This window comes from Pelobates fuscus, chromosome 10, assembly GCF_036172605.1.
Source record: "Pelobates fuscus isolate aPelFus1 chromosome 10, aPelFus1.pri, whole genome shotgun sequence".
Taxonomy (NCBI): Eukaryota; Metazoa; Chordata; class Amphibia; order Anura; family Pelobatidae; genus Pelobates; species Pelobates fuscus.
In genome coordinates, this window is record NC_086326.1 from 106505196 (window position 1) to 106565531 (window position 60336).

General features: G+C 42.1%; 1 protein-coding gene across 7 annotated transcripts; it reads left to right on the forward strand.

Moving 5' to 3' along the window:
• Positions 1-9845: 9845 nt before the first annotated feature.
• ZFP91 (ZFP91 zinc finger protein, atypical E3 ubiquitin ligase) lies at positions 9846-53007 on the forward strand. Of its 7 annotated transcripts, none has more exons than XM_063434737.1 (13): positions 9847-10110; positions 10822-10853; positions 12950-13159; positions 39847-39886; positions 40106-40219; positions 40470-40559; positions 40769-40888; positions 40972-41022; positions 46782-46817; positions 51201-51279; positions 51376-51490; positions 51983-52082; positions 52209-53007. In XM_063434737.1, exons 1-13 carry the CDS (start codon positions 9923-9925, stop codon positions 52585-52587), a joined length of 1554 nt encoding a protein of 517 aa, XP_063290807.1. In that variant the 5' UTR covers positions 9847-9922; the 3' UTR covers positions 52588-53007. The 7 variants fall into 7 exon arrangements, with proteins under 7 accessions (XP_063290809.1, XP_063290807.1, XP_063290808.1 ...); XM_063434742.1 differs by lacking the exon at positions 9847-10110 and adding an exon at positions 10268-10306; XM_063434738.1 differs by lacking the exon at positions 46782-46817.
• The last annotated feature ends 7329 nt before the right edge of the window (positions 53008-60336 follow it).

Sequence of the window (60336 nt, forward strand, 5' to 3'; positions counted from 1 at the left end):
AAAAGCACACTGGACGACGGTATTTACCTGCAGCTTACTGCAAAGCGCCATGAGCTCTGTAATATACTCTCCCAAGGGCTGTTGTACAACATGAGAAAATGAGATACTTTTACGAACACTCTAACAACAGTGGGAGACTACTGGCTAAAATGCTCAGAGACAAACGCCGGAGTCAGCACATCCACAAGATTCACACCAAGAACCGAGACACCACCGCAATCCAGACAAAATACGGCATCACAGAACCCCGCGGGACGCATCACAGACTACTTGGAATGACACGTCTCACGCAAGCTAGCCTCGGAGGACGCAGCGGAGATGGAACACCCCTTGACGATAGAAGTGCTGGCCACCGCACTGAAACTTTCCAAATCGCACCGAGCCCCTGGTCCAGACGGACTACCACTAACCTACTTGCGCAAATTCTGGGACATATTGCTACCGAAGCTCCTATCAGGGCTTAACGCCATATGCCACGGCGAGCACTTCGAGACAGATACCTTACGCGCAGTGGTTACAATACTACCAAAAGAAGGTAAGGACCCCTCCGCCTGCTCCAGCTACCGTCCGATCTCCCTGCTCAATGCCGACCTGAAGCTCTTCGCCAAGGCCATTGCACTCAGACTATCTCCAACACTGCTGAACCGGATACACCCAGACCAGGTTGGGTTTATACCCGAACGGGAAGCAAGGGACAATACCATACGTGCCCTGAATGTCATCCACTCAGCCACAAAAAGAAAAACGGAAACGGTACTCCTGTCCACCGATGCCGAAAAGGCTTTTGACCGGGTAATTTGGACGTACATGTCGGAGACACTGCGGCACATGGGCTACGGCCAAAATATCCGTGCGTGGGTAGCCGCACTATACACAACACCAACGGCACGAATACGCATCAATGGCGCTCTAACGGAGTCTTTCACCATCCACAATGGCACCCGTCAGGGCTGCCCCCTGTCCCCCCTCCTGTTTGCCCTCTCTCTAGAGCCCTTCCTGGAGGCGGTCAGATGGGACGGGGGAATAACGGGGTCCCGCAACGGCAGGAGCGAGCACCGGGTATCAGCATATGCCGATGACATGCTCTTCTTCCTGGAACAACCCAGAATCTCACTCCCTAACCTACTAGAAGCATTCAAGCAATACGGGGCAGTATCGAATCTAAAGCTCAATCTGGACAAATCCGAAGCCATGCCAATCTCCACAAAGGCAGACACGGCATCTCACCTCCGTGCACACTTCCCGTTCAGATTGTGCGCTACTAAACTCCGATACCTGGGGGTATGGCTCCCAGCGGACCTAGCACAAATGTGCCAAATGAACTTTGCACCCCTCCTTACGGCTATACAGGGAGATCTGAGACGGTGGACACCCAGCTACATCACCTGGTTTGGCCGCATTAATGCGGTCAAGATGAACATCTTACCGAGGCTGCTGTATCTCTTCCAGACAATACCCACTACCATCCCGCAAGCTTTTTTCCGCACCCTAACAAAAGCGATACGCCAATTTGTCTGGAACAATCGACCGGCCTGGATCCGCAGGTCAATACTGGAGAGGCCAAAGATTGAGGGAGGAGCTGGCCTACCCTCCATACTCGCGTACTACCACGCAACCCACCTATTACTAAATTGGGAAAGTCATCATCCCATCCCATTTAAAAGAGGGATTCCTGTAGGTCAATACCTTCGCGTCAGACGAAATTGTTCCACTCTTGATGAATTTAAACTCAAAGCTAAGTCACTAAGATCACAGTTCAAAATGAAAGGCTACTCGAACAGATGCCTCAAATCAGCCTATCAGAGAGCACTGATGACTGAGAGAGAAACCCTGCTGGAAGACAATTCCGGAAAAGATACGACTATAAGTATCATTAGATGCATCAGCACCTTCGATTCAGGATGGAACCCAGTGAAACACATACTAGATAGGTACTGGCCCCTCATCTATCAAGACCAACACCTCAAAGAGGTTCTGACACCGTATGTGTCACTTACAGCTAGAAGAGGCCGAAACCTTAAAGATCTGCTGGTACCTAGCCACCTCTCACTACCAACAGTTGAGAACACATGGCTTAAAACCCCAGCAACAGGTACCTTTCAATGCGGCCGCTGTAAGGCATGTAAATGTTAGGAGAAAATCTAAAACCTTTTCGAACTCAACTAATACCCACACACACACTGTTAAAACCTTTTTTAACTGTCAAACCTCAGGACTAATCTATATCTGAGAACAACCAGTGTAAATTTATGCATCCAGTTGGAAAGTACATTCCACTGCCTGATTAGTTTACATTCCGTCCTATGAACCCACCAATGCCTTCCCTTATGATTCCTCAGACTCCACCTAATTTATCTTTAGCACGCTACATATTTTAAAGCAATTTAATACTTTGTAAATTTTGCACATTTTGTAAATATGTTCATAGCTTTTAGCATAGATGCACTACCATTTCTTGGGTAACACTTACAGTAGCAAATAAGGCTATTTCTAAGGCCTTAATTTGGTTGATTTTCCTTTTGGCACCTTTTCTACCAATTTAAAGCTATGCTTGAACCTAATGAGTGCCATTCTAGTAAGACCTAAGTACCCCTATGGTTACGTTCTGGTTCCCTTATATAAATATTCATTTATTATTTTGTTCACATAGGAGCACTATGTCAATGTTTAACACAAGCTGCTGAGACTAATGTACAATCTGGCATCGTTCTTGCGGATAAATATATGACAGACGAGTAAGCCATCAGACCTTAATGTTAGCATAGCAATACCCTCACCTATGTGCCTTACGACTAGCCCTAATAACACGTGTCCTTTGTATCAACTACCTAGACAAACACCACCTCAGGACACTAGTCTAGCCTTTAGTCTGTAACTAACTATTTATTGCTAATGTATATAGAAGACAACAGACATCTAGGCAAAGAAAGGGTTAGTCTACTTGGCAACATTTACTGTACCTAAGTGAACACAATCAAAGCATAAATCAATATTTAACTAGAACAGTTCATGATACCTACAATCGTTATCATGAGTTTTGACAGTACTAGTAAAGACAAAGCGTCAATATTACTGTACGCAAGACGGGCACTGATAAGTGCAAGCTTAAACTAGGCACTCAAAGGGTCAATATTCTCCAAAGAGGTATTCGTTCCTCTTAATTAATTTCAGTATACCCTCTTCTAGCCTAGTACTTAACTAGTCACTAGTCTTATCTGAACGACCTGGACCTTTCAGTTCAGTATTTATTCGTTGGAGAATCCTTACAAGGTGATTCATAACAATACAATTATGTGTATCCCTCAGATGTATCTATTAAAACATTCCTTGTTACAATGTGTACTCAGTTCATTCCATCATCAACTACACGGGTCTGAGTACCAGAAACCACGGCCCTCTAACGGTTAATATGAGCGGTGAGCGACGTCAGAGCATGACTAAGGCGATTGGTGGATACCGCTCAGCTCATTATAATAATGAACATACAGAATTTTGGCGCCGAAAAGCCTAAAATACCGGCCTCTGATAGGACCGATCGTAAGTAGGTGTTACCTGTATACGTACAAAAGGAGACTAGGAATCAGTCTCCCGTCATCCCCTGACGAAGGTGCATCATAGTAAGCACCGAAACGCCCGTCGGGCTCTAACTTCTTTCTATCTCTTTTCACTAGGGCTATCTATTACTATGTGCAGGTAACCAACATCCAAAGTATGGTTTTGCACATAGAGTCACTTTAATTTTCCATTCTTCTTTTTTTACCTCCTAACTGGTCACTACCTTTTGGTTAAGGCTCATTTATTCTGGCATTGTTCAGTCTGGGACGGAATAAGAACTGCTTTTTGTTTCACTATTATGAGTTTATAGCTGTTTAGTGTTACAGCCACTGCACTACTATTGAAAGGGTCATTATTTATCCCTTACAGGTGCCTATACGTACACTATTCCAGCGATTAGCAGATATATGTCCCATAAAGTCTGTTTTTTGTAACGGCTGATTATTGTGTTTGAGGATGTGCATTTACAGGCTGTAAACTCCAGTAACGCCATCTCTATTCACACGGCACTTTACAACAATTCAGGCTGTTTATAGTGACCAGTCTCCTAGTTACCTACCTTACACGTTTGGAGCTACTAGACTTGACCCTATGTACTGTCTATTAAAGTCTCTAGTCAGTTGCTATCGAAGAGCCTAGTAAGTAAGGGTATATTACTAGGATACTTTGGAGGTGAGCCATTAAGGCTTGATTGCACTATACAGTTCTTTCTATTCACACTCCTATGCTAACTACTATTAACTACACTGACTATAGAACATTTAAGCTTATATATCATTTATATCTTTTTCCAGTTTATACTCTGCTAGGTTGGATCTTTCCAACTTTTTGAGTATTTTTGTTTTCCCACCTATTACGCCTGGTTGATTGGCACACTGAACCAACTTCCAAGCACTGGGTACACATGGAAAAACACCAAGCCCGGGGTAACATACCCGCCGTGCTCTGGCTTGGGGACGCTACGCTCGAGGAAGCACGGACGGACAACCCCATGATCGACGCGACCCTCAGAATATGGTATGGAATACGGTTCACCAAAAAGCTCACCACGTCCCCAAGCCCACTAACTCCCATAACGCGCAACCCGAGAATCGCAGAGGGTCTACACCTGGCCACGCTTGCAAACTTCCAGGCCTCCAACTGGGTGCACTTGCGCCATTGGAGCACAGACAACGGACTCAAATCACTGACAGACCTGATGCCAGACTGCAGACCCACCACACTGGACGTATTTCATTATCACATGATCAAAACATATTATACCAAACTGTCAGGCAAGGACCACCTCCGCAGACCCCTAGGGTACCTAGAACAACAATGCAACTCAAGACAGCAACTCGCACATGGAATTTCAGCCCTATACTCGGTCCTACAGGCAGAAACGAACAATACCCCCCTGGGTTAGACAGCAAGATGGGAAAGGGAAACGGGTGTTAACCTGACGGAACAGGAATGGACCAAAATTTTCACGCTGACGCATAAAGGATCCATCAGTACGAAATACCAGGAGAGCAACTACAAAATCCTAACATACTGGTACAGGACGCCAGACGTCCTCAGACATGTACATGAATCAATACCAAGCGAATGTTGGCGATGCGGGGCTGATGTAGGCACGGGGTTACACATCTGGTGGACATGTCCCCGAATAGCACCGTACTGGCGCATGATAAACCAACAAATCCGTGACATCACGGCATCCGACATTCCACTTCATCCACTAACCATGCTCTTAAACCACACACATACACCGATAAAGGCATACAAAGAGGCCTTACCATACACTTACTTACCGCGGCAAAAAGACTAATCCCCAAACACTGGAAGAGCACAGAAGCTTCCACCTTCCAACAATGGGTAGAGAGAGTAGAGGACATACACGACAAGGAAATGATGACAGCATTCCTGCAGGGACGCTCGGATAAATGTGCTTTGACATGGTACCCATGGACAGTATTTCTGTCTCAGAGGGCCGCACAGACGGGACCAAGAAGGAATGAGGGGAGGAGAGGGGGCACCCCCATGGAGTTTCCTTAGATGCACGCAGGCGCCCTGCATCATAGGTCTGCTCACGCTACTACCCTTCCTCCCCCCACACACCCCTCCCCCCCCCCCTTTTTTTTTTCTCTCTCTCTTCTCTTCTTCTCCCTCTCTCCTGTTCCGGTCCTATACACGAAACCAATGCACAAACAACCGGCAAATATACCATCCAACGAGTGTTGCCAACACTAGAACCGTCAACATACACAAACAAAAACAGCTACCCCACAACGTACCATATCACCCACGACAGCAAACACAGACACCCACAGGTAACCGATAACAGGACGCAGACGGATGATAGATCAAACACAAGCATAGCCACATAACCGGCAAAACCCATGCCTGAGCAGACAATCTCGACCGTCTCACAAACCCAGGGCACAGCACGCTCAGGCGAGTGACTCAGGGACTTTATGTGACAGCCCCTGCTCAACATGCCCACCTGGGCATACGATCAACTACTACAAAAGACGACTAAGAAAACGATTATAGAAACCTGTAGTGTCAAGCCTAACATAAGCTGCGATAGGCACGCAACGGGTCCCTTAAGACACCCACGCCAACTCAGCATAGTTCCATGCGCTAGCAAACCCAACCACTTGCAGACCGGTAGCACGCCCCGACGAAACGCCATAATATCACACAGTGACGCATAGAACCCCCTGCCCAGAGTCAAAAGCTATTGAGGCAACAAGACTGCGGCCGACATCGATATCAAGGGCGTTAGGCCCCGACAACCACCCTATTTGCAATACAGTGTCTTTTCTCAAGCCAACAAGCAGCCCACATACTCCACTGACTCTGCCGTTTTGGATGGCACACTCGGACAGCACGAGCACATGCCCCAAGACACTGCTATGCATATCGTTCTATGTTCCCAAGTTAACTTGTAATCAACGAGTATTAATAAGTTGTTAATGTTGTATTGTTACTACGTGATTGTATCGCGACTACTGCCGCACAACCCTTTGAAAAAAGGTCGCACTTAAACCTCTATGTTTATAACTTGCATAGCCAATGTCTCCATATCTTATAACTGTGAGAAAACTAAATAAAGAATGTAAAAAAAAAAAAAAAACATCTTGCTTCTACCAAGCAACTTTTTAATGTTTCCATCCCTCCAAGATTTTTGACATTTCAAAATTGCAGCTACTTTTAACTGCATTGTTATGTACAATAAAATGTTTTCACAGCCTTTTGTTATGTTGCGGCAATGTTCAGCTATACGTGTTTGTGAGACACAAGATTACAAATATTCTGCACCAATGGTTCTTCAGAAGTTCTCTTTCTTTCTCTCCACATGCACTCACAAAATATTCAAGTATCATAAGCAGCAAGACCAGCTGGTGGAAAGTGAATATTTTGGACCGTGGCCTTTGGACTTTTTTCACAATGGTATATTTTAACATACTACAGTTGACATTAGGTGCAACCTGTTATGGCTTCACCATATTTGGTAATCACTACCCTGGAAACACATGCATGATATGCGTGCTCTGGGAAGAAGTATTCTGGAATCAAATCCCGCCAATAACGTCATACAATAGAGCAGTCTAGCTAGCTGTTATGTTGCAGTCATGAGCACGATCTGGTGTGGTTGCGCTAAATACAGTCCAGTTTGTGGTGATAGCTTTTGAAAGCATTTTTTTTTTTAGATATTCCCCCTAATGAAAAAATGCTTAATTAAATGCATGCATGTTTTAATTGGAGGTATATCTACTAAAGTATTGAAAAATACAATATTAGTTTTTCATTGGAGTTTTCCCTTAACTCTCCACTGTAGCTAAGGTAAGTGTAAGGTATACTTTAGGAAGATGAACTGCTTTGTATTTCCATGTGTACATGTTTGCTTGTATGTGCATTGTCACATTGATAAGGCTCTTTGTAAAATGCTACACGACACCCTCATATGGGCAAAATGTCCTGAGTTTGATTAGCAGTTTAATAACATTTCGGCTGTGCTTTATGGGGACTTTATGGATTCTAAGACACTAAAGTAAGAAGCTGGAATGATCATTAACCCCTTCACTTACACACTGCAGCCCTAGATACACACATACTACAGCTTCTTTCAGCACACACACAATCTGTGCAACAATTATACATGCACACCCACACTAGAGCCCCTATATACACATACTACCTGCAAACACCCCCTTTCTACACACAAGGCAGCCCTTTCCAACTTTGTTCCTTGGTATCCCACTTATGGATACACCAGCATGTGTGGCATTACATTTGCTTGCACCGTGCAAAACGAAAACAGGGCATTTCACCCATCTTGGGGTTGTAGAAATTTCAGGTAAGTTCCCACACTTTTCCCCCCAGAACTTGACTCTTGGTATAGAGTCTGTGCTGAAGGTTTGACATACGTTGTAGAAAAAAAAATATTTTAAATAGGGCAAACTGTACTGTACTGTTTCAAAAGAGCATAAGTGGAAATACAGAAGAAAAGTATCCTTTAGATATGAGACTGTAAGGCTGGAAATCAGCACAGAGTCTGGAAACCCTTATGCTGCCATGGACTTACGCACCAACAAAGAAGTTTCTGCTTTCCACTATCTCTATAATCAGCTAATGGGAAAACTCAATGAAGTCACACTACATAGATGTAGTATTAATAAGCATTCAAAGGTTTTAAAGGACCACTATAGTCACCCAGACCACTCCAGCTCAATTAAGTGGTCTGGGTGCCAAGTCCCCCAGGTTTTAACCCTGCAGCTGTAAACTATGTTTACATTGCAGGGTTAATCCAGCCTCTAGTGGCTGTCTTTCTGACAACCGCTAGAGGCGCTTCCCCGATGCTTTATGCGAAAATTGCATTGAGCATGCAGAACATCCATAGGAAAGCATGCGCATTTGGGAGCTGACATGGGGGGGGGGGGGGAGAAAAGGTCACCAGCGCCGAGGGAGCCCAGCGCTGGATAAAGGTAAGTGGCTGAATGGGGGCCCTGAGGGAGGGGGGGAACCTAAGGATTATATAGTGTCAGGAAAACGAGTTTGTTTTCCTGATACTATAGTGATCCTTTAACAGTGGCAGCAGTCAGTAATCCCTTTCACTAATGATCGAACTTTGGGAAACAGCTTCAACTCACTATCAGTAGTGACAGGCAGTAGCGAGGGTTCGATGGTACAGATGCACTTAGGATGCAATGTACTGTAGCTCCCCTACCTCACTGCTAGACATATTCTTGCTGAGAGTGATGGGGGTTATCCATTGCATTGTCAACAATAGGAAACTAACCAGGCAGTTAGGGCTACTGCAATGCAGGGCTTAGCTCACAAGAGCTAGTGGAAGCTCAGAGCTCTCACTGAAGTTGAGGTCGGGAGCAGCAGCTGGAGAACCCCAGGTACAAAGTCAAACCGTACTAAATTATTCTATAGCGCCATTGTGGTTAGGGTGTTTGGAGTGCTCCTTTAAGCTGAAGGAAGACAATTTTAATGTGTTACCAGGAGCCTGGACACACTTTTTTCTCATGTTGAAAGGCAGCACCTTCCTGCAGTATGTAGTATTTGTGCTGCAGGATTTCAGACTTGCTCATTTCCTCCTGCAGCATTTGAATTCTACATACTAGAATACTAGTACTTTTCTAATGCTGTCCATGTTACGGTTAAATGTCCAGGAAAACAAACTGGATCTGCCACCATATCCCTCATTAGTGATGGCCTATGAGTAAGAATAATGTCAGCCATACCCATGGCAGCAGTGATTAATGGTGATTTGTGGCAGCTGTTCTCAGTCTTATCTCCTGTGACTGCTAGAATAATGGGCAGATAAAGTTACATTTAAAGAGAGACATAAGTACAAATTAAGTTTAAAAATAAAAAAAACTTAAAATGATCAATTTCTAAATTTTCCTGTGATGATATTATCAGTCTCTTTACAAAATAACTGGGCGTGCCAGTTAATTATATTTATATGTTAAAGACCTGTTAGATCACACCCCTTGTGAAAAAGAGCTGATTCCTAACATATAGGTTATAAAAAGCTTCCCATCGCAAGCCCCTACAACTACAATTCCCGTGATGCTCTTCGAGAAAGGTGTGCCAGACGCGCATGCGCCCCGTGTTAGCTTTCCTTTCCACTCCAGGTGCCACCAATCAGACAGCAGCATGCGCTGAGGTGGGCGGGCGCTCAGGTAAAATGTCAAACTTTTAATGCCCGAACGCATGCGCGCTGCTGGGGAGCCGAGCGGCCGACGCATGCGCAGTGGAGATCGGAAGGTTCAGTCGCGGTGTGTGACGTCAGCACGCTTGACCCGGAGGGGGAGTCTCGCGCCTGCGCCGTCCCGCACTGAGTGAGAGAGGACAGGCAGACGGACGGATGCCGGGAGGGCCGGAGCCGCGGGTCCGCCCGAAGCGGGGTGCAGGAGGAGACGGGGTGGCAAAGGAAGAAGAGGCACCGGTGGGAGGCTCCTCCCGCAGACGGAAAGCAGAATGCCCGCGGAGGAGGCGGAGCCGCCGGGAACTGCCTGGGGAGGAGGAGGAGCTAATGCATGGGGGCAAAGACAGGTGAATGACGTCACGAAGCAGGGAGTGGGCCAGGTGAAGGCGAACTGAGCTTCAACCTGACCGTCCCCAGTGTGCAGGGTGGGCGTGTCCTGGCAGGGTGGGTGTGGGGTTTTAAGTTGCAGTAGGAGGGGCTTTTTATTTGCATATGGCAGACTCAGTGTAATCATTGAAGTGCACAAAGTGGGTTAGTGACCAGGTAGGTAACTTACCTGCTAATAGCAATAATGCAGTACACAGGTATGGGACAGGAAGTGCTAGGAATATAATCTGCATAATGGTGGCTGACAATTAAGGTGGGGTGGGGTGTATTTTAAGTGACTCAGCCTGTTTTCAGGAGTCCACCAGTGGTCCTCATGAATACATGTTAAAGTGGGAATGTGAGGATGTAGATTCCATGGAACTTGTGTATACAGAAATTAGAATTTTGTTACGTGCTTGAATTGTCTCAAGTGAAATATAAAAGATTTGCATATGCCTTGTTTATGTTTAATGTAAATGATGTGAGTTCTATTGCGTTTCCAATACGTTATTTAGAGAACCAAAATAGTTGTAGACATTTACAGTTGTTTTTTTTTTTTTGAAGGTCATGATTTTGGAATTTCTGTCTATTTAAAAAAAAAAAAAAGTCTTAAAGTGTGGCTATGTGGATTTTTTTTTAATCATTAATATTCTATCCCGAATCACCGTACTTTTTTTTTTTTGCATTTTCAGCTTCATGGAGGGAGATATGGTGGCGGATAAAGGTAGGATTATTATTTTTGTATTTTTTGTAGGCCTGACTTGACACTGGTTATCCATTCTGAGTGTCTTGGTAAAAGCAATATTACATTAAAAGCATCTTATCATCAGGATATGACATATACTTCCCCTTTTAACAGGTATTAAAAGCATACTGTAACTTTCAAAACAACGTTCGCTTAATGAAGCAGTTTGGGTGTATAGATTATACTCTTGCAGTATCACTGCTCAATCCTCTGCCATTTGAGTAAAATCACGTTTTTCTCTGTTTATGCAGACCTATCCACACCTCCCATGGCTGTGACTCACACAGCCTGCATGAAAAAAATGGTTTCATTTTCAATCCGCAGTGTTTTCACTTTAGAAGTTTGTAATCTAATGCTCTGTTTTTTGAACTAGCAGAGATAAGACATTTTAAATTAAACAGACTGTGCAATAAAGACACTTGAACATTTATTTCTATATCTATTTACAGTGAATTTGTAAGGAGACTGTATTGTCACATGCAGTAGAAGTGTGACAAGGGCTGCATAAACAAAGTGATTTAACTCCCGAATGGCAGAGAATTGAGCAGCTAGACTCTAGGACCGGCATAGGCAACCTTCGGCACTCCAGAGGTTGTGGACTGCATCCCCCATAATGCTGGCAAAGCATCATGGGAGGAGTAGTCCAAAACATCTGGCGTGCCAAAAGCTGCCTATGCCTGCTCTAGGGGATCGATCTATACACCAAAAAACACTTTATTAAGCTAAAGTTTGGTGCTTATAGTGTCCCTTTAAAGGGACACTATAGTCACCAGAACAACTACAGCTTATTAAATTTGTGCTGGTGAGTAGAATCATTACCTTCAAGCTTTTTGCGGCATAAATTGTCTTTTCAGAGAAAATGCAGTGTTTACATTACAGCCTAGTGATAACTTCACTGGCCACTCCCTAGATGGCTGTTAGAGATCCTTCCTGGGTCATGGCTGCCTAAAATGCATCCAAACATTCAGTATCTCCTCTCTCTGCATGCAGACACTGAACTTTCCTCATAGGGATTCATCTCTATGAGGAGATGCTGATTGGCCAGGGCTGTGTTTGATTGTGCTGGCTCTGCCTCTGATCTGCCTCTTTGTCAGTCTCAGCCAATCCTATGGGGAAACATTGTGATTGGCTCTGGCTACCACTTCTGCTGAGGGCAGTGGGCAGGTCTAAATGAAATAGGGACAAAATATGCAGCTGCAGACTTGAATACAAGTAAGTTTTACTATTTTTAGGGATGCATGAGAGGGTGCAGGGGGGCTAGATGGTGGTTTTAACCCTATAGGGTCATGAATACATGTTTGTGCTCCTTTTAAATACCCTAGTGTAATCCCTACGGTTGCAGGTTTAGTGTATAACTCTGCAAGCCTTTAAAGAGGAACTGGTACTTCCTCACTCTTAGCACAAACAAATTGCTAACTAAAAGTTAACTATTGGTTGTGCTAAAAAAAAATAATCTTTTTTTTGTTACAATTTTGCTTCGAACTTAGCTGAGCAAAGTCATTAAATTGGCTAACTCTTGCAATGGCCTGCTGGAGAAAATGTCATGCCCATGCACAGAATTTCTCCATTAGGGGACTGCTCTCTTCCAAGGCATCAAGCACAGAAGTGCAGCAGAGGTAAGTTATTTGCTTCTTTTGGGATTTTGTTTTTTTCCCTTACCTCTGCTGCACAGTTCACCCCAATAAACACTGCAATAGCATTTACTGGGGTCAAGGAACTGTCAATTATGTGGAAGTGACAGTTCTTCTTCAATTCAACTTAAGTGCCCTTTTCTTGGTTTTTAATCTTTTTAGAACTTGACACATTTTTATTTAATCAGGCCAGAATAATCAAACCAATCTGTAGAATTAAAACTAGCATGTTAATATTTAGTCTACAATAGTCAAGCTGCGTATGTAGCGGAGTTGAAGTTTTCCAGATCAGCCATTTATTTATTTTTTTCACCTAAATTTTGACACTTGGATTTTAATTTAGATACAATTCTGAGTTTAGTGAATATTCCTAACTGTCATTAAACATTATAGACTGTGCATATGAAGAATCATTACAATGTGTTGCCACTCTTATTTTCTTAGCCATTTTAGCACCAAAGCGGGAAGTGGAGGAAGATGAAGTAGTGATACAAGATATAGAACCTACAATATTGATCCAGGATCATCCACTGGAAGTAGTAGAAAGCCATGCTATAGTGAGGGAAGGAGTCCTACGCAGCTCGCGAACTAGTCAGACCCAAACCCTGCAACTCATTTGCAAATCTGAACCTGATCAACATCAGCTTGTGTATGGTAAGAAAAATAAACTTGGCAGTACCTGGAAAACAGTGAATCACATAATTGCAATTTATGTCTGATAAATGTATGTATTGGGTACCTGAAGTTAAAATAATATGAATTGTTTTTGGTGTAATGGGTAATGTATGCTTGGTTACATATTTGTATGAGCAAAAATAAAGCTGTGGAATGTATAATTTTTTTTAATTTTTTTTTTTAACCCCTTAAGGACACGTGACATGTCATGATCCCCTTTTATTCCAGAAGTTTGGTCCTTAAGGGGTTAAACCAGCTAAAGCTGTTAAATATTTGAACCTGAGAGTACCATGTTGGCTGGTTTTGGAAATTTGCTTTGAGCTGGTGGAATATTTAAAATGCAGTTGATGAAATATTGGTCTTTTTTGTTTTTGTTTCCTTTTATGGAATATAACACAAGATTTATTATGTCTGGTTAATAGAAAGTCTTTTCTAGAGTGGCTTTTGGGCTGACCAACCAGATGTGAAACGCTTACATAACTGTGGTGCATAATAAATCTGATAGTACAAGTGTGTCTGATACATATATCTAGATAAATATACACACACACTCAAAATTGCAAGTCCCACATTATTTGTCACTGCAAGCCTGCAGGATCCATGACACACTCACCAAAGTGAATCTCCTCTTGACTTGGGGGTAGGTACATTTACAGTGTTTTTCACTAAAGTGAGAATTCAAAGTGAATTTAAAATTTAGGACCAGGGTTTCTGACTGAAAACATAGCTGACGTAGAGATTTATTTCCAGTCCAGCTATTTTGATCTTGACTTAGAAATTCACTTTTAATAACCCTGTAAGTATATACATTGTACCAAAAATGATGTTCCGGTTGTATAATGATATACAGATTTTTTTTTTTTTTTCCACTTCCTATTTAGAATCATGTATATTCTGAAGGGTGGTCACATAATATTGGAATTCTGTCTTTTTGTTAAACGTTGAGCCTTGTCAGATAGTTGAAACATTATAATACAGTGACTGCATGCAAGAAAAAGGTGTGAAACAAACAATACAATCTAGGATTCACTGTTATACTTTCCAAATTATATACTTAAATGTGCTAGACAAGACACAACAAATTCATGGTACCAGCCTCCCATGGTGAAAAAGTAATGTGACCTGGAATTTAGAATTAGTCTTCCTGTTGGTCAGGAGAGACGAGATCTGCTTATTGCCTCCATCTACTGCAAAGGAGTAGATTGTCTATGCATGATGCAGTAGTATATTACACTTTCCCAGTTCTCTCTGCACTCTCATACAGCATAATGACTCACTGCGCCAGGAAGAAGCGATATGTTATGCAATATTTGAAAAGAATGAAAGGGTAGCTGGGAAGGCCTTATTTGCTACAACATCATACAGAGACTGCTTTTTAAAACGAGGGAAAGTGCTACTGACCTCCCAACTCCTCTCCATTGACACAGGCAAGCCAGAGAGTGGAGGAGAAGCACAGTATGCAAACTGGCGAGTGTTAAATAACCACTCAAAGTGCAGTATACTTAAATGTTAACGATTTGGTACTAGATTAACTTTTATATTTCCACTAAGGGACATTTTATGGTAGCCTCACCATGTGTTCTAGATCTGGAAAGAGTTTAAAATTTCTTAGCTACCCTAGGAAAGAAATTAACAAACCTTTGGTGACAGATTGTCACAGAGGCCTAGAAATGGGACCTGGAACTTAGAATTTGTGTTTTCTTAAAAGGACACTGGAGTCATCCAAACCACAACTTTTAATGCAGTGATCCTGGTGTCTATAGCCTGTCCATTAGGCTTTTTAATGTACACACTGCCTTTTTGAGAGAAAAAAATCTTGCTACTTAGGAACACCTTCGCTAAACGTTGCCCATACACATGCATTGATTCAATGCACCTCTATGAGGAGATGCTGATTGGCGCATCGCTTTTTGCCGCATGTACTCAATAGCCTCGCAATGCTTTCTTATGAGATCATCAACATTGCAAAGCAGTCTGAGGGTGCCGTAAAGCGAAGTAGTTAGTATAGTGTTCCTTTTAATCTCTTCTGACAAATGGTAAGTCTGCTTACAAGGGCATAAACTGTTCATGCATAATGCAATAGCAGATACAGTTTTTTCCTTGTGTTAAACAATAGAGCTCTACTTTATTTTCTGCAGGTGCAGGGAGAAAAAACTTTAGTATTGCAGCTGCTATAATTTGTAATGGGTTTTTAACTAGAATCACAATTGTGGTATTGTGTCTGCTAAATTGTGTGGATTCGTGTCTAGTTTGGGTGTATCTGTATGGTTTTCATTGAGGATTAATGTTAGTTGAGGGTATGATGCCAGGAGGACCCTGGCGTAGTTCTCCACTAATGGGGCAAACCATTTAGCAACTGTTTGCCCTCTTACCTGGGTCTGAGCTCCAAGGCTCCTCTCCTTTGTGGTTATGCATTTCTGCTTTCTACAAAGGTGTAGTCAATGAATTGCACAAGCCAGGACCAAACCAGAGCTAGTGACACCCCTAGGATGCTGCTGGAGGTGGAGTTATACCTTTGGCAGCAGATGGGTAAATTTCATATTTGTGCAGCATTTCTCATTCAAATGCTGTGAATACAGACTTCAGGCACCATGACCACTTCAAAACGCTCAAGTGTTCTGGTGAGTAGTATAATCCATCACTTCAGGCTTTTTTGCTGTAAACACTGTTTTCAGAGGAAAGGCAGTGTTTACATTGCAGCCTATGGATACCTCCAGTGGCCATTCCAAAGATGGCTACTAGCAGTGCTTCCTGGGGCAGTGCTGCACGCTGTGCAGCACTGCCATTCAGTGTCTCCAACCTCTGCATGGAGACACAGAAGTTTCCTCATAGAGCTGCATTGATTCAATGTGTTTGGCTTGTGCTGGCTCTTCTCCTTGACAGTCTCCGTCAATCCATTGTTTTCCTATGTGAAAGCATTGTGATTGGCTCAGATCCGCCAAGGAGGCAGATCAATGAACTGTGACTGTGATACAAAGGAACACTCTTAGGTTAAAGGGACTCTCCAGTGCCAGGAAAACAAACAGTTTTCCTGGCACTGCATATCCCCTCTCCCTCCCACCCCCCATCCCAAATTGCTGAAGGGGTTATAAAACCCCTTCAGTGACTTACCTATATCCAGCGCCGATCTCCCTTGGCGCTGATTCAGGGTCCGCTCACGCTCCTCACCCGCCGACGGGGGCAACCTATTGCGCATGCGTTGCTGCCGGCTGGGGCGACCTAATGTGTGTGCAGTGGACCTCCCCATAGAAAAGCATTGAAAAATGCTTTCCTATGGGGATTTCAGCAACGCTGGAGGTCCTCACATAGTGTGAGGACGTCCAGCGATGCTATAGCACACGGAATGTGTGCTATACACACTGAAGTGCCCTCTAGAAGCTGTCTAGTAGACAGCCACTAGAGGAGGACTTAACCCTGCAAGGTAAATATTGCAGTTTATGAAAACTGCAATAATTACGCTTGCAGGGTTAAGGGTAGTGGGAGTTAGTTGGAGTTGGCACCCAGACCACTCCAATGGGCAGAAGTGGTCAGGGTGCCTGGAGTGTCCCTTTAAAGATAGAGTATCTCTAGTGTCATAATGCTCATAAAGACATGCTATTATAGGATAAATATTAAATAAAAAAAATAAAACGGTTAATAAAATGTGAGTCCGCTTTATCATATGTAAACAAAGATATTCCTTCAGAGATTGGACCTTACTGATGCCACCATCTTCTTTCTCCAGATCCTGGTGCCATTTGAAGCCCACATCACCACTACTTGCTCAAGATGTAATGCATTACACCTAGTGCAATTCGGACAAGGGCATAAAAAGCATTAACCATTTCCAAGTTTGTGAATGCACACATAATACTGCTTTGCTTGCACAGATGCTTTCCATAGAAAAGTGTAGAACTCAAGAGCGTATAGACAATTAAAATATCTGTTGATGTCTTGAGTGTTGTATATGTTTATATGATGAGAGCATTGATTGTCTGGATAATATTGAGCCAATTGTTGATACTGTGAGTAGCAGATAGGAAAAGACTGCAAAGTGTAAATAATGTTGTGCGTAATCTGTATAATGCATTAAAACAAGAATCTGCTAATTCCAGGATAGTCCCTCTAAATTATGCTGGATGAAAGCGGTAAAAGATCATGGTAGTGTTGTGGATGACGTTTATTTTATTTTATTAAATGACCACTAAAGTTACTCAGACTAATCTCAATAAAGTGTTCTTGTGGCAGTGGTTGTAGCAGACCACTGGTAACCTGACAGGTTACCTCCGCTATTGCCTTCCGTCAGCCACATTTTGGAATCATCAGCACAAGTAAATACCCATTCCCCCAGTAACCAGACGAAACCTAATCCTGGGAGTCAACTGAGGTTTATTGGAACACACATGGCTTTTATGCACAGACCCCTAGATGGGTTCTCCATACAATAATACAAGGCTTTTAATATATATACAATATTCTGAGAGGTCCGAGCTAACAATCCAAATTCCTCTTTGAAGCTGGGACCACAACTGAGCCACTCTGCAACGTGTGTGAAGTCACACACAAGTGGCCTGGAAGTCTTCAGTATGAACTATCTCTCTCACTTGCTGTATGTCCTGATTTCCTCCTAGATAAGGTGTCCTTTGATCTGAATAGTCATCAGCACTCAAGACCCCCTGTGCTCCAGTATCCTATCCAAAAGAGACACTAACACTTACCCACAGATTAATAACTAAGCCTCATTTCTATTACATTCAGAATGGCACAAGCACAAACTTCTAATCAAACCCAAACATAATTTGCGAACAAGGGGAAAAAGCATATGAATGAGTGGTAGTTTTGCCACACAGCTCCCCCTTAACTACAAGCCTGCATACACAGTATAATCCCAACGGATCGGCTTGGGGATGTCCGGGGAAGTACTTACAGATCATTTTTCCAGTCCTATCTGTCGTGATAACCCGTCGGCAATCCCATTTTGCTTACTGGGTCTATAATGAATGGAAAAGTCGTATGGTTGTAGGGCCAGGCTCTACCTGGCATTGTCTCCAGCTACCCGGTTAAGCCATACCAATGGGTTGTGATCAGTGAGTAAAGTAAACTGTTGTCTATAAATGTATGGCCGTAGCTTTTTGAGGGCTCATGTGGGCATGGTACTCAGTGACCGCGTTCCGTCACAGTGGTCTAGTAGTTTTTATCCCGCAATGTAAAACATTTAGTGTGGTTTTTATTTTATTTTTTTCAGAAACCCCTCTAGTTGCTGTCAGTATGCGTAAAACTTGGTCACATGACAAAAGCCCCGTAGGGAAGCATCAATTTTAAATTTTAATTATGGGCACATGCCCATTAGGTCCCTAATTCTCCTCATGCTTCCTCTGTGTCGTTGCGAGAGGCTGAAAAGTAAGACGCGCCGTGCTGGAAAATGGAAAGTAAAACTTTTTACACATTTTATTGCACACGAGTGAGGGGAGAAGGTTGGTTAGACCTGAATGAAAGTAGTCATGGGCACTATAGTGTTGGGAATACAAGTGTGTATTCTTAATGCTATAATGTTCCTTTAAATACACCTCCTAATTGGTGTCTTCCACCTCCATAACAGAGTGAAACTCGATTCTACAATCAAATGGCAGCATTTGATTGGAGGAGTTCAGTGTTGGGCCGCATATGCATATTGCCAATCCAGTACTTCTCTATGAGAAGGATTTAAATGAGTTTGCAGAAGGTGTCAACAGGCATGTTGACTTCTTTGGATGTGGAGCAGGTGGCTGCAGCAGAGGAGTCTCTACTCTGGAAACAAGGCAAGTAATCTTTAATTTTAGCAGGAAATGGGGATGGACAGTGATCACAGCGTTCGAAGGGATCTAAGGCATTTGGCATACTTGTTTCTGTACAGATATGAAAGGGAGAAACCATGGTTAGTTGTACATGGTTTGAATATTGGCATAAGATAGAAATCTGTTAATGGAAAATTCTCAAGTTTAACAAAATTGTGAAGTAGAGTACCTCATGTCTTTGTTCCACTTCACTTTAACAATTTTACAGGGGGAAGAGTTAAAAGTAACTTGCCTGTATTTGCATATGAAAATACATCCTGTTCACGCTATGCTGTACTTATTTTTTACTTCTCTAAAAAGGAGTCTGAGGACTAGGATGACAGAAAGGTGTCAATATAAATTGTATAGTGGCTGGGTGTGGGTGAAAAATGTTTTCTTTACTGGGTGGGATAGAATATGGGAGATACAGACCTTGTACTAAATCACAGGCATGCTTTCAACCCCCTCCTTACTTACCACCACCACCACCACCACCACCATATGCAGTATAATGAATAAATATAATCTAATTAAGGCTATTTCCAGCGGCAAGGAACCTTTTGCGTGGCCAGTCCAATAAAATGCCTATGCAATGATTCTTTGCCAGACCATGGTGACAGCACTGAATGTGTCCTCAAGGTGTGTCTGGGTATCAGAGCTGGGAAGTAGCAGTCCAGGCTCTCCTACTCAGAGGGCTTGCATGCAGGGCTTAAAGCTGTACTTCAATACCTACAAACTATTTAAGGGGCACTGCAGGCAGCCAGACCAAGGGGTCTGAGTACAGTGTCCCACTTAGTCCTGCAATATGAAGCATTGCTGTTTTTTATAAACTTCAATATTCAAATTGCAGCACTAAGGCTGCCTTTAGTGGCTGTCTACCAGGCAGCCACTAGAGGTGCTTTCTGGAGATTATTTATTATTATTATATTTATTCAGCACCAGCAAATTCCGTTATTTTATTTTTATTTATATTTTTTTACCGTGACAGGAGATGAATTAGTTTGGAGCCATTAACAGTTTAATCGATATGCTTTTGTGAAAAAGTACATTTTGAATAATTATTTTTTGAAGGAGTTAAGACTGGGCGAGCGTCTAACGTAAAAGGGAAGGGAGTTCCACAGGAATGGTGCAGCCCTAGAGAAGTCTTGAATGTGCGCATCAGATGTGGGAGTAACAACGCTGGATGTCCTCCCGCTCTGCATGAGGACGTCCAGCGTCTTATAGAACCCTATAGGAATGCATTGAGGCAATGGTTTCTTATAGCAAAGACCTAATCCGCATGTGGCGCTCACTACGAAAGTGTCAGGGTACCTGAAGTCTCTACCTCGGAGGAGGTTAGACTTTCTAACGGCCGTCCTCTCAGAGGGACTGATTCACCCAATCCTCACAGCTCTCATAACCGTTTACACGCCGGCCGCGATAGCCCCGCTTCCTTTTATGACGCGGCGCTCAGGAGCCGACGTCATGACGGCAATCAGGTCCCGACCTGTCAATCTAGTTCCGAACAACGAATCAGGGCTCGGCAGGGGCAGAGTCATCAATCAAAGAGCTAGGTATAAAATAGGGATGTGTGTAATGGTTCATTGCCCTGTCGTGGTTCTAGCTTGTCTGGTCACTCAGTGCTCTTATTACTATTGTCTCTTTGGTTCTGACTCTGCTTGTACTTTCGTTCCTGCTTATCTCTCGTGTCCTTTGACCTCGGCTCGTCTCTCGCTTACCTGTTCTCTCGTTCCCTCGACCTCGGCTTGTCTCTGACCATTCTTTGCTTTCTCCTTACGTTAGTCTGGCCATTCTAAGGTCCGGTATACGTACCTAGCTCCTGTTTGTATTCTGCGTGTTGGATCCCTGTCCCGATCCTGACAGAAAGCACATTAGGTCCCCCTATTGGATGGCAACAGACTAGGCAGAGCGACACCGCACCGAGGGACATTGGCACTAGAATCGGGTAAGTGAATAAATGTTTTTTCACCCTTTATATGCCGGGGGTGGATCACAAGTGAGAGGTGAACAAGAGGGCATTGTAGTGTAAGAAACTAACACTATATTTTTTTCTATGAATTAAATTTTTTGGCAGTAGGACTAAAGGCACTATAACAACTTCAAAATGTTATACTGCCTGCCGTGTTCCTTTTAATGATTGGATTTTAAAATGTTTATTTATCCCCCTCTCCCTCCCAATTCTACACAATTTACCTGAGGTTTGCAATTCATGTTTTCAGGTAATTGCAGTATTGCTGTTTAGCGAATAAACCACAGATTTCCGGTTGAAGTGCATGTCGTATGCCCTCTGGGTGCATGAATGTCAAAAATGTTTAAAATTTATAATGTACAAAACAACTCCCAGGATATTGTGAAATTAGCGTTTATTTTAATTCATAATGGCAAAGGAGGTAGATTTCACAATATCTACTAGCGTGCTTTAATAGTAGGAATGTCTATGAATATTGTTATTCATCTTACATAGGTTTTTTCACAAGCCAGCAACTGTATAAAAATGCAGTAACAAAAACGAATATACATATAACATATACAACTAAAAGAGAGTTCTCAACCAGTAGTACATGCCATGCGAAATGTCTTTGTTACTTTTAATGGATCGCCTTAAACAGGAACCTGCCAGAATGGAGGAAAATTATATTCTAAAGAAAACGAAGACACCCACTGATTGGGTTGATTCTATGGTATTGGTGGAAAAACCTGATATGGGGGTCTTGGATTCTGAATTGATCCCAAGGGACTGAATAAAGGCATCTTAAAGGAACACTATAGGCACCCAGACCACTTCAGCTAATTAAAGTGGTCTGGGTACAGTGTCCCTATTGCCCTTAGTGCTGCAATGTTAAACATGGCAGTTCCAAAGAAACTGCAATGTTTATATTGCAGCACTAAGTCTGCCTCCAGTGGCTGTCTATCAGCGTTTCCTGCATCCAAACAGACCTTTGGTCAGGTATCTGACGCTGGACAGGTATCTCACGCTCTGCATGAGGACATCCAGGGTCAGGTTTTCCCCCCATAGGAAAGTATTGATTAAATGCTTTCCTATGGGGAGGTCTCATGGCTATAGCACCTGCTCTTCCCGAGACGGAGGAGTTGGTGATGCCTTGAATCAGCACCGAGGGATATCGGCGTTCTGATCAGGCAAGTAAAATAACGGGTTTTTTAACAGTTTATTTAACGCGGGGGAGGCAGAGGGAGCTATAGTGCCAGGAATACAGCATTGTCACTTTTATAGTATCCCTTTAATAAAACCTTTCCATTTACCAAGGAAATTGCTTGGAGAGTTAAGTGGAGGAATTGTATTCAGCAAACCTGATGCATCATCTGGATTTTGGCAGATTTTTTTTAAACCGACAGTTCAAGGTAAATGGCAAGGATTGTAAGGATACAGTAATATGCATTGACATTAATAAACATGAGTGTTGCATCTCAACATTGGAACCATTTCACAGATGCCAGTGCATAGACAGCGATAATGTCATGGAAGGGTCATATATACCATAAAATGCTTGATCATGTTGGTGTGGCTGCCACTCCGTAAGGAGAGCTATGGTGACTACATTCCTGCCGCCAGGGATCTTTCTGTGGGCCTGGCCCTGATTCTAGGACAAGCCACATAAACTAAAAAAGGGAGTAGGATGATCAAATATTATCCCTTCGCTATCTTGCGGTATGGGATGTAATGTAATGTAATACCGATATGGTACCAATATGAGGCGGTGCTTCTATACAATGGTTCGTGACTTATTCCGCATATATTGCCTTATATACGTACTGGCATAGAGTTTTGAAGCATTGAGGTGTATGCAATGTTTTCGTTGTGATAGGATGAGGGGGGAAGCGGGGGATAGGGGTTATTATTTATTATTTTATTATTTATATAGCGCCATTATATTCCGTAACGCTGTACAATGGGTGGACTAACAGACATGTAATTGTAACCAGACAACTGGACATACAGGAACAGAGAGGTGGAGGGCCCTGCTCAATGAGCTTACATTCTAGAGGGTTGAAAGCTAAATAGTCCAACATAACAGCAATTTACATGTTAGGTTGAGTATGGGATAGATTAGTACAAACTAAAGTGTTTTATAGTACCATGCAGCAACTTCTAGAACAAATACCATGCACAATCTGGGGTAAAACCAATAGAACAGGAATTGACGGAAGATGGTCTTAAATGTTGTTAAGGTGAGTAACTTAAAGCACAGTAAAACAAAGTATCAATTCAGAAAAACTTCAACTCCACTAGAAGTAGTGTTATACCAAACATGAAAAAGATTAAGGCAATTACAGAAATGCCGCAGCCAGAAAATAAACTGCTGTGGCAAAACTACTCTAATGCAACAACTAAAATTTATGCTTGGGACTGGTCAGCGAATCCCAGAAAGAATGGAAGTTTTTTTATTTTTTTTATTGGAAGATACTGCTTACTATGGCACATACTATGCAATTCTTTGATCCAACAGCAGAATCAAAGTTGTCCACTGATGCTTCTGAGAATGTATTGGGAGCAATTCTATTTCAAAATCAAGGCTCATGATTACTGCCTATGGCTTATTCATTTAAGGCATTGACAGATACAGAAAAATAATTTATGCAAATTTAAAAGGAAACACTGGGATTAGTTTACGGATGTGAATTTTTTTATATTTGTATGAGAGAGTATTCTCAGCAGAAACTAATCTCAAACATTTGATCTACATCTACCAAAAGGGCTTGATAGATGCACTTCCAAGAATTCAACTGTTGCTGATACTTCAAAGGTATGGCTTCATCCTGGACTTTTTACCTGGCAAGGAGTTGATGTAGCTGATACTGACTACTTACACTTTAAAAAGGAAAACTTACAGTTGCAAAAAGAGGTGACTGTTCACTTCAGTCTGATGTTAAGGTCAGGTCCGTTCAGTCATGCAATGTGGGCAGCAATTAAGCATGCTACAGCAACAGATGCATTTCTTTCTAAGTCAAGTAAAGAAATCCATTCAAAATGGCAAATCGAAGGGGTCTATACAGCAACCTATGGCACGTGTGCCATGCATGGCACTTCACGTGCCTTTGCAGTGCACTCAAGACTGCCAGGGGCAGAACAGGCTCTGGCCTATCAGGAATCCCAGTGGGACTTTAGATATCTGCTAGCGCAAATTGAGCATTAAATGCAGGTCGTGAGAGGCAATCCTCAATTTAAACATTGCAACACTTAAAGGACGTGATCTCAGATCACTTCCTCCAAGTAGTTATGAATGGGAATTCACAGTGGAGAAGAGCAGCACACCGCAGCTACCACAGCTCCTGCCCTTGACCTGATCCTGGCCAACCTGGACCCCAGTAAAGCCACCCACACTGTTACACAGAGCTGCAGAATTAGCCTCTCCCTCATACAAATAATACAAACCGCCCACAAACATAACACCACTGACAATCCACATACACACACACAATCCCACAAGCAGCCCCACACACCCCACCAAACACAATGTGACATCATACACATACACAATTTCACAAGCAGCCCACGTTCATAGGTATCATACATAATACCACAAACTACTCATGGACATATACAATATAACAGCCAATATAAACACCAATGCAACTGCAGCACTCATAAATAACACAAGCAGAATACTGCAACATACACACTTCAAAAATAGGACCAGCATGACAAGGGGCTTAAAGATCTTGTTTTGTCACAGTACTACTAAAACGTTGCATACCCCTGGTATAGACCATACAGTTGTAAACTTTATTTGATAAAATGGGTTATTTTCAAAGGACAAGGACTGAAAAATCGCTGGAACAATAATCTTTTGAAGTCCTTACTGAAAAGACTAAATGAAGGTCATTCAAGTATAGAAAAGACTAACTACAAGCTGGAGACATTTTCTACTGACCAAATATTAATGAATACATTGAGATGATTATTACTCAATGCCTGACTTGCCAAGTATTCAGACCTCTGTTACCTTATAGTGGCCGATTAACTTTCCTTTGGCACTCTGGAAAACGTTAGGGATGAACTTTTTTTTTTTGTTTTAAAAAAACAGCATTATATGTGGTTAAACAATTTTCTCAAAATAATCAGCATTATTGAAAGATAAGTCGGCGATTAACATTCCAAGAGTAATAATATCAGACAATGGTAATCAATATAGTTGTACAGTTTAGAGTTTTTTTCCAGTACCTATAAATTTGAACATGGAACATCCAGTCTGCGATTTCCTCAATCAAATGGTTTAGCAGAAGCTGGAGTAAAGATAGTGAAAAACATGCTTTGTAAAGCAACAGAAGCAGAGGAGGATTCATGTCTGGCTTTTTTTAATTTTTAGAGCTACACCCTTAAAATGTAAGTCACTGGCAGAATTATTGTTTGGCAGACAGCTGGTTAAACAAGTACCAATTTTCAAAACCTTCCCACAAAAACATGTAATATAAAACAAAATCGAAACCAGGAAGAAAGGACTGAATGGTAAGACCGAGCTGCAAAACTTTTGGAGAATCTTCTTGTACCAACGCCTGTATGAATACAAGGTTCAAACTGGAGCACTATAGGGACAATTATCAAGCAATATTCTCCAAGATCATATGTAGTTCAAACCAATGATGGGCAATGCTTACATAGAAATCTTTAACATTTGAAGGCTATTCCATCAGTACCCAACAATTCAGCAGTGAAGGAAACCTATGAGGATACATTGAACATTCCACTGGAGAATGGAGATGTCGGAGAAACTTTGCAAATTTCAACTGATTTGTGAGCCATCTCATCCAATAAGGCAAAGCAAACAATGTCCAGTAGATATATAAAAAAAAAAAAAAAAAGATAACGGGCACTCACTAAAAGGGGGCGCAGGTCCAGGACAACAAGGTCCAACCCGAGGGACACAATAACAAACACCTGACCACCTGGTTGATGTGGGAGAGGGATGCAAAACGTAAAACGCTTAATGTATTTGACTCCCAACCGTTCTGAATAAGTAGTGTTTTAACTTGTGATAGTCATCGGTTTATGCATGCATTATGTACTGACACTGACGCAATACGTAACAATAGTCAAGCACCCATGCCGGCCTTAGGACCACCACACTTTAAGGCGAGGAATACAGACGCGCACGCATCAAAATAACACAGAGGATCCGCAAGGGGGTGCCACGGAACTGTAACTGTCTCTAGGACACCAGACCGTTTCTCCAGTAATAGATCAGACGCAGACTTGGACCACAAGGAACACCCGGGCCTCCTTCCAACGCCGAGGCGTCACCCAGAAAGTGAACAAATTGCACAAACCACAGGTGGTATCGTGCGCCAGTGCTCCCCGACACCTCCTCCTAGCCGTCACTGACTGCTACACATACCGGAAACCCTGCCCCCCCAATGCAGATGTACTCTGACACAGACGACCACAAAGACCCCATCCCCAATACTCTAACCAGACTACATGGCATTGACGCCAGACCACCTTAATATCCTCACAGTCAATGCTAGGGGACTAAATAAACCAGAGAAACGATTTGGGGCCTTGAGGGACTTCCACATAAAAAAAAGCCTCGATAGTCATGATCCAAGAAACACACTTTAGGAAGGGAGCCAGACCTAAGCTGACCAACCACCACTACCCACAGGGCTACTACTGCGACTTCCAAGGGGGAAAGTCCAGGGGAACTGCATTACTTATAAGAAGGGGGGTGCCTGTCGGACAACGAGGGTAGATTTCTATTTCTCAAGGGGAAGATCGCGGGTCAACAGTACACATTTGCAAACATATACACCCCAAACAAACAACAACTCTATAGATTCCTCTGACATACACTTTGCAAACTCCAAGACTTCACAGAAGGGGTTCTCCTACTCGGGGGAGATTTTAACATAATGCCAAACCCCACCTGGGACTGCTCAACAGGCACTTCCCATATCCCATCCCAACAACTCCACTCACTCAAATCCCTACTCCGCAATCACCGATTCATCGATTGCTGGAGAGCCCACCACACTGATGAAAGGGACTACACCTTTTTTTTCCTACCACACAGTATGACCTTCCCCTGGTGATGGAGGTGACCATTGGGGTGGCAACATGGTCAGACCACGCTCCGGTAACACTTAAATCCCTGCTCTTCCGCCCTACAATCTCGAAATGGAGACTTAACGAATACCTACTCTCCAGAACAGACATCACGGTCCACACAGGAGTGAAAATCAAAGACTACTTCACAGATAACACCCCAGAACAGACGTCCCCAACAATCAGATGGGAGACCCACAAAAGTGTAATACGAGGCCACTTCATACAACAAGGAGCCATACTTTTAGAGGCAAGCCGAAACCCGGCTTACCGAGCTACTGGCCGACATACAAAAGACAAAGAAACAAGCTCACACAAGACTGCTCCCACCAAACCCGACTCTTACAACAACGATGAGACCTTGCTACACTGCTCCACTCTAAACACCACAGAGACGCGGTCAGACACAAGGACTTCTTTGCCCTACATGGCAACAGGAGCGGTAAACTCCTAGCCACGATGCTGGAAAAAACAAAGACCGCAGACATACATTGACAGAATTGGAGACAAACACGGGACCCTACACAGTCTTCCGACTGGCATCCTGACAGCGATTCACACATACTACTCAGACCTATACACACTACCGCAGCCACAAAGCGAAACGGCGAAAACCCTAATACACGAGTCCATCCGGGCATACCTCACAAAATACCCGATGCTGACCTTAGACTGGGAGATCTCCACGCTAATTGACGAACCAATCACATTAGAGGAACTAGTGGTCAAACAAGGCAAAGGCCCGGACTCCCGAAGAAATATTACGAGACCTTCGCCGACCATCTTTACCCACCGATGCTGGAATCCTTCAACGCGGTAAGGGACGGACAACACATACCTAAACAAGCCCTTACCGCACACATCACCATCATCCCCAAAGAGGGCACGGATGGTGAATACTGTGGGAATTACAGGACAATCTCGCTTATTAACTGCGACATTAAATTGCTGGCCAAAATTCTGGCGACACTGCTTAAAACGCACATCCCCTCGCTGGTCCATCCAGACCAGGTTGGATTCGTGGCAGGACGCAAAGTGAGTGATAATACTATCAGGACACTTATCATGCACGGGAGGAGGGGAGGCACTCATGCACGGGAGGAGGGGAGGCACTGGGGGCCTTCTCCTGCTGTCGACAGACGCGGAGAAGGCCTTCGACAGGGTCCGCTGAATGTACCTCTTTGAAACACTAGCCCACATGGGGCTGGGACCCCACTTACGGAGATGGATAGAGGCACTGTACCACGAGCCTATAGCTCACGTATTTGTTAACGGGGCACTAACGCATTCACCAGGCAGGGATGCCCCCTATCCCTGAATGAGAGGATTGGATATAGAGTACCCCTGTCTCTGACCAGCAAACTGTTGAATCTGAGACTGGGGTGACGGGCCAGGATGGTGGTACCAGTTCCACCTAGATTGGGCTTGAACCCAGATATGGATATACAATTTACAAAAGATAGAACAGATTAGACCGCTCCCCCCACTCTCACTTGCAGAGCCAAGCAAAGGGAGAGAAGAGCTATCAATCAACCTGGCTAACCGTCCAACCTCTGTAAGATTCAAAGGTATCTAATCTACTACGTTTTTCCCTTTGTTTTTCCTATGCGGACACCAAATAGGGATATTTACACAGTATAGCATTTTTTATGCTCTAATTCCTACCCTCTGGTGTTCAAACATATCCACTGGGAATTTCGCAGTTGTTTTCACAAACATTTATTAGACACTGCCCAAATGTATCCTTTCTCTAGTTTGCTCAAATAAAGTTACAGTTTTTACTGTTTATGCTAGGATACATATCTTGTTAGTGTTTCTAATATTTTTGTGTTTAACTTTTAGATACCTAGTTACTTGGACTCAACTATAGGCATATCTCTATATTATACATTGCTCTATTTTTTCTCCAACATACCAGGTTGATTGATAGCTCTTCTCTCCCTTTGCTTGGCTCTGCAAGTGAGAGTGGGGGGAGCTGTCTAATCTGTTCTATCTTTTGTAAAATGCCCCCTATCCCCGCTGCTATTCGTCCTCGCCCTTGAGCTGTTCCTAACACACATCTGACACAACAAAGACGTCACCGGACTAGAAACGGGCACTGTACACCATAAAGTAGCCGTGTTTCCAGACGACCTCCTCTTCATGGTGTCCAACCCAGAAATCTCCCTCCCCAACATATACTGAAAGCCATTCGGTGATTGTAACGGACCATTTCAGCAGACAAGGGGTTAAAATCCGTTTAGGCGATATGCCCCTTTCTGAGACAGGCACAGCTACTGCAGAACACCAAACTCCCGAACTGGATACAAAATAGCACTCCAAACTGGAACCTAACGAATAGCTGCTAGCAGACGAACAGGAAAAGCAGACATCAGCTCCTAGCAATCAATCTCCAACAGCATACAGTGAATCCCCCCAAGAACGAGACAAGGCTCCGTGTTGAGGGTCAAGCAGTGGTCTGAGGTGCTGGCACACTGTTTTTTTTTTTACGGTTGTGCACATACAGGACACACCCAGGGGGAGGCATAAAATAACCAATCAAGTAACAGTACAACCCACACATCCCCTCCCCTCAGATAAACAGTTAACATATTATTACATACAGTAAAAATAGTTTCCACACATACTCTGTAACTTTAAAACCATACATCACATTCACATAAAAATACATATCCACAATCAATCCATTCAGGGGAACAACATATTAAAAATTGGCATGAATCAGACCAGGGGTTCAAAAGTTAGTAAAAGTATCTTTTGGGCCCTGGCTGGCAGCATGGCAAAATCTGGCTCACACAGGTTTTACAGAGGCCTCTATCCTGGAGACAATGGGGGGAAGTAATCCAATTATCCAGGGATAGAGGCAGACTCCATTGAGCACATGGTTACACAAAGGCAGTAAAACACTTTTTAAAATACATAAAGTTACTTTTTATACATAACACACAGACATGTAACATATCCCCAGATAGCTGGGATCTGAACGCACAAAACTACCGAATAGCGCGCAGATCCTATTCACACAGTTCAATTGCCATGGAGCTAAAGTCTTTCCCATAGTCTTTCATTATATGAATAGGCTCCATGGCATAGCTATCTGGGGGTATCACCGCTCACACAGGGCAAGTACCGAATGGCCCCACTGTGTTTAAAGGGCCAGAATGAGTGACATGCACTCTGTTAGGGCCGAATAAGTTTTTTAAAAGGGCCCAATCTCCCAGGGACCATAATCACATGGCAAGAGGCTGGCAAGCAGTCCTCTCCAGGCCCAAGTGGCGAAGGGCACTTCGTCACAGTGATATCTCCAACCTGAAAATTAACTACACCAAGTCATATCTCCTTAATCCCGACCACAAGATCAGATATCTGAGAATTTGGCTGACCAAGAAGAGTGGGGACCTCTTTCGGGGGAAACTTTGCGGACGTTCCAAAAAGACATGAAGGACTGGACGTTCCCACACATATCGTGGCTAGAGATAAAGTCATAAAGATGGATTTCCTCCCACGCCTCCTGTACTTTCTCCAGGCCATCCTCATTACGATTCCCAAAACATTCTTTAACTACCTTAGAACCGCAATGACCAACTACGTTTGGAAGGGCAGGAGACCCAGGACAAGACTCACCACAGTGATGCAAGACAGGGGGGACCTAGCCCTTCCAGACTTCCACCTCTACTACGTGGCCACACACCTTCAGAGAGTGGTGGAGTGGTCAAAGGACAGAGTACACAAACTCTGGAAGGAGGTGGAGGAGACAGAGGCGGGCAGACCGATCTCTGGGAGGGATACCCTGGCGTCAGGGGCAGTGGAGAGTGGGGAATTGTTAATATACACCAAACCCACCCTAGGCGTATTGCGGAAAGCCTTGAAAATAGGCAACCTCCTGCCACTGACCCACAATGACAACTTCCCACCTGGACTGGACCCAAAGACCTTTAACCCCTTAAGGACCAAACTTCTGGAATAAAAGGGAATCATGACATGTCAGACATGTCATGTGTCATTAAGGGGTTAAAGATATTCTCCCAGTTGCCTACACCACATTACTAACGAGAGGGAAATGCAATCCGCTAGCAGACCCCTCCTACCTTCCCACACGACTTCAAGCACGCTCAGTTGGCCAATTTTGTCCTCACCCTACCCCAAGGACTAGCACTCACTAGAGACCGGACCACGTTCGAAAACGGCTTGCCTACACCCTGACCCCATACCACTCGGAGTTTCCTCCTTATACTCCATGCTCCAAACCGAGACCCCCTCAGAGAAACCCCTTTTCATGGGAAAGTGGGAAACCGCCCTAGACGCTACATTCTCGGAAGCAGAATGGGACTCCACCTGCTACTTCACACATCATTGCTCCATATATAGTAGAACACAGGAGACTGCCTACAAGCTACTAACACACTGGTACAGGACACCACATCTCCTTCACAATCTAGAGCCGGACCACTCTGAAATGTGCTGGAGATGTGAAAGAGAGGCACCACAAAACATATCTGGTGGGAATGTGAGGTGATCAAACCATACTGGGGGGGATACATAAAATATTAGAGGTGTTCTCCGAACCAGCGGCAATGCTCCTGCACCACACACCCATTCCCCGATTTAAATACAAGAAATCAATGACTGTCACAATACTAAATATAGCCAAACAAGTTCTTCCTCAATTCTGGAAACAAAAGGTAACACCCCCACTCAAAACCTGGTTCAACCAAATGGAGGAACTCAGATCAATAGAAGAACTGACCATGACTGCCACCCCTACGACATACGCAGAAACCTGGACACTCTGGATCCTTGAGACCGCAAAAGACAAATTCCAACTAAGGCTCCGATACGACGACCACCGCAACACCGACTGAAAGAACCCCTGAACAAAACCCCAGAGGACAGCTGACTACCGAACTTCCCTACCAGTGAAGACTACTACTCCTGTACATGCCTGCCCTCAAACCACCACATAGTAATAACTCGCGCTACAAACGAGTGAAGGGGCCTGTGTGCCCTCACCCCAGTAGGGCCCGTGCGCCCAGATAGAAATGTAACCACTAAACTTATTATGCTGCGACTCGAATAACAGTGGCCCAGGAGACAGACAAAGCCCAAGGGCCTACACGACTGAGACGAACAAGGAAACCTCACAGGAAACACATGAGACACACACCCACTATCCTCGAGACCCCTGACTAAAGTTAATCCGTCAACAGGGCAGCGGACCTAACCCTATCCCGTACCATCACACATCTAAGGGACCCGCACATATACCCAAACCTAGCTAAAAAGGATGATGCCCCCGACTCCTTAACCAGGGTATCGAACACCCCACCCACCCTACCCAACTGCCTCCAACCCTACCTCAAGACAATATTATCCTAACAAACGACACAGACCTATATTACAGCACCTGTTCGTTATATGTTCATTAAACAAAAGGGACCCACGTGTCCGACAAAAAAACTGCTAAAAGCAAACAATGGAGACCTGCGAGTCTCAGGAGATCTCCTCAAACAAAAGTTACAGAGACCTGCGCGTCTCCTAAAATTGTTGTTTTACTAGGGACCTGCGAGTTCCACTTCGTATACAGTTGCCTATTGAAAATCAAAAACTGAAAATAAAAACCATATTCACAAAAAAAAAAAAATCGTCTCATTGAATAATGTTAAAAGGGACTGAAGTTCTTTCACAATACAATTATTGCTCATGGCAATACCTCATGACTGTCTCTGTAAAAAATTTTTTTAAATTAAAACAGTTATCCAACATGAAAGTCCCGCCTCTTCAAACATGTTACTTTCATCACCGCATTGCATGTGATGTTTCATTTGGGCCATACCTTGCATTTTTTCGGTGCATTTCCTGTATTTTGCACGCATGTCTAATTTACCTCTAGGTAGAGGAACTTCATTTAAATATTTTAAATCGGGTCTCTTTTATGACCTGTTGCTATTTTTGCTCCCCAGGGGAGGAAATAAAGAACATAAAGCTATGTGCTCAAATATCCCAAGGCTTGTAAGTTGCTACGGTTTCATTGTACTGCTTGCCCCTCCCTCCTCACACTTAGAGCCTGGTACAGACTTAAAGGGACACTCCAGGCACAAAAACGCCATCTAAATTAAGTTATGGTGCCAGGAGGCACTCTTACCTCAAAGGGTTAAACCATTTTTGAAGCTGATGCTCTCAGCCAATCAGTGGCTCCTCATTCACTAAACTTAGAGCTTAGAAACTTGCCTTTTCTAAGGCGGTTTAGTGAATAGGGTGTCACTGAATGGCTGAGAGCGTCAGCTGACCGCTCAAAGCGATTAAGCGACTCTCCTGCCTGGTGACACTGCAAATTATCATGAATCTGGTAGAAACAAAAACACAAGGTAAAATCAGTAAGGACACTGATAAAGAACTAAGTTAGTAAATTATTTTAAAACGAATGATATATAGTATTTTATTGAAAAGAGGGCACATATAATGGTGTAAATATGAAGTAAAACAAAGTAACATCTACCACAGTGAGTGGCAGTAGCCTGTTTATTTTAACAATGTGGCAATAAATAACACTGGCTGTATATCAAACAGGAGTCACTGAGACATACTTATACTGCTTAACAGCTTACATGCTGAATGCACTGCTTAGTACACAATCCCTTCCTTTATAGAAGCAAATACCACAGTAATTGGTCTAAGTGTGCTATAACTTGCACATCAGAAAAGAAACAGAGACCTAGTGCTCTCAGCAAAAACTGGATCTTTAGTCCGATATTAACATAAAAGCTAGAAACATTACAGAGAGCACCTCGAGCACCCCTCCTCAATGCAGCATCGGCAACCTCACAGAATCTCTGTAACTGTCTGCCTGGCAGTGAAGTACTTCTGCTTGTGATCTCCAGCCGGACCTCTCATAATGTCACAGTATATGTGATCTGTAACTGCTTGTCCAGCAGGGAAGTACTCAGGCTAATAATATCAAGATGTGCACCCGTAATGCTGTGGTATTAACCCCACAAAGTGTGTTGAAGTCGTTTGTGCGCGTCCATACCACTGCCATCCTTCTGCCAACCCTCTTCTTAACTTCTGTCATTTATATCCTTCTGTCTTGTCTCCCTTTCCATGTGTGTCTGCGTTACCACAGTTCCCCTTTCCACTGCTGGTTTTTAAAGGGACACTATAGTCACCAGAACAACTACAGCTTATTGAATGTTTTGTTGAGTAGAATCATTACCTTCAGGCTTTTTGCTGTAAACACTGTCTTTTTTCAGAGAAAATGCAGTGTTTAAATTACAGCCTAGTGATCACTTCACTGGCCACTCCTCAGCTGTTAGAGATCTTTCCTGGGTCATGGATACCTAAAATGCTTCCAAACATTCAGTATCTCCTCCCTCTGCATGCAGACGCTGAACTTGATTCATTGATTCAATTCATCTCTATGAGGAGATGCTGATTGGCCAGGGCTGTGTTTGAATCATGCTGGATCTGCCCCTGATCTGCCTCTTTGCCAGTCTCAGCCAATCCTATTGGGGAAGCACTGTGATTGGATCAGGCTACCACATGTCAGCAGACTGCTTGTTTTTCTGAGTCTAACAACATGCAGAGTTACAGCTTCAGGTTTGAATACAGTAATATTTTTACTATATTTATGGAGGCCAGGGGGGCTAGATGGTAGTGTTAACACTATAGGGTCAGGAATACATGTTTGTGTTCCTGAGCCTATAGTGATCCTTTAAGCTCATCTGAGCAACAGTGGATGGTTTCAGCTATAAGGACAGGAGAATGGAAGTACAAATTGTGTTGAATTTGAGTCCTATTATTTATTTATTTTTCTCCTAGTTTATATATTTGAATGTTTTAGAAAGGCAATGATGTTTATTACTATGAGGTCAGTTTGAAGCGTGCGTCCTATTTTAATTACACTTGGAATTTATTTAGTTGTTGTTTGGCTGAGCTTGTTTTTGTGGGGGGAAAGGAGGGGGTGGATTTTAACCGCCTAACACGGTTATAGCGTTCTATGACTTTCTAACTGTATGGTGGCATAGAACGCCCTGCATATTTGGTGTGAGACCAGTTAAATCCCTGTTCACACAAGGGAGTCCCATTCAAGTTTGCAGCTGTTTTGCCTGGATCACTTTGGTGACTTGAAGCTTTGGAACTGTCCAGGGGTATACCAGGGACTCTCCTGTCATATGTTGCCATTTTGAGGAGCTGCATACAATGCTTAGAGTTGACACTGCATATAGCCCTATCAAGCTCAACCACAGTGATTCTTTAACTGGATCTAGAGATCGGGGGACATCAAGGGTCTGAGCAGACCCTGGGGTGGGGTGGGTCTCCAACCATGCCCAATGGGGTTTGTATCAGTGCTAGCACTGATTGCCATGCATCAGGCATACTCTATTGAATGAAAAGGGAAGGAAGCTGTCATAATGGGGGGGGGGGGGGGGGGGGGGACTGTAGATGGCGGCAACCTACCTCTCTGTTTTAGCTTAGATTTCTCTTTGCTTATATCAGTACTGTTATTGGCAGAGGGAAATCTTTGGGATGAAGATTATGGATAAAGGTTAGGTTTATATTTTATATGGGTTTAGAATAGATTTTTGGATTTGGATTAGATTTCAGATTAATGTTAAAATTAGGATTAGGGCCAGCAAGGGAATTCCTCTGCTGACATCAGCAGAGGCAATCCTTCTAACACTATTTAGAAGGGTAGGAATGAGATTAGCATTAAAGGGACACTATAGTCACCAGAACAACAATAGCTTAATGTAGAGGTTCTGGTGAGTAGAGTCAGTTTCTGCAGGCATTTTCATATAAACACTGTCTTTTTAAAGTAAATGCAGTGTTTTACATTGCTGCCCATGGACACCTCCAGTGGCAGTGACTAAGAATGGCCACAAGAGGTGCCTCCTGGGTCAGTGCTGCACAACATGCAACATGGACGTTTAGCGTTTATCTGAACTTTCCACACCCAGATACAATGTATCTTTGTCTCTATGAGCATATGCCGATATTCCCCATGGGCAAGCATTGGATTGGCTGACATCAAGGTTAGATTAGGTATAGAATTATGGTATGGGTTAGGAGTAAGTTGAGGTTTATTATTAGATTTAGGGTTAGATTTTGGATTATGATTTGGTTTAAAATTAGGGTTTGATTAAATATTTAGACTGGGATTAAGACTGTTGCTTTGCAAAGGTATACAAATGGGGTATCATACTCAGGAGATGCTACTTAGTATAGTTATACCATTTTATTACAGTGGAATATTAGATTTTAATAAGCAGAAAAAATAAGTGTATATAAAAATTGAAAAATAAAAATTAATACCACAAACTTTGGGGAAAAAAATTACACCTCAATAAAGATGAAAATATATTGTGTGATAATCCCAATGGTATCCACCTTTGCAAATGGTATGCATTTATTGAGCTACTAAAATGCCCCACGATTCATCACTATCCCATCTTCAATTTGCCACTTTTAAAATCACAGTAGTACATATCAAGTTTACAAAATATACTGCTAAATTGCTATGTGTATGTAAAAAAAATTCTAAATTTAAAATACCACAGACTTTGAAAGAAATTGGTGCTAAAATGGCTATATAATAAAGGCTCAAAATATAACCAGTGTATTCTATGTCTATATTTATCTATTATTTTTCCATAATTAACTGATTTTATTAATTAGACTTTGAGCGACCTGCCTGACAACTCTGGCAGAGAAATCCAGAGAATTTATTTTGCAAGCCCTATATTTGAGCCTGTAACTTTCCAAAACACCATAAAACCTGTACAGTTGTAACATGAGACTGCGCTGAACACAAATATGTGCGTTTTAAAACACTGAAACTTGATGATGTATTATAAGTGAAACTGCAGTTTTTGTGTGAAAATGCAAAAAAATATGAACAATAATTTTGGCCAGGGTATGTGCCTAAGTGGCTCCTACAAAAGACTGGACATGCTCCATTTTCAATACCCTGGGTTGTCTACTTTTGCAAATGGTATGCCATGGTAAATATTCATTTCTGGGCTGCCGTAAGATCTCAAAGGCAACATTGCCCCTGCAAACTAAACTGGCAAATTTCAATATGTATCAACTGAAAAAGGGAGATCCCTATAACTTTCCAAAAATACACACAACCTGTGTATGGCTGGTACTGTTCTATTCGGGAGACATTGCTGAACACAAAGATGTGTATTTTATTGCAGTAAAAGCCAACAGTATTCTAACATTCACAGTTAAAATGCCATACAGAGCTTGGAAAATAACACACTTTCCTAATTTCGCAATCTTTGTTTTAGAGTCTATTCATGTTAAATTATGTTTAATTTATAAATATGTGATGTGAAATGAAAGCCCTGAACAAAATGATACCGTATTTATCAGCGTATAACACGCACTTTTTTCCCCTGAAAATAGGGGGGAAATCGTGAGTGCGTGTTATACGCCGATATCCCATAATTACTTACCTGTCCTGAAGCGTGGGCCGGCTTCACAGCTTGCACCGCGGTACAGGAACTTTAATTTCATGTTCCGGTTTCCGGCGGGACTGAAAGGAAGTGTGCACAATAGTGTGCACACTTCCTTTCAGTCCCGCCGGAAACCGGAACATGAAATTAAAGTTCCTGTACCGCGGTGCAAGCTGTGAAGCCGGCCCACGCTTCAGGACAGGTAAGTAATTATGGGAGGGGGGGGGGAAGTACACTATGGGAGGGGGAAGTACACTATGGGAGGGGGAGGGGGAAGTACACTATGGGAGGGGGAAGTACACTATGGGAGGGGGAGGGGGAAGTACACTATGGGAGGGGGAAGTACACTATGGGAGGGGGAGGGGGAAGTACACTATGGGAGGGGGAAGTACACTATGGGAGGGGGAGGGGGAAGTACACTATGGGAGGGGGAGGGGGAAGTACACTATGGGAGGGGGAGGGGGAAGTACACTATGGGAGGGGGAGGGGGAAGTACACTATGGGAGGGGGAGGGGGAAGTACACTATGGGAGGGGGAGGGGGAAGTACACTATGGGAGGGGGAGGGGGAAGTACACTATGGGAGGGGGAGGGGGAAGTACACTATGGGAGGGGGAGGGGGAAGTACACTATGGGAGGGGGAGGGGGAAGTACACTATGGGAGGGGGGGGAAGTACACTATGGGAGGGGGGGGAAGTACACTATGGGAGGGGGGGGGGAAGTACACTATGGGAGGGGGGGGGGGAAGTACACTATGGGAGGGGGGGGGAAGTACACTATGGAGGGGGGGGGGAAGTACACTATGGGAGGGGGGGGGGAAAGTACACTATGGGAGGGGGGGGGGAGTACACTATGGGAGGGGGGGGGGAAGTACACTATGGGAGGGGGGGGGAAGTACACTATGGGAGGGGGGGGGGAAGTACACTATGGGAGGGGGGGGGAAGTACACTATGGGAGGGGGGGGGGAAGTACACTATGGGAGGGGGGGGGGAAGTACACTATGGGAGGGGGGGGGGAAGTACACTATGGGAGGGGGGGGGGAAGTACACTATGGGAGGGGGGGGGGAAGTACACTATGGGAGGGGGGGGGGAAGTACACTATGGGAGGGGGGGGGAAGTACACTATGGGAGGGGGGGGAAGTACACTATGGGGGGGGGGGGAAGTACACTATGGGAGGGGGGGGAAGTACACTATGGGAGGGGGGGGGGAAGTACACTATGGGAGGGGGGGGGGGAGTACACTATGGGAGGGGGGGAAGTACACTATGGGAGGGGGGGGAAGTACACTATGGGAGGGGGGGGAAGTACACTATGGGAGGGGGGGGAAGTACACTATGGGAGGGGGGGGAAGTACACTATGGGAGGGGGGGGAAGTACACTATGGGAGGGGAGGGGGGGGAAGTACACTATGGGAGGGGGGGAAGAGAGTACACTATGGGAGGGGAGGGGGGGAAGTACACTATGGGAGGGGAGGGGGGGAAGTACACTATGGGAGGGGAGGGGGGGGAAGTACACTATGGGAGGGGAGGGGGGGGAAGTACACTATGGGAGGGGAGGGGGGGGAAGTACACTATGGGAGGGGAGGGGGGAAGTACACTATGGGAGGGGGGGGAAGTACACTATGGGAGGGGGGGGAAGAGAGTACACTATGGGAGGGGAGGGGGGGGAAGTACACTATGGGAGGGGAGGGGGGGGAAGTACACTATGGGAGGGGAGGGGGGGAAGTACACTATGGGAGGGGAGGGGGGGGAAGTACACTATGGGAGGGGAGGGGGGGGAAGTACACTATGGGAGGGGAGGGGGGGAAGTACACTATGGGAGGGGAGGGGGGGGAAGTACACTATGGGAGGGGAGGGGGGGGAAGTACACTATGGGAGGGGAGGGGGGGGGGAAGTACACTATGGGAGGGGAGGGGGGGGAAGTACACTATGGGAGGGGAGGGGGGGGAAGTACACTATGGGAGGGGGGGGGGAAGTACACTATGGGAGGGGAGGGGGGGGAAGTACACTATGGGAGGGGAGGGGGGGAGAATACTATGGAAAGGGGGGAACACTATGGGATGAGGGGGGGGGATACTATGGGAGGGGGGGAAATTTCCTGGAATTTCTTTCTAAAAATGAGGTGCGTGTTATACGCCGATAAATACGGTATATAAAAAGTGGGTGTACTTAATGTGAATGGTTGAACAGACATATGGCTCAAATTCTAGGTTTTGTTTTGAACAGAACATGTACAACTGCATCCGTTTTTAAGTGGTTAATGAAAACAAACACAGAAAAACCTTTCTTGTGTTGATCCAATAGCCTGGCTTCTATAATGAGCTATAGTGTGTTTTTAACCAGTGTTTTTATACTTTTCAGAGATAAATGAAGGTCCCTCCTCTTATACAGCTGGAATTAGGTGAGGCATGACTTGGGCACTGCAAGGGGTATAACATTGTATTCTGTAAAATGGTCGTGACAAAGTTCAATTTACTGATCATAACAATTTTCTATTTAATTGTTCCTCCCCACCCCTCCCTGTCTGTTTCCCTGTTGTGTGTGTCTACTATGTCTACCTTTTTACTTATTTTTCATTACTTTTCTTGACCATTTTACTTCCCCTCTCTCCATGCCTCAGTGAGGAGGAGGAGGAGGAGGAAGAGGAGGAGGAAGAAGATATATTGATAAGCGAGGAAGATATTACATATAAAGATGACCCCAGAGATGAAACCTACAGACCCCAACTAGAAAGGTACAGATGGCTGTCACCTTTCCTGCTGTATAGACATTATGTGTGTGTTTCTGTATACCCACCTTCCTCCTCCTCCTCCATTGTTTTTTTTTTTTCCATTTTACAGCATTTGCTTTTCCAATTTTTTTAGCTGATTCTCTTTACCCCCGACTCTCTTTATATTTCTTACTTTCACCGTCTTGCTCTCTCTTCCCTCCCTCTCAAACGTTTTCCCTGTATACCCATTCCTCCCTCTCTTTCCATGCCTCAGTGAGGATGAGGAAGAAGAGTTGATAAGTGAGGAAGAGATTCCATATAAGGACGACCTCAGTGATAAAACCTACAGACCCACATTGGACAGGTATCCGTGAACATCACCTCCCAGCACTGCAGGACCATGGGTATTTCCCTGGTGTAGGCAGTGTGTCTCTGCCTCTCTCTTCCTCTGTCTTACTCCTTTCCCTCTCTCACTAGTAATTCTTCCCTTTTCCCCTCATAAGCCATTTTCTTTGCAACTGTTAACGTTCTTACACTACTCTTTTTTTCCCTCCACTCTCCATTTCATTCCAGAGATACTGCTCGATCAAGAAGACGCCTTGCTCGTTCGAGAGATGAGCCAGCACCTGTGGAAGTAAAGATGGAGGTTAAAGAAGAAGGTCAAGTTGTCCAAGAAGAAGAAGTGCCTAGGAAGTGAGTTATTCAGTGAGAAGTTCAACTAAAATACAGTTTATCATCTAATTGTGTAATTTCTCATTTGTTATTCTGTATATTAGGAGAGGGCGTAGGCGCAAGGATGACAAAAGCCCAAGACTTCCAAAGAGGCGGTGAGTATTTTTTATTTTTTTCTCTTCTTTAAATAAATAGTCTTTCACATCTCTCAGATCCATTCTCATAAGTAACTTTTTTTTTTTTTTTCATTTGGCCACAGCTACTGTGGCTTCATGTTAAAGCAAGCAGGCATTAACTATTGAGAATGTTGACAGCTGCACTGGGATGCAGCCTATCAACGTGCCAGACCCCCTTCCCAACTTCTGTGGCAATGAGTCTCTGTTCCAACAATCCAACCTACTAGCTGTTGCAGCTGACCTAAACGCACATACACACATACTTGAGCCTACATGTGCAGGTTTTGTGTAACAATAGTATGCACGTATTAAACAGAAATTTACACTATATACCCTTTGTACATTGGCAGTCACATACCCATTTGCCCACCTATGTGCAAAAATGCACTTGGACATGTATATGTAGCTTTACACACATTCAGGGAGGGTCTCTCGGTAGGACAGATATGTTTGACTAAACTTAAGGAAGCAGAACGTTACTACTTGAAATATTGCCTTCCGGTTGAATCCACAGATGGTTTAAAATCCTCAGTTTGAAAGTAGTAGCACTTAAATGTTTGCTGTTAAAGATCTGTGTAATTGTTTTTATTGATACTTATATTGGATCAGATAACTTTACCTCTGCAATATAATCTATGACCCTATTTTTTTTTTTGGGGGGGGGGGGGGGGAGGATTTATTTTCTTTGAATAGCCCTTTCAACGGTGTCTGTTGGACGAATGGCTGAGGATTTGCAGGAATACTCCAACTGACCCCCCCCCCCCCCCTCTCTTCTCCCATCCTATTTAGGAAAACATTAAAAAAGACTAATAAATGTTAAAATTTACCTCTGTTCCAGCACTGTACCTCAGTTCTTCCTGAAGCCTGATCCTCCTTGGCTGATGTCACTGGAGTGTCAGGGAGGACAAAGGTGTCAAGGAGAAGGGGTGATGTGCTGCATCAGGAGACAATTTTGAACAGTTTGACATTAGCCAGTTAGGAACCTTGATCCAGGTTAATGGCGCTGTTGGAGGTGGAGTTACACTTCTGGTTGCTAAAGTGAAACGCTGCACTTAGAGTCCAGGAGCCATGGTCACTTCAAATCAATGAAGTATTCATGTTTCTTGGAGGAACTCTTTGAAGAGACACTATAGCGTTGGGAATACAAATCTGTGTTCCTTACGCTATACTATACTTTTTCCAGGTCCACCACCCGTTTTTACTGAAAATTAAATATAACAATTTGTCTCCCCCTTCTCTCCAGTGTAGAATCTCCCTCGGCCCTGCCAAACACTCCTCATGTGATGTTGTCCTAAAGACTTGCCGATCCAATCTTCTTCGTAGATCCACCAGTGATCCCCTGGGATCCACCAGTGATCCTTTCATAGAGATTCATTGAATGCAATGATTCTTTATCACTGATTGTGAAGGCGCTGCACACAGGATTGTCACAGTATGTCTTTGTAAGAGAGCTGGGAAGTAACAGTCCTAACTATGCTATGCAGAAGACTTGGACGCGTGACTTAAAGGAAAACTCCAGTGCCAGGAAAACAATCAGTTTTCCTGGTACTGCAGGTTCCCTCTCCCTCCCACCCCCAATCCCCAGTTCCTGAAGGGGTGAATACCCCTTCAGTCACTTACCTGAGGCAGCGACGATGTCCCTCGTCGCTGCCTCCTCGTCCGCGACGCTCCTCCTACTGTCTCCGTTGGCCGGTGGGCGAGACTGATCCCGCCCACCGGCCGAGGAGACCTAATGCACATTATGAGACCTAATGCACATTAGGTCTCCCCGTAGGAAAGAATTGAAAAAGATTTTCAATGCTTTCCTATGAGGAAATGAGCGACGCTGGAGGTCCTCACACAGCGTGAGGACGTCCAGCGACGCTCTAGCACAGATAATCTGTGCTATGAGTCAGGAAGTGACCTCTAGTGGCTGTCTAGAAGACAACCACTAGAGGTGGAGTTAACCCTGCAAGGTAATTATTGCTGTTTATAAAAAACTGCAATAATTACACTTGCATGGTTAAGAGTAGTGGGAGTTGGTACCCAGACCACTCCAATGGGCAGAAGTGGTCTGGGTGCCTGGAGTGTCCCTTTAAAGCTGTGCTTTCAAACCATTCAGATAAAGTAATTTGTGAGGTCGTATGATGGGGGAACTACTGTAGGTCCTATAAAAACTTCAGTTATATTACGTTTTTAAAAGTGAGTACAGTTGTTTTTTTTTTTGTCAAATGGAAAAACGAGAAGATACAATCTTTGCTTTTCACTCACGACAACCATAGCGTATGCACTGTGGTTGCTATGGCAAAACCCTAACATGCGCTGCTAGCGCTTGCTAGGGAATATAGAAATGGAGTGATGTGATGTCACTCCGTTAAGATACCATCAAAAAGCCAGCATATTGGCATCATGGAAGAGGTTTTCCCTGCTTGGGGAAGTGTCCAGGTCAGGGAAAATCAACGAAGAAAGCAGGAGGAGCATGGACTGGCCTGTATAATAAGATTGCGGCAGAGGGCCAGGTAAGTGATGACAATTTCACTCTAAGGACTTTAAAGGAACACTATAGTCACCTAAATTACTTTAGCTAAATAAAGCAGTTTTAGTGTATAGATCATTCCCCTGCAATTTCACTGCTCAATTCACTGTCATTTAGGAGTTAAATCACTTTGTTTCTGTTTATGCAGCCCTAGCCACACCTCCCCTGGCTATGATTGACAGAGCCTGCATGAAAAAAAAACTGGTTTTACTTTCAAACAGATGTAATTTACCTTAGATAATTATCTCAATCTCTAAATTGAACTTTAATCACATACAGGAGGCTCTTGCAGGGTCTATCAAGCTATTAACATAGCAGGGGATAAGAAAATCTTAATTAAACAGAACTTGCAATAAAGAGCCTAAATAGGGCTCTCTTTACAGGAAGTGTTTATGGAAGGCTGTGCAAGTCACATGCAGGGAGGTGTGACTAGGGTTCATAAACAAAGGGATTTAACTCCTAAATGGCAGAGGATTGAGCAGTGAGGCTGCAGGGGCATGTTCTATACACCAAAACAGCTCCATTGAGCTAAAGTTGTTCAGGTGACTATAGTGTCCCTTTAACACTTCATGAAAATATAACCTCCAAAATAACCCAAAATGTCCCCACAAAACCGGTGACGAAGGAGCAAACACAGGAACCTGGAGGGTGTGCACCATCTCGACCACTTTAGGCTTTAACCATTCATTTAGGTAAGGCAGCACACAATATCTTCAGGCTCTATAACAATTAATTGCCATTAACTAGTTTTGGTGCCCAGAGTCTTCCTTTAAGCTCGGTTAAATGCTTAAAGGACCACTCTAGGCACCCAGACCATTTCAGCTTAATGAGGTGGTCTGGGTGCCAGGTCCTTCTATGAATGCTTTCCTATGTGACCGGCTGAATGCGCGCGCAGCTCTTGCCGCGCGTGCGAATTCAGCCGACGGGGAGGAGAAGAGGAGGAGAGCAGGAGGAGATCTCTCCGCCCAGTGCTGGAAAAAGGTAAGATTTAACCCCCTTCCAGAGCCGGGCGGGAGGGGGTCCCTGAGGGTGGGGGCACCCTCAGGGCACTCTAGTGCCAGGAAAACGAGTATGCTTTCCTGGCACTAGAGTGGTCCTTTAAAGAACTGTTGACAATCTCAATAACTAATACAATTCTTTGTAATGGTTACTAGTGCAGTAGCCCATGGCTGGACTCCGTGTGGGTTAATTAATTTTCGAGCAGGTTGACAAAAATGTAAGGATTCTCCCGAACACAAGTCCCAGCCCCACTTCTGGCATCCTAATGAGGATGTTTCAAATCCTCATTGTTCATAAAGGTATTTGTACACTATGTATTGTCTGCCCCAAATCTCTGCCTCCTTTTTGTCGCAGCCAAAGCACCCTGTGTCAGTCTGGCAGCGATGAAAGGGCTAACTATTAAATTGCCTCTTATACCAAAGCTTACATACAGCAAAATGTTTCAACAGAGAGTAAGGAAGTAAAATGGGAAATCTTCAACTGGGTGCTCTCAGGGTACCAGGGATTCCTCCGTTGTTTTGGTTTTGTTAGTATAACAGCTTAAAATTTAAACTGAAACCAGAAGATTTGCACCAATAGTCTCAGCACCACAACCACTCCAGCTAAACTTTGTTTTTTGTGGGGGGGGGGTTGTTTTGCCTGCATTCACAGGATGAGGAACCTACCCACTTATCTACGCACTGTGACAGTAAAGTCATCCCACTTAATTCCTAACTGTGCAATTACTAAATATTAATGCCATGCCATGCAATACACGTAACTCTAAACATTATCTCATACACTAAAGAGGCACACCACAACAAGCTGACTTTCTTTTTATCTTCAAGTTCCTTTTGTCACAATTCCTAAAAGAAATCCTGATTAACTCCGCTTTAATGATTGTTGAAGCGGAAGTGAAAGCTTCCATAGGGAAGCATTAGTCTAAACAGAATTATTCTATTGGGTGTTCATTGCATCTGATTGGCACATTCGTGGAGAGACTGTCATCACTGGGCAACTAAACAAAGGTGAGAGGTGACTTGCCCTTGGATAGAAAGGCAAGTAATATTTCTATTTAGTTGGTGGGGGTGGGGGTGTATTTCTGGCTAGACAGCTGCCACATTAAAAAAAAAAAAAAAATAGCCCTCACAGACTTTAAGGGAGGTTTTCAAACTCACTATGCCCCACCTGCCATATTTGAAACTAGCGACTGGGCAGCCATTGCTGCCTAGTCACTAGTAAGGCATCATCCCATTGTGATGGGGCCTGAAAAGTAACTGGGGGGGACATAGTTCCCCATGCCTCCATGTGTAGATATTGTGGGGGTCCTCCTACCTGTCCTATTATATTTAAAAAAACAAAACAAAAAAAACTGAGTACATCCTATTGTCCACCTGTGCACAGTGGGTGGCAGACACTAATTTTTATACCGGGACATCTAATGCCTATGTCTATGGGCGCCAGGTGGCTACTATTATATTCTGGATGAGGACCTAATGTTTCCACCCATGGGTGACAGGTGAGGGCTCTAAATAATTTATATGTGGGGAGGTGGACATGTCCCCAGTCCCCTAGCCACCTCTCCTTAAATTAAATAAACCCTGCCTACCCCCTTACCCTAATAATAGTGGGGGCATTGATCCTGAGACCTGTGAAATAAAAATTGTACTTTCCATCAGTAGTAGTCTTTATTTTTAGCCCTAAAAAGCCAAAATAAAATCCTTAAGTGACATAACTGTACAATAGTTAAAAAAAAAAAAAAAAAAAAAAAAAAAAATTCTCATTGTTATAGCTACCTAGTCGCTAGTTTTAAACATTTAGGAGATATACCTCCTGTTGCCTGGCAGATGGGGACAAAGTGAGGTTTTTAGAAAACTCCCTTATAGTAATATGGGGGTGACCTTATGACCCATGTAGTGTTGTTTATTTTTACGATTTTTTATTTTTATTTTTTTTAAGTGGCGACTGGCTCAGGTGTATATTTGTATGGTGCCATCATACTCCCTCTTAAACACTTTTTCTTTAGAAAAAATCAAAAGCAGTTGTTCTAGCCTTTCTTCATAACTTGTGTTTTTCATCCCCTTATCAATTTTGTTGTTAGCCTCTGCACTTTTTCCTGGTTCTGTAATATCTTTCTTTAAAACTGGTCCCCAAATTGCACTGCATATACAAAGTGGGGTCTTGCAATGTGTTATGAAGTCCCTCTGTAAATAATATATTTTGATTCTGAGTTTCACTGTCTTAGAATCCAGGCTCGAATCGCGGTCAGACCACCTGAAAAGTAAGTGTCCTTGGCCAAGACACCTAACAATATATGTCCACCTACTTCAAACTCCTCATAGATTGTAAGCTTGTTTGAGCAGGGCCTTCTTCACCTCTAAATATCCCCTTTCTATAATTGTAAAATGCGGTGGAATATGTTGGCGCTATATAAATGCTAATAATAGTAATTTCTGTTAAAATGTTTTTTTGTTAGTTTCTGAAATTATACTGGAATAAATTTTACCAGCAATGCTTCCAATCACACTATGTAAGATGTAATTGTCCCTTGTAGGCTGTTTAAAATTTTGGAAGGAAGAACCTAATTCTGCAGGCATTCATGCTGCAAAAGATTTGCACTTGATATCACCTCCTCCAACATGGATGCCTAGTAATGTGCAGGTCTGCACTCTTTGTACATATCCTTGCATATTTGGGGGCTGCAATATCAACCTGTAAAATAATTATCAATTTGCCCAGTAGCCATTAGCAAATGGAAATTCAGCTAATTTTTACAAATGTATTTATTTATTTTTATTCTCCTATGCACAGAGGCCTACTGGCTTTCTTTTATCCATTGAATGATAATAAAAAAAATTGTCAATTGTAGTTTAAAGTGCTGCAGAGAGTGTAGAAACTTGGTAAGCTAGTAAGCCTGCTACCTGCACCCGACAGTCACTGTATAGTTAGAATTTCAAAGGATGAAATAAATTGCCTTCATGAGGGATTGATAGTAAGTTTCTCCACTTCAGGGAACAAAAACACATTTATCAGTGAAGTTAATAATGTATTGGTCAAGTAACCTCATTGTGATTTAACCTATAAATCCTATATTGCATGATTGAAATTTTATGTATACATTGTGCTAGCCAAATTGCTTGTACATGGTAAAATGTTCATTTTAATTTATAGTGTCTGACTTCCTTAACATTTGCTACTATGTCTTATATCATCAGCTGGTTAGAGTAGTGTTAAGGAATCCCAATTTTGAATCCAGGTCTATCTGTAGTAGAATTTCCTCATTTCTTGAAACCAGGTGGAACATCATTTCCTACAAGTGTCAGAATTATCTCATCCAGTGAGATTATTATTAAGGCCACCTAATCTCTTACCGCTGGTCAATAAAGTTCTAGTGTTTTCATAACTTCCAAAGATGCAAAACAACCCACATCTTCATAGTTCACAAAGACAAGGTTTGAGGCTAGTGGATCGCACCAAATCGCAGTGTTTGTGCTTCTGAGAGATTGTCAAAGTAAAGAACGGTAAAGTGTCATCTCATTAGTGCTGGTCTGAACAAAAAAAAGCGAAGACACCACAAGTCTGTATTACTGAGAGACGACCTAGAAAGATAAGGTCCTAAGGCAGATAGCAAGTCCACTAATGTTGAATCTGATTCTCTGCCACCAACTAAAAGTGTCTGTTAATTTCTATTACTGCAACCCTTAAGCATTGCAAGGGAGGATTTCGAGCCTAGTGTCACTAAGTGACAGGAATAGGCAGACTCCTAGTCACCAGCCCACTCTTGAACATTTTTGCTAGATTTTTATTCCAGGGGAACAAAAACACTTGTGTGACTTCCCTGCTAATCGCTGTTTGGTTAGGGGGCTTTCTTTTTCCATTAAAGAAGAGGAGCGTTTTAAGCCGCTGATAACAGGCATTTTCAGCAGGAAGGTGGTCCCATCACTATACCGTTCCTGCGTGTTAATAGTGAAAATGCAGCTGGCTATGTCTGTAGGTCAGTGGGTGCATTTCACCATAGATTTATGGATTGCTCCTAGAGGGCGGCATTCCTTCCTCCACTGCCTGGGTGCCTGGGCAAGATTGTGGCAGTGGAAGAGGTTCAACCACACCACCCTTTGTGGCTGGTAGTGGATCTGTAGGACAGCAGGGCTTTCAATCTCTTCTGCTACATGCTGTAGTATTGGATGAAAAGCACACATCAACAAACATTGCAGGCAATCAGACGAATGTTGTTGAATTGGTTGGAAGAGCAGACAGGCACCACTCTGTACATTGAGTTTGTGGTCACCAGCGGAGATGCTAACGTGGTTAAAGCTCTTTGAAATGGTTCCTCTGTAGGTGTATACTGTAATTTTTACAACCTACATCTTGTAGTGAAGGTTGACATTTGGGAATTGAACACAGGTGCAAACCTTACATGAGTGTTGCAGGAGGATTTGTCGGGCAGTGTGAGGGCTAACCAACGCTTGAGGCAGGAGCAAGAGAAAAAAGGGATTTACACACACTATCTACAACAGGAATTCTGCTTTAGACATGCTGGAAAGCATTTTTGATCAGCAGAGGGCAATAAATAGTCCATTGTTATGAGGCGACATGAGTATTGGACAATAATAGGGCAGCTAGTTGCAGATCTTATTCTATTTAAGGACATGACAGACCGTCTGAGCCACAGTCTAGGACAGGCGTTCCATGGTTCACCCACCTCACAAACCTGATGGATACCTTCATGAAAAACAAGGAATTAGGAGGCATACCCCTCACCAGTGTAACAGCAGTGGTCACAACGCTGAAAGATCTTCTCAATGCTCATCTGAGTGAGCGAGTTGCTAATTGCCCTAAACCAATGCTAGCTTGCTGCACTGTGTGGTTTCTCAGCAGCTATTATGATGTCCTCTGTTCAAAGTAAGTCAGTGTTTTCTGCTACAGGGAACAGAATCCCCAGTGCTCACAAATATCCCTGGAGAAGATAGCTTTCCTTAAGTCCCAAATGTGGGATACCATGCTCTTAGGTTGGATACTTTAGGTGTCGTCATCTATCTGCGATTAAACGGACTACTCACCTCTCCATTCAAAGTTGTTTCTAGTTTTGTATACGCTTTCCAAAATCTGGCAGTGAATTGAAAACAAAACTATTGTAATTTTGCTGCTGCTATTTCACCCCCCCTTTTTACTCAAATGTCTTTCATTGTAGTAGTTTTGCCCTGCCTAGTTGAGTCTTGTGGAGAGAAGCTAATAGGGCACACGGGCAGTGGTTTTGTTTTTCTGCACACAGAAGGGTGGTTTCTGATACTACAGACTGTGTGTGCAGAGAAAGTTTTGTTCTTGTCAGGGTGGAGGGGTGAATGGGTGGTCAACTGCCACTTTTCTGACTTTTGTTTTTTGATGATTTTTTTTTTTTTTTTTTAAATTACAATCTGCTATTGCAAAAGTAGGTTTTCTAAGATATATCATCTAATTTTGGCAACTTGGAAATGGCATTGCAAAAATGCCTGATATTGCCTAGCCTTTAGGCCATGCTAATATTGTAGCTGTTTTATTTCATGTCGGCACAGTCCTAGGCAGCATTTTTCCTGCTGCTCTTGCTTTCTATATGGCCTTCCCAAATTTTTTTCATTACCAAAATTTCTCCAAGCTGCATAAGCTAAACTCTGCCGGCTTGGGGAAAAATATATCTAAGTGTTTTAGAAGAACCTACATTTTTCGGGCACAGGTCTCAGCATTCATAGCAGAAATATTTTGAGTAGGCTTGCATTGGCAAGTACCTTTTTAAGCATGGCTAGTGCACCTGAAAGCTACAATCAGAATATTATACACTAGAATCCACAGTAGTGGTTATATCCCAGGAGCCTCCTAGCATTGTTCTTCCAGTAATAAGTCAAAAAAACACTTATGAAAAGCTTGACAATTACCGGAGTTGTTTGCTGTACGAAATTACTAGTACGTATAATTAAAGTGGATGGTCTCCTTCTCTTATGCAGCTTTAAAAATTACATAGAAATGTAACGTTAACACCTTTTTAGGGGCTGGCACCAGGCTATAGAATAATGTTCACATTCTGGTGGCATTTAGTATTAAAAAATAAAATAAAGAATACCAGAAACTATAAACAAAGTAAGGCTTCCACGATAAATGTATCCTTCCTAAACATCTTGATCACATTGATATTACAGTATCACATATACTGTGTATTACACATTAATATTAGATTTGTTGCTATTTTTCTAAAACTGTTTCCACTCACTTATAATTTTCCTCCAGGTGATTCATGAATAAAATTAACTTGGTAGTACTTGATTGAGTGGAGATTTTTATGTAAAGTAAAAGGGATAGACTCTAAAACAGATTAACAATGATGCTGAGAAATTTGGTTGTGTTGAATTCTATGAAGTTAGTAAGATAATACTGAAATTGTAGTTTACATTTTATTGGAATTGTCTGAAAACACTGGCTAAAAATGGCAAACAGTTTATATTGCAGTTTGATTATTTTGGTCTAAAATGTGTTGCTCACTTTGTATTCCAGACCATTCTTACGTTAGTGAATAATGCAGTATTTTATTTCTTCACCTTTTCATATAATTTTTTTTTTTTTTTTTTTTTTTTTTTTTAAGTATTCCGCTTTCCTACTTTTAAAGACACGTTTCTCTTCATTTACAAATTCTCAGGAAGAAGCCCCCCATACAATATGTGCGATGTGAGATGGAGGGATGTGGCACAGTCCTGGCCCACCCAAGATACCTACAGGTATTTTTTTCCTAAAAATACTTACAGCTATTGGATGTGTCCCCAGTGCTACATAGTAATTAAGAAAATGTAACCATTTTTGTTTTCTTTTCTTAGCATCATATTAAGTATCAACATCTTTTAAAGAAGAAGTACGTGTGTCCACATCCCTCTTGTGGAAGGCTGTTTCGCTTGCAGAAGCAACTGCTCCGTCATGCAAAGCACCACACAGGTACCTAGGTGTTTTCAAATTGTATCGTAGAATGATAAATATGGAAACGATTCATTGATCTCCAAAGTGTAGCAACTTGGAATCCAAATAGGTGTTCTGGAAAACTGTTCCAACTCTGCTATAGTCAAATTTTCAACATTGTAGCCTCAGTATTGCCATACAAGTGTTGATTTGCCATAATTTGGAGTTGAATAATCCTATGTTTTGTTTTGTCACATGGTTGTTTTTCTTGGCATTAATTTTTTTTATTATTATTGTCCTTTTATTACACATTTGTGTTTTGTCTGGTAATGAAATTACCGTTAAATTATATAATATTCAAGCGATGACCAGGCTATGGTGCCAAAAAGAGGGATTTATTCAAATTGTTGTTATCTGTAGTCTTTAGACTAGCATTTGTAAATCTTCACATGCAAAATTTCTTTGTATTAGTTTTACTGCGTTTCAGTTTCTGTGACACGTATTACAATTTCACTTGATTTTAATTTTCAGACCAGCGGGATTATATTTGTGAATACTGCGCTAGAGCATTTAAAAGCTCCCACAACTTAGCAGTCCATCGCATGATCCATACCGGAGAGAAACCCTTACAGTGAGTCTCAGATTTTGTTTACTTTTTTGTATACCATACTCCCTTATCACCCATGCCAAAATACATTTGCACTTCTTATGCTGACTTACTGTACTCATCATTGCCTTCTCTCTGTTCATCCTACAGATGTGAGTTCTGTGGTTTCACCTGCAGACAGAAAGCTTCCCTGAATTGGCACATGAAGAAACATGACGCTGACTCTTTCTACCAATTCTCCTGCAGTATCTGTGGGAAGAAATTTGAGAAGAAGGACAGTGTTGTGGCCCACAAGGCAAAGAGCCACCCTGAGGTTCTTATTGCAGAGGCCCTAGCTGCCAATGCTGGAGCCCTCATTACCTCCCCTGAACTGCTGGTGCCCGAAACCACGGAGCCGGTGGTTCAAGAGGAGCCTGAGCCTCCACAGCCATTCTATCCCAGCACTGGTCCCAAGATTTTAGTGGCGGTAGAAGGAATGGGTGCTACCACAGAGGTTCTTATTGAGGATTCGGACTCTGCAGGACCTTAGAGGGTTTATCAATCCCCTCTGCACAGCACCAGAACTGTTTCCTTTTCTCTTTCCCAGCTGGCTGGCTGTCTCATCTTCCCTGGTCCCTTCTTCCCGACCTACCCCACACTGCAGGAATTTCCGCTTTCTTTGTCCTTTATGTATGATCTGCACAAACTTATTTGGACTCTGTTTTCTGCCTTGGGTTTCCTTGCATTCTTTCATTGTCCCTGTTCTTTCTTTAAAATTTTATTTCTTCTATTCACTCAACTCTGTTTTTGCTTACATCTTTGTTTTGTCTTTTTCAGTTTTCCTTTGTTTTATTTGTCCTGGGCTTCTCCTGTTCTGTCCCTCTCTTGCTCCTTCTTTCTCGGGTGCTGTGTTCTGCACTCTCCACTGTATATAATATGTTTAAAGAATAAAATGAGCTGTTTTGTCTCACATGGAAGCCCCTCCCCAATGCAAGGCTGCTAGCATTCCTTAGAGCTCTGCTTGCTGCCTCTATGTACTATGTGATTTTATTTAATTTTTTTTCTGCTCACTTTTTAATTTGTGTTTTAGTTCTTTTCAAAGTAAAAATATGCACCTTGGAGTGATATTCAGAGAGGGCATGCAAATGGCCTTTTTGTATATGGAGTATTTTATATTCTTCGTCATCTGGTGACACCAGTACCTAGAATAATTATTCTAAATGTAAACACTTCATGAAAACTGGTCCCATGATTATTCTGCGTCATAGTCATAATTACATACACATCAATGTCCTACAGAAAATGCTGTTTATATTTGGTGTTTAGGAACCATATATCCCCTTCGTTGTACTAGTATATTTCCAGATCTTGCCTCGTCGTATCCATGCTGTCCCTGGACTGTGTCTTGCATGGTTATTATTACATCAATGGTTACTTGGCTTTTATTTTTAAAAAAGCTGTCCCCCTCCCAAACATTACACTGCAATGACCAGTTTTTATTTAATCATTTACAGATCTTCTAGAAAGCTGCAATATTTCCTGCTCTGGCATAAAAATCAAAAGCTAACTTAATCACTTCACACATCAGCAACTAACTTCATGTTCTCCTTTTTAAATCTGAGCAATAATTAGATTTAAAGCACTTGTTTAAAATATTATTGACAGAAATGAGGTTTGTGTCCCTAATGTCCTTATAAAAAAAAGTTTCAGATTTATTTGTCTTGATATCTGACTAGAGGACCTTTATTGATTTTGATATATTAGAAAAATATAAGGAAGGGTTCCCGCCAATGTATTGTGTTTTTTTTTTCTTTTTTTCTATCTGAAGCTTTTATCCTGGTCAACACATTTTGTGTACATTACAAATCACGTCTTCTGGATGATTAATGCAGTAGGGTGGGTATATACATATGTATGTATTAGAAGGAGGTAACTGAAAAGCAATCTTTGAGAATTCTGTTTTGGGACAATTTGAAATGTATACAGAAATTAGTTGGTGTAATCCAGATTGTTTTATTTTTGTATCTAAATCCCCATTGGTTTAAAAAGGGACATCAAATGTATCAGACCCTAAACAAACATATTAGGTTGTTTACTGTAGTAGAAATCCCTCTAAAACTAGGAGTACAATTACGTTTTTCAAAATGTATTTTAGAATTAATTACATTTCAAGAATGAGTCCCCAAGATAGTTTCCCAAGGGAAGAATGGGTTGCCAGGTTGATGCCATGTATGCAATTTGTCCTGATTCAAAAAGTTTCAGGACCACTGCTATAAATCCACATAGCCTGCTTGTTATATTTCAATGGTGTGAACATTACACCGCAAGAGGTCTGTTTTCTGCCTCTGTTGCATTATTCACCCAACCAGGAATTGCTGAGAATTGTAAATTTTAGGACAAAATAGCCAAGCTTCACCCTACCCTCTCTACTCCCCCCCCCCCCCCTTCTCCTCCATTTCCATTATATTGACCCACAAATCTGCAATTCTTAATTTAGTGAACAGTCATAAGGTGAATTCACTAAACTATGTATTGAGATTAGCTTTCAATTCACTGATAGTAAATATATAAAATGTTTGTGTTGGTGGGGTCTGAGTAGAAAGTCTTTCCATGGGTTGGTTGAGTGGAAAGTGGGTTCAAGGGAATCTATTGGTCACACACACACATTGACATTATAGAAGCAGCTACCATGTATAATGTTCTGAGATCACTCTTTTGAGTTAATCACTGAAGTGAAATTGATTTCAAAGTAAATTTTAAAATGTATGGCCAAAACTTAAAACTAACTAGGGAAAATAATCTACAAATCAGTTCCTACTATTTTGGCCTTAACTTTGAAGTTTACTTTTAATTCTCAGTAATTATCATTTTTGTGAAGAGATTGGCTATTTAATACACTTGCCATTTGGTTTTGAATTAAGTGCCTAAGCCGTACACTTATTCTAACTCACCAAACCACCTGTAACATCTGGTCTTTCCAGCACATTATACACTTGCCTAATAATCAAAAGAAGCAGAACTGCCTACTCGTATAGATTACTGTGACAAATACTTTTACTTATTTATTTATTTTTTTGTAAATCCAAAGACCTGTTTTAAAGGAGTAAGCTGTATTCGGGTCTGGTTAAAAAAAACAAACAACCTGTTTTTCACAGTTATCAAGTTAAGGAGACGGCTGGTCACTGTATGCCTTTCCTATGTTATGAGATTTATTATTTTCCAGTTCATCACTTCTGCAGGTATGTCAGATTCCTGTGCTTACAGTTACTGTGTGTGGTTTTCCTCTTTAAAATAATAATGGCAATGGTGACCAAATGAATGCCAAATCATCCTTTATTTTTAAAACTTCAAAACTTACCTTTTTTGTGTTCACAGGAACGTAAAGAAAATGAGGCTCAACCTCTGTTTAGTGTCAGCTAGTTAAAGGCGCACTCTGGGCATCAATAATTTAATACATTTGATAGATTTTGGCATTATTAATATGCTGGGTTTTTTTTGTTTTCTTTTGCATGGTCAAACTGTTATCATTTGTGCACAAAATAAATGTTGGTTGCAGACAGAGAAACTGCAAACCGTTAATGACATGCTTACAATATCAGCGCTCAGCAGATATTCCCTTATCAAGCAAAATAGGGAAAAACAAAGTGTTTCAATCAAACCAAAATGTTAAAGTACCAATATCTATATATAAAAAAGGATATTTCCAAATGTTAGGGAATTGTACTGGTTGCACAATAGTCTGTGTATTCAGATGTTGGAGTGGATCCCATCCAGATATAACTTTGTATCCAACCTTAAATTAAAGAAAATAATGGCATGGTGTAACTGTGAATATAATTTATTCCCTATACAAACCCCTTTGTGGAACTCTTACAGAATATGGTGGTGGGACTTATCTAAGTGCTACTACATGAGCATGGTTGCAATACAGTGCACTGGTGGAAATAAGTTTGGTAACCGCTCCGTCAATAGGCTCCTGCAGTCCGATCCTGTGCAAACCTCTGGTGCAGAATTTTGCAGACCTCTGTACCCTCGGAGGAACGACTACTTGAAAGTGCCGCTATATTCACTCCCAAAATTCAAATGGAGATTGCGGCCAGGGTCCATCTATGTGTTTCGCAGTTAGATTGGGTCCTTCTCAAGAAAGAATGTCTGTCGGATTAAAGTTGAATATATACACCCCCTCTGTGTATCTAGGGTGTGCTTAAAGATGCTAATTTTTCCCTTGCCTACAAAGAAGAGTATACATACAAACAATACAATACATCACAACATAAAAAATGTTTTTTTACACATATCTACGATCTTCTTATCACATGTAATAATATACAATAACGTAATAACATTAGCAAATAAACATATAAAAATATAACGTGTATATGTGTGAAGAGATCAATGCAAAATAGAAGTTCCATTAAAAGCGTTCATCTATTTAAAGATGGACTAATTCAAATCTGATAAAAAGAAAATCGATATAAGCAAGCTTAAAAAAGTTATAATTAAAAGTTTTTTTCCATTCCAGAAGGCTATGCACCAATTTATCTTTTAAATGTGGGTGCACCTCTAAAAATAATCATTGGTTTGGATGGTAATCTAGAAGATAGTACTTGATTTTGTTTTAATCCCAATTTATTTATTTTTTATAAAATTGGATTGAGCACTATAATTAAAAATTAAGGGACATGTAGCATTCGAAAAAAAAATTCATTTATTAGCAACTCTTTTTTTGGGGGCAAGGATGTTAGTTCTCTCCATATCTTGTACTTTTTCCATTGCCTTGGAAAGCAAAAGAGGATCATATTCTTTCTCTACAAATTGGGACTTGACTTTATTTAATTGTTCATTACATACATCTTTATCTGAACATTTTTTCTTAATCCTTAAAACTTAACCATAGGGGACACTTTGTAGCCATGAAGGATAACGGCAACTTGATGTCCAGATTAAACTGACGTCTACACTTTCAAAAAAGGTTTTGGACTTTAAATTTCCACTTTCAACGTGTAAAACTAAATCTAAAAATTCAACACTTTCATTACTATACTTATAAGTAAAAGACAAATTAAAATCATTGTGGTTAATATATGCTAGAAATTCTAAAAGATCTGATTCTGTACCTTCCCAAATAAAAAAGCAATCCTCTATGTAACGCCTATAGAGGACTAGGTTTGCTACCCAGCGATGTCCCTGCCATATAAAAAAATCTTTCCCAAAAGGACATAAATATATTGGCATAGCTGGGTGCAAACCTAGTCCCCATAGCCGTGCCAGTCGTTTGTAAAGAAAAAAAAAAATCTTTGGTACAAAAAAAAATTATTAAGTATGAAATCAATACACTTAATTAAAAATTCAATTTGTCCATTTGTATATCCATATTATAAAGGGTATATCTGGCTGCTTTTATCCCTAAATCACGTTTAATTATTGTATAGAGTGAGGTTACATCACATGTGACAAGCCATTTTCCATGTGATTCCTTGTGCAATCACTCGCTGTGTAGCAGACCTAGTCCTCTATAGGCGTTAAATAGATGATTGCTTTTTTTGGGGGGGGAGGTAGAGAATCAGATATTTTAGAATTTCTAGCATATATTAACCACAATTAATTTAATTTGTTTTTTACTTATAAGTATAGTAATGAAAGTGTTGAATTTTTAGGTTTAGTTTTATATGTTGGAAAGGGAATTTTAAAGTGTAGACATCAATAGTTTTATCTGGGCATCAAGTTGCCATTATCCTTCATGGCTACAAAGTGTCCCCTATGGAAAAATTGTTCCGATAGAACAAGATGTATGTAATGAACAATTCAAAAAAGTCAAGGCCCAATTCGTAGAGAGAGAATATGATCCTCTTTTGCTTTCCAATGCAAGGGGAAAAGTACAAGATATGGACAGAACGAACATCCTTGCCCCAAAAAAAGGTTTGCTAATAAATGAAAAATGTTATTTTTTTTTAATTCTACATGTCCCTTAATTTTTAATTATAGTGCTTAATCCAATTTTATCAAAAAAGCTATTTTTTAAAATTGGGATTTATTGCATTAAGATCAAGTACTATGTTCTAGATTACCATCCAAGCCAATGATTATTTTTAGAGGGGCACCCACATTAAAAGATAAATTGTTACATGGCCATATAAGACCATCCCCAGAAAAGCACTTTTTAAATTCTCATACAGGTTTTTTTAAATGTGGCATCTGCAGTATTTGTAAAACAGTGGGCCCACCTTTTGGAAAAATTACAGAATTCCACTCTACAGTTACTAAAAGTAACTACAAAATAAAAGAATGTATAACCTGTAATTCAAAGCTAATCTATTAAATTGCACCTGTGGTTTACAATATGTAGGGCAAACCAAAAGAATGCTAAAAACTAGATTGGGAGACATGATAGTAATCCAGCCTCCCTAACCTATTGTGGCATACAACAGGTTAAAGTAAAGTAAAAAATCTTATATATAGGGAGACCTATTGGATTTCCAGTCTGAAAACCTTAGTCCCATTCGGACTGAATGCTGAGTTCAAGATTACCGATATTTTATGAATTAATTTTTATCTTTTCTAATTAATTTGTATTGTCTATTTGTTTTTATGGACTGTGTGCTTCTGGAATAAAAAAGGATTTTAATTTTAACTATTTTAAGCTTGCTTATATATATATATTTTTTTTTAATCAGATTTTAATTAGTCCATCTTTAAATAGATGATACTAAGTGGTAGTAACTTTCTAGAGAGAAAGTGTCAGGTTACCCTTGTGTTTCCTTCGTTTTATAGTAACATCTTTAAATAGATGAACGATTTTAATGGAATTTCTATTTTGCATTGATCTCTTCACACATATACACGTTATTTTTTTTTATATGTTTGCTAATGTTATTACGTTACTGTATTTTATTACATGTAATGATGTTAAGAATATTGTAGATAATACGTGTAAAAAATTTTTTTTTGATGTGATGTATTGTTTGTATGTATACTCTTTTCTTTGTATGCAAGGGGAAAATGGACATTTGCATCTTTAAGCACAAAAGTGCTTCACGCCTAGACACACATAGGGGGTATATATATTCAACTTTAAACCGCCAGACATTCTATCTTGGGAAAGCCCAATCTAACGGGCGAAACACTTAGATCGAGCCTGGCGGCAATCTCTATTTGAACTTTGGGAGTGAATACAGCGGCACTTTCAAGTCGTCGTTCCTCCGTGGGTACAGAGGTCTGCACCGATTCCAGTGCACAGGATCGGATTGCAGGAGCCTATTGACAGAGCGGTAACCAAACTAATTTCCACCAGTGCACTGCATTGCACCAATGCTCATTTAGTGGCACTTAGAGATAAGTCCCACCACCATATTCTGTAAGAGTTCCACAAAGGGGTTTTGTATAGGGAATAAAATATATTTACAGTTACACTATGTCTGTGTTTTTTTTTTATTTACGGTTGGATACAAAGTTATATCTGGATGGGATCCACTCCAACGTCTGAATACACAGACTATTGTGCAACCACTACAATTCCCTAACATTAGTAAATATCCTTTTTTATATATAGATATTGGTACTCTAACATTTTGGTTTGATTGAAACACTTTGTTTTTCCCTATTTTGCTTGATACCGGTTTTGCTTTTTCGTCTATACTATATCAAAAACTTGGGAAGGTTTTTATTCTATCTAGTGTATCTCAATAATTTGTTATACACTGTCATAGTGTTATCTTATTTCATTTGCGCTCTCATCTTTCTCTTATCCTTGCAATATGCCTCCCCGGGTCTCCTCTCTTTTTCAAATGCAAACTGTTTTGTTGTTCAGATCATACAATACGGTCAGTGGCTGAGTTTGTGAAAAGGCAGTCTTATTCTGAAATGAGAGGTGTGGCTAAAAATGTAGGCTTATAGAGCAGCATTCTGCAAAACATTTTATTATTGGCAAAGATGATAGGTTTTTGCATGTTTAAATCTATCTAATGCATTAAAGTAGTAGAGGTACCTGGAGTGTCCCTTTAACAGCTGCTCTTCTTTGATCTGCTTTTAGTTACTGTATCTGTTATGGAAGTGTACACTTTAATGGACTGCACATACAGCGCTGGAATTAGTTTTGAAATTGGTTCATGTTAGCTATTCATACCTGCTTATGAGACAGCCAGTTCATGTGCATAGTTCTAGAACAGATTTCCACGCAAATAGCAGCCTAAGGTGCAAAGCTGGTAAAGTTCCCTGTGCATAATAGAATGGTTAAAGAGTCCCTCTAAGCACAGTAATATCTACCACACAGCCACTAGAGGGCACTTCCTGTTTCATAGCG

Coding starts and splice junctions, on each gene's coding strand:
- ZFP91 (XM_063434737.1), top strand. CDS start 9,923: ATGCCGGGAGGGCCGGAGCCGCGGGTCCGCCCGAAGCGGGGTGCAGGA. Junction 10,111..10,821: donor ATGCATGGGGGCAAAGACAG/GTGAATGACGTC, acceptor TTGCATTTTCAG/CTTCATGGAGGGAGATATGG. Junction 10,854..12,949: donor AGATATGGTGGCGGATAAAG/GTAGGATTATTA, acceptor TTATTTTCTTAG/CCATTTTAGCACCAAAGCGG.